We start from the raw sequence: 72089 nt of genomic DNA on the forward strand, positions 1-72089 counted from the left end.
TTTCTAGATTGTATTTTACAATTATTTTTCTCTGCAGGGAAATGCTGAGATTTTCATTTTGCATTATAGAATCGTTTCAATAACCAAACAATCCACATTAACTATCTTGATGTTAATAAATATGTCATCATCAGAGAATAAAACTCATTAATAAGCCTGTGCATTGATGACAGAAGAAACACTACTTAAAGCTATAATTTGCAGATTAAGTGAGAAATGCTACTTTGTTAATATTCTCTATGTAAAGTCTGAGATTGTATTCACATCCAATATATTTTTAGTTTCTAATACACCATCTTGTTCCATATAAGATCTGAGGAGACAATGTCATGTTTGTCTTGCAATTTCCCATATGGGGCTTCAGGTTTACAATACAGATAATTAGTATTATGGAGTATTAGTCAATATTTCATAAATTAGATTAATAATTCCTCTTTGCCTCTCCATAAAATCATAATTTGCTTCCTATATCTTTTTTTGGTATTGATAAAAAGTTTATTAAATAATTAGAAAATAGGAAAAGATTAAAACTGCTTTTTTTAAACTTTTAACTTGAGATAATTAGAGATTCACATGAAGCTTTAAGAAATAATTCAGAGAGATCTGTGTACTTGTTACCCAGTTTCCCTCTGTGGTAACAGCTTGCAAAACTACAGGACAACATCTCTACAAGCATATTGATATTAATACAGGCAAATTTCCCTCTTGTTGCCTTTTATAGCCACACTCACCTACCCCCACCCCTGCACACTGGCAACCAGTAATCAGTTCTTCTTTCTATAATTTTAGCATATTAATAATATTATATAAATGGAATTATACAGTATATAATCTTTCAGGATTTTTTTTTTCTCACTCAGTGTAAGTCCCTAGAGATTCATTCAAATTGTCAAGTGTATCCTCTTTGTAAGTATATTCTGTGATGCGGATGGACCACAGTTTAACTATTCACCTGTTGAAGGACACGGGTGTTTCTAGTTTGGGGGTATTATGAATAAAACATCCATTACATGTTTTTGTGTGAACGGAAGTTTTCATTTCTTTGCGATTTCCCCAATGCAATTACTGGGTCATATGCTAGTTGCATATTTAGATTTATAAGAAACTGCTGAACTATTTTCTAGAGTATTAATACCATTTTTCATTCTCAGCAGCAATGTGAAAGTAATTCAGTTTCTCTTCATCCTTGCCAGCAATTGATATTGTTGCTATTTTTTTACTTTAGTCATTCTGATAGGTATGTACTGATATCTTACTGTGGCTATAAATTGCATATCCCTAATGGCTGGTACATGTTCATGGAATTATTTGTCATCTACTATATATGGTGAAATACATGTTCATGTCTTTTGCCCATTTTCTAATTGGATTATTTGTTTACTGTTGAGTTTTGAGTGTTTGCAATATATTCTAGATGCTAGTCGTTTGTCAGGTAGATGGTTCAGAAAATTTTTCTCCAGGTCTGTAGCTTGTTTTTCCATCCTTTTAACAGATTTTCACTGAGGATAATTTTAAAATTTTGATGAGGTTCAGTTAATTAATTTTACCTTTTATGGGTTGTGACTTCAGTATCAAATCTAAGAACTCTTACCTGGCCACATCTGTTATCAGATATTCTGTTATGAATATGTTACCAAAGATTTATTTTTTTCCCTAAAAGTTTTATAGTTTTATGTTTCACATTTAAGTCTGTGACACATTTTGGGTTAATTTTTGTATAAGGTGTGAGATTTAAGTTGAGATTCATTTTTTCTTTCCTGTGTGGTGTTCCAGCACCATATGTTAAGAAAGCTAACCTTTCTCCATTGAAATACTTTTGGACTTTTGTTAAATATTAGTTGAGCATGTTTTGTGGGGATCTATTTCTGAGTTCTCTATATTGTTCCATTAATCCTTATGTCTATCTTTGCACAAGTATCACAGTGTCTTGATTACTGTATCTACATAGTAGGCCTGAGTATTGGGTATATTTATTCCTTCTAACTTATTCCTTTTTCAAGATTATTTTAGCTATTCTAGGACCTATGCCTTTTCATGTAAATGTTAGAATAGGCTTGTCTTGTCTATGCTTGCAAAAAACCTTGCTGGAATTTTGGTAGGAATTATTTGAACCTACAGATTGATTGGAGGATAATTGACATCTCTATTATATTGAGACTTCCAATCCATGAATGCAGTATGTCTCCCTATTTATTTAGTTCTTTGATTTCTTTCATCAATATTTTGTAACTTTCAGCATACAGATGCTGTGTATGATTTGTTAGGTTTTACCTAAGTATTTTATTTTCTTTGGAAAAATTATTAATGGTATGTGATTTAGATTTTGGTTTCCACATATTCCTTGTTTATATATAGCAATGTGATTAATTTTTGTGTGTTGATCTGGTATCCTACAACCTTTCTAAACTTATCAGTTTTAGGAATTTTTGTAGATTCCTTAGGATTTTCTACACAACGTCATTTTCCAAGACAGTCTTATGTATTCCATTCCAACATGTATGTGTCTAATATTTTTCTTTCTCTTCCTCCCTTCCTTCCTTTCTTCCTTCCTTCCTTCCTTCCTTCCTTCCTTCCTTCCTTCCTTCCTTCATTGCAGCAGCTAGAACTTCCAGTACTATGTTGAATAAGAATGGTGAGAATGGACATCCTTGCCTTGACTCTTTCACCATTAAGTATATTATCTATAGGTGTTTTGTAGATGGGTTTTATCAAGTTGAATAAGTTTCCCCTCTATTCCTAGTTTGCTGAGTTTTTTTTTATTATAATTAAGTGCTGGATTTTGTCAAATACTGTATGATAATATGAGCTTTCTTCTTTAGCCTGTTGATATGGTGGATTACACTGATTTTCAAATGTTGAACCAGCCTTGCATGTGTGGAATAAATCCCACTTGGTCCTAGTATACAATTATTTTTATACATTGCTGGATTTGATTTGCTAATATTTTGTTGAGGATTTTTACATCTAGTTCATGAGAGATATTGTAGCCTGTAGTTTTCTTCTTCTGTACTATCTTTGTCTGATTTTGGTATCAGGGTAGTATTAGCCTCATAAAATGAGCTGGGAAATGTTCCCTCCTCTTCTATTTTCTGGAAGAGATTGTATAAAATTGGTGTTAATTACTTAAATGTTTGGTAGAATTCTCCAGTGAAACCATCTGCGCTTAGAGATTTTTTTTCTGTTTTTCAGGATCTTTTAAATTACTAACTCAATTTAGTGTTTGTAGGACTATTCAGGTTGCCTATTTCACCTGGGCTGAGTTTTAGAGCTTGTCATTTTCAAGTCCATTTCTTCTAAGTTGTCAAATTTATGAGCATAAAGTTGTCTGTAGTATTCCTTTATCATTTTGATGCCTGCAGGATCTGTATTGATAGCCCCTGTTTTATTCCTGATATTGGTGATTTGTGCCTTCTCTCTTTTTATCTTTGTCAGTCTTGCTAGAGATTTATCAATTTTACTGAATTTTTCAAAAACCAGCTTTTTGTCCCATTGGTTTTCTCTATTGTTTTCCTGTTTTCAATTTCATTAATTAATGCTCTTATCATTATTATTTCCTTCCTTCTGCCAGATGGTGTCAAAAGTTTATTTTTCTATATATTATTTTTTTATAGTTAATTATTTTTGAATTGACATGATAGCCAGTCCATAAGTATGATTTTAGCTGTGTTAAATACTGAATAATCTTTAAATTGGTAACAATGTTAAGTATTTAAATGTTCATGGTGACAAAAGTTTAGAGAGAAAACAGGAAAATTCATTAACTGGCATGTAATAAATTCAAGTCAAGGTTACATTTGAAGAGATTCTGGATATTTACCAGTATTCTCTCTCAATCTAAAAAAATCATATTGGAGGAAAATTTGCAATATAACTCTAAATCACTGTACATAGATATGTGGAGAGCTAAGAAAGTTCTATAAAACGTCTTTCTTCCAAGGAAGGACGGGGAAACTGCAGAGTAGAAAATAAACTGGAGAGAAGTGAATTAGCCACACAGGAAAGAAGGGATATTTTAGCTGATATATAGCTGGAAAATTTAGGTAGAGGTCTTACACGAGAATGGGGAAAAGGCAGAAATGTCTGAGTCAGAGAACGATCGCTCCCTAAAGAGAAGTGAGCTGCCAAAAGACCACGGGTTTGCAACTGAGCTAAGTTGAGAATAAATGTGGAGAGAAAAGAAGACCTTTCTTTAAAAAACACATATGCATTTTAAAAGAAGTAAAAGGCGAGATTAGAAGTAAAAATACTTGTTAATTAAACTTTAGGAGCTTATGAATTTAACTCACAGTCTCTGTACTCCCAAAGTTTTCACTCTAACCGACTGATTCTGTTTCATTGGATTGCTTTAAAGTATACCACACTTAAAATAGATGTTCATCCATTAGTTTACATTTTAATTGCTTAAGAGAGATGGTGTTTTTAAAATTACAACTTTTAAATTTATATGAATCCCCAAAGTTTAGTCAGTGTGTGTCTGCCTTAGCAATGAGTCCTTTTGAGCTAACCGTGTGTTGGGTTTCCTGTAGACTACAGAACAGATAAGAAGCTAGGTGCTCGTTGTTCACATCTGCTGGAGTACAAGAACAACCGATTCTATTTCATTTTTAAAGTTAGCTCTGGAGAGTAGTTTCTCCCAAGTCTCTGAAAAAGCCCTATCTCTATTTTGCTTTCTCTTCCTCCTTTGTCTACCTAAATGTAGACTTCCAATAACGCTGTGTGCTCAGGCCTTTGCTTTTCAGGTCTTAAGTTCTATGACATCTCAGACTGGAATGTCTGCTTCCCCCCTCTCCCAGCCCCTGTCAAACTCCCATGTGTACTTTTAAATCCAGCTCAGAAGCTACCTCCTCTGGAAAATCATCCCTAAATACACTTTCCTTCCAGTACGCTTTCCATCCTGTAGATATTGCTTGTGCTAACACCTACCACAGTACACTCTGCATTGCATTTTACACTCCCCTTCCTAACTAGGCTTGATGACAGAGATTGGGTCTATGACTCACCTGTTCCAAGTTCCTAGCACAGGGACAGTGCTTAATAATAAATGCTGTCGAATGAATAGATATATATACAAGCTAGTAATGACCACTAAATAACTCTTCATTAAAATAGCTTTAACACAGCCACAAAAATACTCAGCATATTTAAAGTACTCTTCCTTTTCTGAAGTAATAAAAGAGTTAGTGTAAAAGATATTTTTAATAATTCATATACTTCCTTGACATAGAATTATTGCTAATCAGCAAAGCTTAACTTTATGAAAGAATAAAAACCTAAGCAAGAAATGATGCCTTCTGCTCCCCCAAAATTAATATCTATTAAGAGAATGTGAAGGCAAGCTGCAGACTGGGGGAAAATACTTGTAAAAGTCCTATATTATAAAGAACTGTTATTCAAAATATAGAAAGTACTCTTAAAACTCAAAAATTTTTAAAAAGCAACCAATTAAAAAATGGGCAAAGACCTTAAGAGACACCTCACCAAAGAAGATATATAGATGGCAAATAAGCATATGAAAAGATGCTCAAAATCATATATCATTAGGGAATTACAAATTAAAATAATAATGAGATATTACTACGTACCTATTAGAATGGTCAAGATCTGGAACACTAACACCACCAAATGCTGATGAGGATGTGGAGCAACAGGAACCCTCATTCATTTCTGGTGGCAATGAAAAATGGTACAGCCACTTTGGAAGACAGTTGGGTAGTTTCTCACAAAACTTTTACCATATGATCCAGCAATTGCACTCCTTGGTATTTACCCCAAGAAGTTGAAGACATATCCACACAAAAACCTGCACATGGACATTCTTTGGAAGCAACCAAGATGTCCTTCAGTACTTGAATGGATAGATCCATTTTTTAAATAGGGCCAGTAAGGCATTAATAATTTATTGTAGAGGCAATGGAGAACCAGGCAATGTCTAATTATGACAGTGAGGTATTTATGTATGTTTGAAAAACAAAACATTGAGGCAAACTGTGTGGATAACATTTGAAAAAGATAATACTGACTTAAGAAAAAACTATTGGAGTGGTATATACTAAAGGATAAGTAGAAATTTGGAAATTACTTTTATTAAACTAGAAAGCTGATAAAATCTGAATTTAGACAAACGAAAAATGGAAAGTTTGGGTGGATGTTAGATGTAGCGATAGCAATAAAATCTAAAATCTACAGATACATTCTAGCTTTTGTTCTAAGTCAGAAGTGTCAGAGGATCATGGTTCCTTTAAATCTAAGCTCCTACATTCCAACACACCCATTAAGCAAGTAAAGTCATGCTTTCCAAAGTGCTATATCCAGACAATGGAATATTATTCAGTGTTACATAGAAATGAGCCATCAAACTGTGAAAAGACATGGAGGAACCTAAGTGAAAGAAGTCAATCTGAAAAGTCTACATACTATATGATCCCAACTACATGACCTTCTAGAAAAGGCAAAACAATGGAGACAGTAAGAGGTTCAGTGTTTGCCAGGGTTTGTGGGGAGGGAGAGACAAATAGAGCACAGAGGCTTTTTAGGGCAGTGAAACTATTCTGCATGGTACTGTAATAGTGGATAAATGCCATTATACATTTGTCCAAACTCACAGAACTTACAATTGTGAACCTTAGTGTAGATTATGGACTTTCAGTGATAATAATGCATTAATGTAGGTTCATCAATTGTAACAAATGTACCACTCTGCTGGGGGATGTCGATAGTGGGCAAGGTTGTGTAGGGAGCAGTGAGGAGGAATGGAAGAGGGGAGTACATGGGAACTCTTTGTACTCTCTGCTCATTTTTGCTGTGACCATAAAACTACTCTAAAATAAAATCTATTAGGGAAAAAAAAGAATATCTGTTCTACATTTTTTGAGTGTAAGTAATTAACATAAAGATGACAGCACTATTGCATGACAGTGCAGGATCTAGCTACTTAAAGTATATCTGTGGATCAGCTGCAAGGACAGTACCTGAGAGCTTGTTAGAAATGCAGAAGCCCAAGTCTCTCCCCAGACCCACCGAATTACAGACTGTGTTTTAACAAGTTTCCCGGGGGGTCATTCGTATGCACGTTAGAGTTTGAGAAACACTCATGTAGAAGATCAAGAATGGAAGTAGGAGCAAGAAGAACCAGGTTCCTCTCTCACCTCATCTACTCATATATTTAGCATTGGACAGTTTATTGAAACTGCAGGTTTTTAGTTTGTAAATCAAGGGGGTTTGCCTGGGTCAGAGGTTCTCACATTGTGGTCCCTGGACCAGCAGCAACAGTATCACCTGTACTTGTTCCAAGTGCAAATTCTGCTGAACCAGAAACTGTGGGGGTGAGCCTACCATTTGTTTTGTAACAAACCTTCCAGGTGTTTCTGACCTGAGCTAAATCTGAGAACCACTGGATGATCTCCAAAGTCTTGTTCCATGTGAACATTCTATGATCATTTGGGAAAATTTTAAGTGTCATGAGATTTTATATGTGTATGTGTATGTTTGTATACATATATATATAACTTGAAACTAAATTCTTATGCACTTTAAACAAGTAATTAGCATTCTTTTTATTTTCAGATAGTGCCTTTACCTCTTTAAAAATATTTCTTGTATTGCTAGACATTTCTATTGAATTTTTCAAGTAACAAAAGCAGAATCCTTGGACTCAGATACAAAGGGAACAATTTATGTGAAAATATCCTTCAGACAAAGAAACTCTGAGCTTGCTGCCCATTAAGAGATGAAGGTCTTAATCTGACATAATGGCTTTTTTTTTCCTTTTATAATTAGCAAGCCACATAGTTTTAATGCCAGGATGGCTGGCTAGGGTCATTTTCATTACCATAATTCCCACTGAATGCTAAGTATGTTTTCTTTCATCCAATAAGAAAATCTGAAAAAAAAAGCAGACAATGTAAACTTTAATTTGGGATAATCATAGAAAAGAAGGCCATGATCACATACCAAATAGTGAATCATGAAACAGCTAATGGGATTCAGTAAGGAAACATAAAGGCAATAACTTCTTGTCTGATTTGAGCAGCATGAGAGAATTTGGCTTCATCTGAAATTCTTTCAAGAATAACACAGAGAAGCACTATTTTTAATTCCTATTTTTATCATAAGAATTCATAGTGTCAGCATCAAACAGTTAGTTATTTTGAAAGATGGAAAAAGTAGGTACATAAACCAGTAGCTCAGTTTTCATCACCAGACAGCTGTTAACATTGTTGTGGAGGGGTGATCTGTGGATGCCTGGGGCCATGTTGGCCCTCACTTCATGAGCAGAGCACCTACCACCAGAGCTCAAGGGGCCTTCTTTCCTGAGTCTGACTGTGAACTATTTCCTACATACATGAGAAGAGTAGTGAGAAGATGATATATTTGCATACTTTAGGCTTAGTTTACCCGAACCATTTCATTCCTATATGCAAGCCCTGGTAACCCATCACAGGGACATCAGTTGCTGGCTCTGACATCTTCTATCTCAATCGTTAGACTGTAGCCACAGCACCGGTGTTGTTTTCTCCTAAGGATGATCAGTCTCTGGGTCTTTTGAGCCTTGATGAATAGAGCAATTCCACCAACATTTCTGGCCAGATTTTCAAAGGAACAGTTTCCATTTTAATGAGATAAAATTGTCTTTTTATCTCTTATTTTGCAGAAAACAATTTATGGGTTTTAAGCATAAATCAATCAGAAGCCTGAAAAACAGGGGACCCTGAAGAGGGAGGGCCCTTGACAATCTGGCCTAAATGTGTTGCTGATGGCAATAAATCAGTAGGATTTTGATTTCCTATAAGGTGTTTACCTCTCTAATCACTCTACCTTCCCAAAGGGAATAATGTGTTTGGGTTACAAAGGGTCAGGTTGGGCCAAGCGTGAGATGTGTAGTGGGGCAAATGATGTGACACTGAGCAGAGCTGCTGAAATAGGCTCTGTGGAGAATATGCTCAGAGAAGTACCCTTGCCCAGAGAATTCATCCCTCCAAATCCCAAAAGAATACCCCAAGTAGATGGGAGAGACAGGGGAAATAGAGAGAAGGGAAGCTAGGATAGAACAAGGGTCAGGGGAGAGGACCTGGGGAAGATGGAGGAATAAATGGGGAAAAATGGAGGAAATGAAGAAAACAGAGGAAAAAGTAGACAAAAAGAGGGAAAAAATAAGTTGGGAAGGAGGAGGAGAGATGAGAAAAGAGTAACAGAGAGTGATAGGTGGAAATGAGGGTCTGAGAAAGAGCGCCAGGCGGAGAGGAAGCAGAAATGGGGAAATGGTAAAAGGGAGGGGGTGAGGTGGGGGGGTGTTTATCTTGAGGGGGTCGTCATGGGTGTGAACCTGGAGATCTTGTCTAATGAGATCGTGATAACTGCGTAGTAGACAGCATACAGAAGCTTCTCCCCAGCATATGTCTGGCAAATACATCACTGGCATGGAAGAAATTAGCTCAGAGCCAGGGCTATTCTGCTAAGATACCTGGTTTTCCTAGAATAGGAAAAGCCACAGGGTGAAATTTCTCTGCTGTAGTCATTGGAAACTAGTAAGTACAGTCAAAGGGAGGATTCTGCTACAGTACTGTCACATCTCAAGTAGCCTAGAAAAATCCCCATTACTCTTCCCATAACGGAGTTTCGGTCACTGCAGGACGTACTAATGCGCCTCAAGGGCTTTCCCTCATTTAGGACTTACACTAGTCCCCCTGTTGTGACATGACAATATCTGTCACCGCCTCACTCACAGCTCTATGTTTTCTGTATGATAAAGGTATACTGTATTTTTATAATACTTATTTTTAGAACATAGTCCTAGTGGGAAATTTGGGGAAAGAAGTCCAAATATTTCCTTAGTTTTATCCATTGGGTAATAAAATTAAATTTATTTCTGTTCAGCCTGACCATAAAAATGTATATTATGTATTTATTAATCTCTTTGTTATGTTTGGTCTATATACAAGTTTACTAAAGACACCGGGGTTTGTCATTTGTATATTTTACGATATCAGATTTCTTTTCCTAACTATTTCATACCTGTTTATCCCATCTCTTATTGCAATGAGCTGAATATTACTTCATGTAATAAGGGTTCTATAAATAAAAATATGCCTTATTACTTTTTTTAACTCTTTACAAACTCTAAGTTAATACTTGTTAATAATTTTAATATCCTAGCACTATGTTTTGTTTTCAGCTTGTTCTCCTGAAATGCTAAAAAAAAATGACACCCAATAAAACACCAATTAAAGAAACCTTCAAAAGCCTTTGTTTGATTTTTGTTAGAAGTACTTCCTACATACACAATTTGGAATGTGTTCAACATAAGTGTGAATCATCACTATGTAATGTTTGAGAATATGTTGAAAAGAAAGCCTTTGCAGAAGAAAATGTAACTTACAATAATCTTATAGCATCTGGTTCACACCTGGAAAAGTAAAATTTACAGTGTTGCACTGTTATAATTTTAGAACAGTAATGTGAACTGTCTTTGGATTTCAGACCATTTCTACTACCAAAACTAATTTGAGCCGTTTTGTGCACAACAGATAGCTGAAGTAAACATTGGAGAGAACTGATTAATTACACTGGCATTCTCTCAAATACCAGCCAGACTTAGCTGCGTGTGAATGTGTCTTTGTGTTATTATGATGCTCGGAAGTTCAGACTCTACTTTCTTTAGTCTGTACTTTTTAGCCTAAGCCATGAATATACCTATCCTCAAGACTTGTATGTAAAATCTATTTATGCATAGGAATAACATATCAGGTGCTTTCTAAATGATGCAAAAATGTTAGTGAAGCCCAGTACAGAATGAATTTTTTTCTTTTTCTTTTAGCATTGTCATTGTTCCTGAATGTGATTCTAATTCAGTCCTTCATTATATCAAAGATCGTACACAGGCAGGCATTCTGAAGGCTTTTTTTTCTTTGCGTTTCCCTTTTGGCCCATCCGTTCTTAAGTTTTGTGCATGAAATAATTTTATTAAAAGGTGAGAAGTGTCTATAAAACAGTTAACTTTTTTCCCAAATGATGTCAAACAAACCTCTGTATCTATTTTCACATCATCTGTATTAGTGGAGCCCCTCCTTTCCCTCTCACCTTCCTAAACCCTCTGCTTATGTATGTCCTGTCTGCTCAGTTTCCTCATGTGCGTTTGCTGATGTGCACTCATAAACAGGTCTGCACACACGCTAACCTTAGGTGCTTTCTTCTTTCCTCGTCATTTTTTCCTTAATTTTTTGGCCCTGATTCTACCACTTGATGTCTGAGATCAGGATAGGTGAAGTAGTGAAGGAGGCTAAGACTAAGTTCCACCTTCTCCTTTCTTTCTTTATCATCTCTCCCGTCTTTCCTTCCTCTCACTGAATCAGTGCCCTCACACTATACCTCAGGGCTCTCTCTTCTCAGCTATGTCTTCGCTACACATGTACATCCCTTGAGCAGCATCTCCTATTTCTGAATCTTCCCTAGTTCTGCAGTCCATCAAAATGCATCTATTTTGTGTCATAGGGCCTTGTTCTTCAATAGATGACAAACACACTAATGAATTCAGCACACAACTACCCCATCCATGCAAAAGTGAAACTCACTCACCTTTGCAGAGGGCATAGGGTTTCCCCCAGCCGTGTGCCTCTTTCTTATCTTCTAGGACTTAACTCATGTCACCTCCTCAGAAAGCCTTTCCCTGACCTCTCTTCTCTAGATATTCTCTATTCCATCATTGTTTATTTCCTTCACAGCATTAACACATTTTTATTCACGGTATTGTTTACTGAAAAGTAATAAATCGTAACTGTACAGTTTGATAGATTTCTACACAGGGGCCTCCTTAGGCCCAGAAGTGTAACATATCAGCATCCCGGAGACTCACCTCATGCCCGCTTTGGGTCATTATTCCTCTTCCACCCCAAACGTAGCCACAATCCTAACATCTGCACCATAGATTAGTTTGCATTTTTTTTAACTTTATAAAGTAGAATGTGCTTTTTGGTTTGACTTCTTTCATGCAATATAATATCGATGAAATTCACCCAGGCTGTTGCATAGAGTTGTAGTTCATTCATTTCATTGTGGAACATCATTCATTGTATAACGATACCACAATCTATCTATCCACATTACCATTGATGAACAATTTGGGCCTATTACAAATAATACTGCTATGAACATTTTGTCCATTGTTTTGATGCACACATATACGCATTTCTCCTGGGTATAGGAGTTAGATTCCTAGATCATTGAATAAGAATTTTTCAGGTGTAATATATATTGCAAATAAATTTTCCAAAGTGGTTGTATCAATTTACATTTGCACCACCAAAGTACAAGAGGTCAAAATCCATATCGGGGGGCTTCCCTGGTGGCGCAGTGGTTGGGGGTCCGCCTGCCGATGCGGGGGGTGCTGGTTCGTGCCCCGGTCTGGGACGGTCCCGCGTGCTGTGAAGCAGCTGGACCCGTGGGCCGTGGCCACTGGGCCTGCGTGTCCGGAGCCTGTGCTCCGCAACGGGAGAGGTCACAACGGTGAGAGGTCCACGTACTGCAAAAAAAAAAAAAAAAAAAAAATCCATATCAACACTTGGTATTGTGATCATTTACAAAAGTTTTGCCACTTTGGTGAATGTGTTGTTATATCTCATTAAGGTTTTGACTTGCATTTCCCTCATGACTAATAAGGTTTAGCACATGTTCATGTCTGCTGGCCATTTGGATAATCTCTCTTCTGAAGTGTCTGCTCAAATTTCTTGCCCATTTTTCTATTGTGTCATCTGTTGTTTTCTTACTGATTTGTAAGAGTTCTTTATATATTCTGGATATGCAACCTTACAAGATATATTTATTGAAAATGTCTTCTGCCACATTCTGGCTTAACTTTTCTCTCTGTTAATGATGTCTTTTGATAAACAGAACTTAATTTTGATGTAGTCTAATTTGTAAGTCTTTTTCTTTATGATTAGTGCTTTGATGTTCTGTTTTAAAAATATCTTTTCATCCCTCGAGGTCAGAAAGATATGTTCCCATGCTATCTTCTAGAAGCATTTTCACATTTAGAACTACAATCCACCTGGAATTGATGTTTGGATATGATATGAGATGAGAATAAAATTTCATTTATTTTCATATACAGATATCCAATGACCCATCATCATTATTGAAATGGCTGCCCTTCCTCTACCCTAAGCAGGTTCATTTTTATCATAAATCAAAATTCCTTTTGGGTATAGGCCTGTTTCTGAATTCTCTGCAACATTCCCTTGATTTGTTTCTCCTTTTCTGAATACCATATTATTTTAATAACTGTTGATTTATGATACATCTTGATATCCAATAGTGTAAATCTTCCAACTTTGCTCTTCTATAAGATTTTCATGACTATTTTTGGCCTTTGCCATTTCCATATACGTTTTAGACTTAGCTGATAAAAACCAAAGACCCTATTTCTAGGAAAACACACACAAGTACACACGCACACGCAGAGCTGAATTTTTTCCTTGAAAATGCAAAACCTGACAAGAGCATAATGATAAAGAAAAAATATGTCTTTCAGTGAACATCTATTTAAAAGTTTAAAATAAAATTTGGCAAACTACTATATCCAGCAAATGTCTACTTAAAAACATGACCTCTGACTGGCATTCACATAAGAGGGCAAGCTACCTAATGTTTCTGTGCCTCAATTCTGTATTTTGCAATCTTCACTTATTATTCTGTGAGGTTCAAATGAAATAACATACATAAAGCACTTGTAAGAGTGGGACATAGGGAGCCAATAAAATTTGAGTATTGTTATTCTTCTATCACAGCACTCCTTCATTTAGTCTCTGCTATAATTCATGATTTATATGTCTCTTTCTCTTGTCAAATTATAGTCTTTATGGTGGAACCATCCTTGGCCCAGGCAAGAGCCTGTGACCCAGCAGCTATGCTTTAGTAAGCTCTGTATATCACAAACACCACAATGCTAAATTTATTAAAGGACACATGGGTCTTAGTCACTTGAGATTCAACCTTGAAGACTGGTATAATGTAGCATATGTCACTCTAAAACAACAGCTCTTCTGACTAAACTGTTCAGATCCAGGGAATATCGTTGTCCACCTTTCTTGTCCTATGTGCTCAAAACAAAGATGATTGCACTTGAATGTTGTGAAGGTTAGTTGGCTGTTCCACTGCTCATGTCAGAAGCAAGTGTTTCTCTGAAGTAAGGGGAAGATTTGATGAGCACTGGTGAGCTTAGGAAAGAGATAAGAGAAAGTTATTAACTGTCAAATTTTCCCTTTTTAGATAGTGTGAATGCAATCTACTTTTGCATAACAATCATTTCTTTGTAATGCCAAGAGTCTATTTTCTTTGTGTTCTGGTTTGTGATTCTGGAGGTATGACATTCACAAGAGTTGCCCATGGTGGCTGAAATACTTAACAATTCATACATGTAGGTCTAGACAGAACATTCATGGAGCATGTTACTAATTCTTTACCTTGGTAACAAAAGAGATACTTAATGCTAGAAATGCAAATAGTTTTATTTTTATTAAAATATATATATATATATATATTTTTTGCGGTACGTGGGCCTCTCACTGTTGCAGCCTCTCCCCTTGTGGAGCACAGGCTCCGGACGCGCAGGTCCAGCAGCCATGGCTCACGGGCCCAGCCGCTCCGCAGCATGTGGGATCTTCCCAGACTGGGGCACGAACCTGTGTCCCCTGCATTGGCAGGCGGACTCTCAACCACTGCGCCATCAGGGAAGCCCATATTTTTATTAAAATATTGAGTGATATTTCATTATTTTCAAAATTTAAACATTTTCAGCTTTACTTAACTAATTTTGATTTTAAAAGTTAATTTATATGAATCCCTGTTAAGCTCTTCCAAAAAAATAGAAGAGGGAACATTTCCAAACTGATTGTTTTTTTTTTTGATACTGATCACCCTGATACCAGGGTCAGACAAGACACCACAAGAAAAGAAAACTACAGGTCAACATCCCTAATGAACCTAGATGTAAAAATCTTCAATAAAATACTAGCAAACTAAATTAAACAGCACATTAAAAGAACTATACACCATAACCAAGTGGGGTTTATCTCTAAGATGCAAGGATAGTTCAACGTACACAAATCAGTCAGTGTGATATACCACATTAACAGAATGAAACATAGAAACCACATGATCTTTCAGTAGATACAGAAAAAAACATTTGACAAAAATTCAATGTCCATTCATGATAAAGAGTCTCAACAAAATAGGTATAGAAGAAACTTACCTCAGTAAAATAAAGACCATATATGAAAAGCCTACAGCTAAAATCATAATCAATAGAGAAAAACCAAAAGCTTTTCCACTAAGATTTGGTGCAGGCAAGGATGCTCTGTACCATCCTTTTTGTCACTTATATTCAACCTAGTACTGGAAATCCCAGACAGAGCAATTAAACAATAAAAAGAAATAAAGGCATACACATTGGAAAGTAAAAAGTAAAATGATCTCTGTTTGCAGATGGCTTGATCATATGTAGAAAACCATAAAGACTCAACAAAAAGACTGTCTGAACTAATAACAACATCAGTGAAGTTGCAGGATACAAAATTAACATACAAAAGTTGACGGCATTTCTACACAGTAACAATGAGCTATCTAAAAAGGAGATTAAGAGAACAATCCCATTTACAATAGCAACAAAAAGAATAAATAAAACACTTAGGAATAAACTTAACCAAAGAAGTAAAAAACTAGTATACTGAAAACTTAAAACACTGATGAAGAGATTAAAGAAGATGCATATAAATGGAAAGACATTCTATGTTCATGAATTGGAAGACTTTATATTGTTAAAATGTCAAAACTACCCAAAGCGGTCTGCAGATTCAGTGTGATTCCTATCATAACTCTAATGGCACTTTAATGGTATTCTTTACAGAAATAGAAAAAAAAATCCTAAAATTCATATGGAACCACAAAAGAACTTGAATAGCCAAAGCAAATTTGTGCAAGAAGAACAAAGATGGAAGCTTCATATTCTCTAATTTCAAAATATATTCAAAGCTGCAGTATTTGAAACAGTGTGGTACTGGCATAAAAACTGTCATATAAAACAATGAAACAGAGTAGAGGGCCCAGAAATAAATCCACACATTTACAGTCAACTAACCTTTGAAAGGGTGCTAAGAACACAGAATGGGGAAAGCTCTTCAACAAGTGGTTTTGGGAAAACTGCATTATCTACATGAAATTGGAACCTTATCTCACCATATGTAAAAATCAACCCAAGATAGATTAAAGACTTAAATGTGAGACCTGAAATGGTAAAACTACTGGCAGAAAACAGAGAAAAAGCTTACTGACATTGGTCAAGGCAATAACTTTTTTTTTTTTTCATGACATCAAAAGCAAAGGCAAAGAGGACACTTCAAGATGGCGGAGAAGTAAGATGTGGAACAACACATGTGGAACATGTGGAACAACTCCTACAGAACACCTACTGAATGCTGGAAGAAGACCTCACACTTCCCAAAAGGCAAGAAACTCCCCATGTACCTGGGCAGGGCAAAAGAAAACAGAATAAACAGAGACAAAAGGATAGGGATGGGACCTGCACCAGTGGGAGGGAGCTGTGAAGGAGGAAAGGTTTCCACACACTAGGAAGCCCCTTCATTGGTGGAAATGGGGGGTGGGTGGGGGGAAGCTTCAGAGCTACAGAGGAGAGCACAGCAACAGAGGTGCAGAGGGCAAAGCAGAGAGATTCCTGCACAGAGGGTCAGTGCCGACCAGCACTCACCGGCCCGAGAGGCTTGTCTGCTCACCTGCCAGAGCGGGTGGGAGCAGGGAGCTAAGGCTCAGGCTTCAGAGGTCAGATCCCAGGTAGAGGACTGGAGTTGGCTGCATGAACACAGCCTGAAGGGGGCAAGTGCGCCACATCTAGCAGGGAGGGAGTCCAGGGAAAACTCTGGACCCGCCTAAGAGGCAAGAGACCATTGTTTCAGGATGCACGAGGACAGGAGATTCAGAACACTGCCTAAACGAGATTCAGAGACAGGCGCGAGCTGCGGCTATCAGCGCGGACCCCAGGGACAGGCATGAAACGCTAAGGCTGCTGCTGCAGCCAACAAGAATCCTGTGTGCAAGCACAGGTCACTATCCACACATCCCCTCCTGGGAGGCTGTGCAGCCCGCCACTGCCAGGGAGCCGTGACCCAGGGACAACTTCCCCAAGAGAACACACGGAACGCCTCAGGCTGTTGCAATGTCACGCTGGCCTTTACCGCCGCAGGCTTGTTTCACATTCTGCCCCTCCCTCCCCCCAGCCTGAGTGAGCCAGAGCCCCCTAACCAGTCACTCCTTTAACCCTCTCCAGTCTGGGCGAAGAACAGATGCCAGAGGGAGACCTACATGCAGAGGTGGGGCCAAATCCAAAGCTGAACCCCAAGAGCTGTGCGAACAAAGAAGAGAAAGGAAAATCTCTCCCAGCAACCTCAGGAGCAGCAGATTAAATCTCCACAAACAACTTGTTATACCCTGCATCTGTGGAATACCTGAATAGATGATGAATCATCCCAAAATTGATGCAGTGGACTTTGGGAGCAACTGTAGACTTGGGGTTTCCTGTATGTGACTGACTAGTTTCTTATTTTTATGTTTATCTTTGTATAGTTTGTAGGGCTTGTTATCATTGGTGGATTTCTCTATTGGTTTTGTGGTTCTCATCTTATTTTTTTAAACTACTTTAAAATCTTTTATTTTAATAACTTTTTTATTTTAATAACTTTATTCTATAATATATATTTTTTCTTTGTTTCTTTTTTCCTCCATTTTCTATTCAGATGTGTAGCTGACAGGGTCTTGGTGCTCTGGCCGGGTATCAGGCCTGAGCCTCTGAGGTAGGAGAGCCAGCTTCAGGACACTGGACCACCAGAGACCTCCCAGCCCCACGTAATATCAATCGGTGACAGCTCTCCCAGAGATCTCCATCTCAACTCTAAGACCCAGCTCCATGCAATAACCAGCAAGCTCCAGTGCTGGAAACCCCATGCTAAACAACTAGCAAGACAGGAACACAGCCCCACCATTAGCAGAGAGGCTGCCTAAAATCATAATAAGTTCACAGACAGCCCAAAACACACCACTGGATGTGGTCCTGCCCACCAGAAAGACAAGTTCCATCCTCATCAACCAGAACACAGGTACCAGTTCCCTCCACCAGGAAGTCTACACAACCCACTGAACCAACATTACCCACTGGGAGCAGACACCAGAAACAACGGGAACTATGAACCTTCAAACTGCGAAAAGGAGACCCAAACACAGTAAGTTAAGCAAACTGAGAAGACAGAGAAATACTCAGCAGATGAGGGAGCAAAGTAAAAACGCACCAGACCAAAAAATTAAGAAGAAATAGGCAGTCTAACTGAAAAAGAATTCAAAGTAATGATAGTAAAGATGATCCAAGATCTTGGAAATAGAATGGAGAAAATACAAGAAACATTTAACAAGGAACTAGAAGAACTAAAGAGCAAACAAACAATGATGAACAACACAATAACTGAAATTAAAAATTCTATAGAAGGAATCAATAGCAGAATAAATGAGGTAGAACAATGAATAAGTGACCTGGAACATAAAATAGTGGAAATAACTACCACAGAGCAGGAGAAAGAGAAAAGAATGAAAAGAATTGAGGACAGTCTCAGAGACCTCTGGGACAACATTAAACACACCAACATTCGAATTATAGGGGTCCCAGAAGAAGAAGACAAAAAGAAAAGGACTGAGAAAATAATTAAAGAGACTACAGTTGAAAACTTCCCTAATATGGGAAGGGAAAGTCCAGGAAGCACAGAGTACCATACAGCATAAATCCAAAGAGAAACACTCCAAGACACATATTAATCAAACTATTAAAAATTAAACACAAAGAAAAAATATTAAAAACAGCAAGGGAAAAGCAACAAATAACATAAAACAGAATCCCCATAAGGTTAACAGCTGATCTTTCAACAGAAACTCTGCAAGCCAGAAGGGAGTGGCCAGACATATTTAAAGTGATGAAAGGGAAAAACCTACAACCAAGATTACTCTACCCAACAAGGATCTCATTCATATTTGACACAGAAATGAAAACCTTTACAGACAAGCAAAAGCTAAGAGACTTCAGCACCACCAAACCAGCTTTACAACAAATGCTAAAGGAACTTCTATAGGCAGGAAACACAAGAGAAAGAAAAGACCTACAAAAACACACCCAAAGCAATTAAGAAAATAGTAATAGGAACATACATATCAAAAATTACCTTAAATGTAAATGGATTAAATGCTCCAACCAAAAGACATAGACTGGATGAATGGATACAGAAAAAAGACCGTATAGATGCTGTCTAAAGAGACCCACTTCAGACCTAGGGACACATACAGACTGAAAGTGAGGGGATGGAAAGAGATATTCCATGAAAATGGAAATCAAAAGAGAGCTGGAGTAGCAATTCTCATATCAGACAAAATAGACTTTAAGATAATGACTATTATAAGAGACAAAGAAGGATACTACATAATCATCAAGGTATAAATCCAAAAAGAAGATATAACAATTGTAAATATTTATGCACCCAATATAGCAGCACCTCAATACATAAGGCAAATGCTAACAGCCATAAAAGGGGAAATCGACAGTAACACAATCATAGCAGGGGACTTTAACACCCCACTTTCACCAATGGACAGATCATCCAAAATGAAAATAAATAAGGAAACACAAGCTTTAAATGACACATTAAACAAGATGGACTTAATTGATATTTATAGGACATTCTATCCAAAAACAACAGAATACACTTTCTTCTCAAGTGCTCATGAAATATTCTCCAGGATAGATCATATCTTGGGTCACAACACAAGCCTTGGTAAATTTAAGGAAACTGAAGTAGTATCAAGTATCTTTTCTGACCACAACATTATGAGACTAAATACCAATTACAGAAAAAAAGCTGTAAAATTTACAAACACATGGAGGCTAACCAATACACTACTAAATAACCAATAGATCACTGAAGAAATCAAAGAGGAAATTTAAAAATACCTAGAAACAAATGACCATAAAAACACAATGACCTAAAACCTATGGGATGCAGGAAAAGCAGTTCTAAGAGGGAAATTTATAGCAATACAATCCTACCTCAAGAAACAAGAACAATCTCAAATAAACAACCTAACCTTACACCTAAAGCAACTAGAGAAAGAAAAGCAAAAAACCCAGAGTCAGCATGAGGAAAGAAATCATAAAGATCAGATCAGGTAGATGGACCTAGAGTCTGTCATACAGAGTGAAGTAAGTCAGAATGAGAAAAACAAATACTGTATGCTAACACATATATTTGGAATCTAAAAAAAAAAAAGGTTCTGAAGAACCAAGAGGCAGGACAGGAATAAAGATGCAGACGTACAAAATGGACTGGAGGACATGGGGAGGTGGAAGTGTAAGCTGGGATGAAGTGACAGAGTCCATGGACATATGTACCCTACCAAATGTAAAATAGATAGCTAGTGGGAAGCAGCTGCATCGCACAGGGAGATCAGCTCAGTGCTTTGTGACCACCTAGAGGGCTGGGATAGGGAGGATGGGAGGGAGATGCAAGGGGGAGGATATATGGGAATATATGAATATGTATAGCTGATTCACTTTGTTATAAAGCAGAAATTAACACACCATTGCAAAGCAATTATACTCCAATAAAGATATTTTTTAAAAAAGGAAAAAAATGAAAAAGAAATGAAGGAAAGGATAGCAAAGATGAATAAAACTAAAACCTGGTTCTTTGAGAAGGTAAAAAAAATTGATAAACCATTAGCCAGACTCATCAGGAAAAAAAGGGAGAAGAATCAAATCAATAGATTTAGAAATGAAAACAGAGAAGTAACAACTGACACTGTAGAAATACAGAGGATCAAGAGAGATTACTACAAGTAACAGTATGACAATAAAATGGACAACCTGGAATAAATGGACAAACTCTTAATACATCAAAACCTTCTGAGACTGAACCAGGAAGAAATAGAAAATATAAACAGACCAATCACAAGGACTGAAATTGAAACTGTGATTAAAAATCTTCCAACACACAAAAGGCCAGGACCAGATAGCTTCACAGGCAACTTCTATCAAACATTTAGAGAAAAGCTAACACCTATCCTTCTCAAACTCTTCCAAAATATAGCAGAGTGTGGAACACTCCCAAACTCATTCTACAAGGCCACCTTCACCCTGATACCAAAACCACACAAAGATGTCACAAGGAAAGAAAACTACAGGCCAATATCACTGATGAACATAGATGCAAAAATCCTTGACAAAATACTAGCAAACAGAATCCAACCACACATTAAAAGGATCATACACCATGATCAAATGGGGCTTATCCCAGGAGTGCAAGGATTCTTCAATATATGCAAATCAATCAATGTGATACACCATATTAACAAACTGAAGGATAAAAACCATATGATCATCTCAATAGATGCAGAAAAAGCTTTTGACAAAATTCAACACCAATTTATGATAAAAATCCTCCAGAAAGTAGGCATAGAGGGAACTTACCTCAACATAATAAAGGCCATAGATGACAAACCCACAGTCAACATGGTTCTCAATGGTGAAAAACTGAAACCATTTCCTCTAAGATCAGGAACAAGACAAGGATGTCCACTCTTACCACTATTATTCAACATAGTTTTAGAAGTTTTAGCCACAGCAATCAGAGAAGAAAAAGAAAGAAAAGGAATCCAAATCAGAAAAGAAGAAATAAAACTGTCACTGTTTGCAGATGACATGATATTATACATAAAGAATCCTACAGATGCTACCAGAAAACTGCTAGAGCTCAATGAATTTGGTAAAGTAGCAGGATACAAAATTAATGCACAGAAATCTCTTGCATTCCTAAACAGTAATGATGAAAAATCTGAAAGAGAAATTAAGGAAACACTCCTATTTACCACTGCAAAAAAAGAATAAAATACCTAGGAATAAGCCTACCTAAGTAGACAAGAGACCTGTATGCAGAAAACTATAAGACACTGATGAAAGGAATTAAAGATGATATAAACAGATGGAGAGATTATACCATGTTCTTGAATTAGAAGATTCAACATTGTGAAAATGATTATACTACCCAAAGCAATCTGCAGATTCAGTGCAATCCCTATCAAACAACCAATGGCATTTTTCACAGAAGGAGAACAAGATATTTCACAATTTGCATGGAAACATAAAAGACCCTGATTAGCCAAAGCGATATTGAGAAAGAAAAATGGAGCTGGAGTAATCAGGCTCCCAGACTTCAGACAATATTACAAAGCTACAGTAATCAAGACAGTCTGATACTGGCGGAAAAACAAAAACGGGAACAGGATAGAAAGCCCAGAGATAAACCCACGCACATATGGTCACCTTATCTTTGATAAAGGAGGCAAGAATATACAATAGAGGAAAGACAGCCTCTGTAAGCGGTGCTGGGAAAACTGGACAGCTATATGTAAAAGAATGAAATTAGAACACTCCCTAACAGCATACACAGAAAAACTCAAAATGGATTAAAGACCTAAATGTAAGGCCAGACGGTATAAAACTCTTAGAGGTAAACATAGGCAGAACACTCTATTACATAAATCACAGCAAGATCCTTTTTGACCCACCTTCTAGAGAAATGGAAATAAAACCAAAAATAACCAAATGGGACCTAATAAAACTTAAAAGCTTTTGCACAGCAAGGGAAACCATAAACAAGACCAAAAGACAGCCATCGGAATGGGAGAAAATATTTGCAAATGAAGCAACTGACAAAGGATTAATCTCCATAATTTACAAGCAGCTCATGCAGCTTAATATCAAAAAAACAAACAACGTAATCCAGAAATGGGCAGAAGACCTAAACAGACATTTCTCCAAAGAAGATATACAGATTGCCTAATTGCCAAAAAACACATGACAGGATGCTCAACATTACTAATCGTTAGAGAAATGCAAATCAAAACTACAATGAGGTATCACCTCACACCAGTCAAAATGGCCATCATCAAAAAATCTACAAACAATAAATGCTGGAGAGGGTGTGGAGAAAAGGGAGCCATCTTGCACTGTTGGTGGGAATGTAAATTGATACAGCCACTATGGAGAACAGTATGGAGGTTCCTTAAAAAATGAAAAATAGAACTACCATACGACCCAGCAATCCCACTACTGGGCATATACCCTGAGAAAACCATAATTCAAAAAGAGTCATGTACCACAATGTTCATTGCAGCTCTATTTCCAATAGCCAGGATATGGAAGCAACCTAAGTGTCCATTGACAGTTGAATGGATAAAGAAGATGTGGCACATATATACAATGGAATATTACTCAGCCATAAAAATAAACAAAATTGAGTTATCTGTAGTGAGGTGGATGGACTTAGAATCTGTCATACAGAGTGAAGTAAGTCAGAAAGAGAAAATGAAATACTGTATGCTAACACATATATATGGAATCTAAAAACAATTGTTCTGAAGAACCTAGTTGCAGGACAGGAATAAAGACGCAGACATAGAGAATGGACTTGAGGACACAGGGAGGGGGAAGGGTAAGCTGGGACAAAATAAGAGAGTGGTATTGACATATATACACTACCAAATGTAAAATAGAGAGCTAGTGGGAATCAGCCACATAGCACAGGGAGATCAAAGCGGTACTTTGTGACCACCTAGATGGGTGGGATAGGGAGGGTGGGAGGGAGACGCAAGAGGGAGGAGATATGGGGATATATGTATAGCTGATTCACTTTGTTATAAAGTGGAAACTAACACACCATTGTAAAGCAATTACACTCCAATAAAGATGTTAATAAATAAATAAATAAAATTAAAAATGGGCAAAGGACCTGAACAGACATTTCTCAAAAGAAGACATACAAATGGTCAATAAGTATTTTAAAAAGTTCTCAACATCACTAATCTCATGGAAATTCAAATCAAAACCTCAATGAGATATCACCTCACACCTGTTAGAATGGCTGTCATCAAGAAGACAAAAGATAAGTGTTGTCAGGGATATGGAGAAAAGGAATCCTTGTACAGTAGGTGGGAATGTAAACTGGTGCAGACATCATGGAAAACAGTATGGAAGTTTCTCAATAAATTAAAAATAGAACTAACGTATGATCCAGGAAGCTTATTTCTGGGTATCTATCCAAAGGAATTGAAATCTGGATCTTAAAGAAATATCTCCACTCCCATATTTATTGTAGCATTATTCACAGTAGCCAAGATATAGAAACAAACTAAATGTCTTTCAACGAATGAATGGATAAAGAAAATGTGGTGTCTCTCTCTCTCTCTCTCTCCTCTCTCTCTCTCTCTCTCTCTCCCTCCCTCCCTCCCTCCCATGAAATATTATCCAATCTTAAAAAAGAAGACACCTGGAGAACATTATGCTAAGTGAAATAAACCACACACTGAAAGACAAGTCCTATATATCTCCCTCATACTTGGAATCTAAACTAGTCAAACTCATAGAAGCAGAGAGTAGAATGGTGGTTGCCAAAGGTTAGGATAGAGAGCAGAAAATGAGGAGATGTTGGGCAAGGGTACAAAGTTTCAGTTTTGCAAGATGAATGGGTGCTGGAGCTATAATATAGAGCATGGTAACAAGAATTAACAGTACTGTATTGTATTACTGAAATTTGCTAAGAGGATGGATCTTAAAACTTCTCAACACAGGAACATGCACACAAACCCACACAGGTAATTATGTAAAAGTGAAGGATATGTTATTTAGCTTGATTATCCTGATCTTTTTACAATGTATACATATATCAAAACGTCACATTGTAGCCTTAAACATACATGATTTTTATATGTATCTCAATAAACTTGTTTAACATTTTAATTTATGGCTTTAAAATATTTAGACATATGGTATGTGGGCTTTCATTTGCACTCTTGACAGGGCCTGGGTAATATGAAGTGCGTCTCTTCTTGAAATCAAAGACATGTCTTATTCCTCCCTTGAATCATACATAAATGCCAAACACAAGACTCTGCCCAGGATAGGTGCCCTGTCTCCCCAAAATGTTTAATTAACAAATGTATCCTTGTTGAGTGAATTTATGGTGGGACCATCAGGAGCTGGTAAGCCTTTTGACACCTCTAAATGACACTTGATATTTAGCCACCATCTAGTCCAGCCCTGAGAAATGTCACTGCATGCTCAGACACCCTGACCAGAAATGTACTTCTTTCTTCTTAACCACTTCCTTCCCCAATAGCTCAGGCACTCCTTCAGAACCCATCTCTTGGGGCTATCAGATTAAACTGAACAGGAAAACTGGTAGAAAGGTTAATGTGATTCATTCCACAACTTGGAATGGTTTAAATTCAAGGTCTAGTTGCTGATTTTAGTCCCAGGGTAGGATATTCAAAAAGTAGACTGTGTCTCTGTTTAAATAATCTTCCTTAATAATGATGTAAAGTCAAATAAATTAGTTTTAAAACGTCCTGGAGACAGGCAACATTTTTTTAAACTTTTTGGCTTGTGTGTATGCCCACTCAGACTGGGTATAGACGAACATAGCCACATAAAGTTGCCAGTTTAGGAAAAAAGACCCATACAATTTGGGGTTTATTACAAAATATAAAAAATATGATATAGACCTCCCACTGAGTAGCTCTGAATTAACTAATTTTTACTTAGCCATTGTGGCACCTCTCTTTCTGTAACTCTTTTCGTGCATCTCCTCACCACCTCACTCCCACCATCCCTCATTCAGGAAAAAAGTTTTAAAATAAAATAATAATAACAATAAATTTGATTTAAAATATCTTAATCTGTTCTAATGCTTTAGCCCACATTCTTTATTTAGGTTCAACATACTATTGCCATCCTGGCACATGGTACAGCATTCATTTTGCAATTATAATCCTTATTCAGTGAAACTCCTTCATACACATAGTTCCACATAGGACATCTTACCTTCTGAAGTAAATAAAAATATTCTCTGCAGGACTTCAACTCTCAGAATGGCTCTACTTTGGGGTTTCAACGGCCTTTCTGATTTCCAGCCCAGCACCTTGTACTAAGCAAGATGTGCTTTATAAGCCAATAAATAAGAATAATAATTGTCTCCATGTTTATCAACTCAGACTCTTTCGGTCTTGTCTTCATCATGCATTTTGCCACTTAAGGCAAAGTCAAGGACTTTCAGTTTGCTTGTATTTATCTGTTGCCTGCCAAGTGATCCTCTGCTCTCAAACTCCCCAATCCCCACAAAAGTAGTTTAAGTTATTCTTATTTGAGGCCTTTATTTGGTTCTTTCATATTTCTGAGGCTTACTTTTTATCCATAAAATTAAAAATAGAAGTGAAAGTCATCTTTGCTTTTATGATTAAACCCTCATTTCATTAAATTGGATTTCACTAGCAGGACTTAAAGGCATAACCTTCTGCTTAGTATCACCGTCCTTTACCATTCCTGCAATCATTACTTCTGTGGCAGATGACTGTGGTTGGGCTTTTTTGTTGTTGTTGTTTTTAGTATATGTCCCTTATTGTTCTTTGGAAAGTGGCCATTATTAACATGGAGGTTCTTCCATATTTCCAAGTTTATGTTTGCCAGATGCACTAGAATAAATGATTATTCAAAACATATTTGAATCCTTTTTGTTTTCTTTCATAGCTTAAGTTTTGTACCCAAAGACTAATAAACTGAAAACATCATTTTCTTCTTATACATTTAAAAACTAGTCACATGCATATGTAAGACTTTTTTTCTGTCTATATACAGTGCTAGAGGCATTAACTCCACATCTCTTGTAAAGTCCCCTGAGACTCAGAGAAGCAACTGTGAGGGGAATGGCCAAGCCACAGGAGTGCACCGTGGGGTCCCTGTTCTTACCACCAGACTGGCAAGGCTAAAGGGCAAACTTGCACCAATGGTCAACCCAACATCCATTATCCAACAAGTGTCATGATTTTACAGTAAAAAGAAGTTGTTTACTATGTAGATGCCTTGAAAAAGGAGACATCTTTGGTTACTAAAGGTCTCTGTCTCTGGAAGAAAGTAAATGTAGGTTGTGGTAATATTTTTATTCATCAACAAGCTTTATTGTTATTATAAATGCCATTACTATTACCACTCTCTACTTAACAAGTGCCTGTAACTTTCACAAAATCATAGCCAGAGAAGTACGAATGAGAAAAACTCCTAGCCAGTGGGCCTCAGTAGGAGTCAGAGAAGATCATAGGTAGTTGTAAGCCCTGAGTACAGTCTGAAAGTCCAAATAAACTCCCAAAAGGTAAGGTAACCTGTGTTTGCAGTCAGGATAGCAACAAGGGGCTAAGGGAGATAGAATCATAGCTCACCCATCATGAAAGCCATATTCAGAAACAGGGCCAGGAACTCAAAGACAAGTGAGATGCTTACACAGAAGTGAAAATTACAGCAGAGTTACCATTTGGAATTGCTTATTAGAGTCCCCAAAGCAAGTATGGCTCCTGGGGCAAGCTAAAGAAAGGCACACAAACCAATGGAGACATGGAGAGGGGTGTTTCTGTTTTACACGCACACACATCCCTCTTGAGTAAAGCAGACTCCCTCCCTTGATCTTGATTCCCAGATTCCATGCATCTAAGCAGAGCCAAGAGGAACTGGCAAAGGGCCTGGAGTTGGAGAGGGTATGTGAAGTTTAAAAACATATACATCGTTAAAAATCATTAAACATGTTGGTAACCCAAAGTGAATTCATACACACCCACAAAATTTGGCCTCTGACAGGTTAAACCGCTTGGGCCTTCAGTCCTTATTGGTGTTGAAACTAGGGCTGGGCTCTGTCTGCTGCCCAAGTTCACATGGACCCCACAGTGAAGAGCAGTAACCAGCATTCTGCACAAGCGGGAATCTAACTTTAAGACAATTTTTCTCCAGGAGAAGTTCTTTGCACCTTGCTCCTTCTGCCTTGCAAATCATGCTAGTTGGCAGCAGTAAAGTAGAAACCCACAGCTCTTGAGTTTGCCCTTGACAGGGCACATTGTAGAATGCTCAAACAGTAAAGGATTTTCCATAATCACAATGTAATTCAAAGTTGAATTGAGTAATCTTTGGTTTCAGAACAAGAAAAATAGCATTTAAGATGGCAAGAAAACATTTTTTTCTTAGGGAGTTAATGTAAAAACAGATATGGGATTTTATACTAGAAAGTGGGAGCAAGAATGAAAGTATTTACCTTCTTTTAACATGAGGTAACGTATTGGGTTGTCCAACAATTCGTGTGGGTTTTTCTGTAAAATCCTTTGGGAAAACCCGAACGAACTTTTTGGCCAAAACAATAAAATCAAATTCTGTTGATTTTTTAAAATGTAGCCTTAAATAGAAATATAGTAGCATGTACAAATAAACCCGGAATAGATAAAAGTATATTTTAACATATTTCTAATCTTAAGGAAAAGCATGCAGAATATGGCTGGCTTAAGTTTTTACTTAATAGGTAGAAAATATTATCCAAATCTTTCCTTTTCAAAGAATGGCGCATAGACTTGTAGCATTAACATCACCTGGGAGCTTGTGAGAAATGAAGAACTGTGGGCCCCAGCATGGTCATACTGGATTGGAATCTCCATTTTAATGGATCCCTAGATGACTCACATGTACACAAAGGTTTTGAAGCACTGATCTGAACTAACCATTCACCAAAGGCTTATCAAGTAGGCTTATAGAAAGCCTTCCTTTCCTCCAGCACCACATATAAACTTGCAAGCAAAGTAAAAATCATGTTTGCTCTGCAAAAACAACTTCAAAATGAGGTCCCTAATACCCTCTTCAAACATTCAGGAGCCACCACCTATTTCTTTACTTTTCCACTTTTTTCTCTGAGATACTTCCTAGGATAAATACCTTCCCTTTTTGCATGGATTGTTTTGCCTGTGACTTTGGAAGACTGAATAACAGCTATGAAAGATAATAGAAAGGAGTAATACTGATAGATTTATTGGAAAGAAAAATAAGTGAAAGACAAGTCAGAAACACAAAAAAGCAAAAATAGCATGAACAAGAAAAACAAATATCTGTGTATTTTATTTATATTGAAAATAGATTTATTGTTTATCTAAATATAAAAAAACTGTGTATTTTATTTATATTGAAAATAGATTTATTGTTTATCTAAATATAAAAAGAATGCATGCTAATAGTCTCTCATAATTTTGCTAACTAAAAATTGTAAATTCTCAAATAATACAAAAAAGTAGTAGTGTTCAGAAACATCATCATGAAGGGAGAAACTTCTTTTGTTCTTTCAGTGGCCCAGCATCCACTTACCCATCTCCAGATAATTATCCCACCAGTTTTCTTTAACTGAGATTCCTCCTTTCTCCTCCTGACCCATCTGACTCTTAGGCCCCATGCTATAGGTATTATCCTATATCACCTATGGACATGGTGGAGATATGATGGAACGTGTGACAGAGCACACAGGCCTAGGCCAATTAGAACCTCACGTTCTGTAGATCACAGTGTTGGTTTGGGTATAAGCATGCATCCTAAGTTAACCAGCCAGGCCCAATGAACCTAGAGCTTTCAACTGAGTAATTAGAAGACTTTCTTTCATGCCAGTGCTGATATGGAGAGGAGGAGAGGCAAAAACTGTGGCAGCCTCCTTGTCACCATGAGGGGAGATATTGTTCTGAAGATAAAACCACCACAGAGGAGGAAGGGCAGAAATGTGGAAAGAGGGAAAAACTGGCTCTTCCTGATGACCCTGTCTGAAGCCCTGAAAAAGATGTGCCTAGAAGCAAACCAGGACTCTATACTTTTCAGCTATCTGAGCCAAAAATAGATTGGATTGCTTAAATTAGATTTGACTGAGATTCTGTCACTTGTATTCAAGGGAAATATAACTAATACATGTTTGTATACTTCTATGCATACATCTGCATAGATGGATCTTATTATTTATAATTTCATTTTCAGTTTATTCTTTACCTATTATTTTTAACCTGCTATTCTCAACCCAAAAAAATGTCATTAACATATTTCTGAATAATTAAATTCAGATCTATATTGTTATTTTATTGGATATATGATGTTATATAATTTGTACTATAATTTATTGAATCAGTGTCATATTGAGAGACATTTACAGATTGTTTATACACATTAAAGAAAAACCTCATATATACTAATTTAACCTACACAATGATCTCCTTGGGATAAATTTCTAGAAGTAGAGTTCTTAGGCCAAAGGTACCTAATTTAGGATATTATACACACTCCTACACTGCTTTAGAGAAATCTGTAGAATTACATTTACACCAATAAGACCTGGACAATTCAGTGTTCCCTACAGTCACATAAACATCTGCTAATTTCATGAGCAAAAAATAATATATGTAATTTCTTTTCCATTTCTCTACTAGTGAGGGTGACTATTTTCCACACATTTGTCAGCCCTTGCATTTCTCCTTTTGTGAACCACCTATTACATTTTTACCCATATTCTGTTACAGTGTTTGACTGCCTCATTGATATGCTAGAGCTTTTTATATATTAAGTGTATTAACTCTTTCTCATATATTTCCCAGGTCGTATTTTGTTTTTGATTTAACTTAAAGACTTTTCATGGTGGAGAAATTTTACATTATTATGTAACCAAATTTATCAAAATTTAATTATGGATCTTTTATTACTTATATTGCTTAGAAAGATTGTTGCATTCTAAGACTATAAAATTACTCACCCATATTTTCTTCTAGTAGTTTCTGGTTTCTTTCCATTCTTTATCTTTTTTAATATACATTTAAATCTTTGATCCACCTAGAAGTTATTTTACCATAAGGGATTCAGCTTTCTTTTCCCCAAATGTCTAGCCAGTAATCCCAATGTTATATACCAGATATTCTATTCATCATCTCACCAATATGAAATGCCATCTTTATCATATATTTAATTACCACATATCCTTGGGTCTATTTCTGGCTGCTTTATTATGTTTCATTTCAGACTGTTTCTGCCTCCTGTAGCAGTTTTGTGTTAGATACTGTAATTCATAAATTTTAATATCTAGTAGGATAAGTATTCTTACAATTCTTTTTTTGATCCTTCCAAATTGTCTTAGCTTTTTATTTATCTATTTTTTAAATTAATTTTAGAATAGTTCAAAAGCTTCTAAAGAAATAGTACTTCAAAAGTCAGAAAGAGAAAAACAAAAACCGTATGCTAACACATATATATGGAATCTAAAAAAAAAAAAAAAAAGGTTCTGAAGAACCTAGGGTCAGGACAGGAATAAAGACGCAGACATAGGACTTCCCTGGTGGTGCAGTGGTTGAGAGTCCTCCTGTCGATGCAGGGGACACGGGTTCGTGCCCCGGTCTGGGAAGATCCCACATGCCGTGGAGTGGCTAGGCTCATGAGCCATGGCCGCTGAGCCTGTGCATCCAGAGCCTGTGCTCCGCAACGGGAGAGGCCACAGCAGTGAGAGGCCCGCGTACCCCCCCCCCAAAAAAAAAGATGCAGACATAGATAATGGACTTGAGGACACGGGGAGGGGGAAGGGTAAGCAGGGACGAAGTGAGAGAGTGGCATGGACATATATACACTACCAAATGTAAAATAGACAGTTAATTGGAAGCAGCCACATAGCACAGGGAGATCAGCTCGGTGCTTTGTGACCACCTAGAGGGGTAGGATAGGGAGGGTGGGAGGGAGTCGCAAGAGGAAGGGGATATGGGGATATATGTATACATATAGCTGATTCCCTTTGTTGTACAGCAGAAGCTAACACAATAAAGATATTAAAAAAAAAGAAAAAAAGAAATAGTATTTCAATATTGAATAAAAATACATGAATATTATTATTTTGAGGAAAGTGAATAAAATAATAGTAAAATATTAAGTATTGGTAACCAAAAACATGGCACCTATTTTCATTTATTAAATTATAATTTAGTGTCCTTTAGAATATTTTATTTTTCTTTTCTATACCTGCAAAATATTTCTTGATCAGTTTATTCAAATATATTTTTTATTTTATGTTTTTATTACTATTTTCAATACTCTACTTATCTTTTTTGCCAAATTTGGATTATTATTATTACGTAAAGAATATCTTCTTATTTATAGTTTTTGGGAGACTTAAAACAATATTTTAAAGTCAGGAATAGGTCCTGAATTTAATCAAATATTTTTAGCATCTATTGTGATTTGACTGATTGAAAGAAATCAATGTATTTGCCAGTCCTGAATTGGATACATTCTTGGAGTTAATCTCACTCAGTTATATTGTATTACTCTTTTGATGTACTGCTAAATTCTCTCTGCTAATATACCATTCACAGCTTTTGTGAGGAAAGAGAGAGGGGAAGAGACAGAGGGAAGAGAGAGAGATAGAGAAGAGAATCTGTTCAATGTTACTGTCACACATATGCTAGTGTCATAAAAGAATATGAAGACAATTCCTTATTTTGTGTTGCTCTGGAACAAATTCAAATCACGTTGGAGTAATCTGGCTCTTGGAAGAATGAAAATAATTTCCAAAGATACCTTCTGTGTCAGAAGCATTTTGGAAAACTTTAACAACATTCACAATTTCTTGCACAATTTGTAGTCTATTTCTTCTTGAGAAAAAAAATGAAGTTTTAAAAGTTATTAGTATAAAATTGTGCAAAACATTTTCTTACGATGATTTTCTCATTATCTGTAGTCATCTCTCCTTTTCATTGCATATTTTATGAATTCATGTTTTTTCTCTCTCTTATAACTAACTCATACTTAGTATTGGTAGATGATTTAATTGTACTTGATCCTCCCTCCCTCCAGAACCAAGTTTTGAATTAATTTATAATTTCTATCACTTTTCTCATTATGGAATTTTGCTCCTCATTTAAAAAAATTTTTTCCTTATGTTTTTCTAAAGTTTATTTTAGATTCATTTTTCTAGCTAAACTGGCACCTTATTCACTTATTTCCATTCTTTTTCTTTTTTAGTAATATAAATGTATATGGTTTAAAATTTTTTCCCTCACTGTTATTTTTCAGATATTCTGTAACTGTGATGTTATTGTTTACTTAACCTGAGAACTATTTTACAAAAAAAATTTTTTTTTTTCTGATTTTCCTATTTGTTTCTAGCACTGAATGCATTTTTTGTCACAGAATGTTGCTTATAGTATTTCTACTTTGGGGTTTATTTTTTTGTTTCAAACAGTATGATAAATATCTGTGAATATCTATGGGTCCTTGAAAAAATGATGCATTTCTTTGTTTCTAGGGTTTGATATTTGACATCTACACATCTATTAAATACTGTTACACATATTGCTATTCAAATCTTCTGTATTTAAATTTTGTCTTTTTTATCCATAAAGTGTAGAAACCGATGTGTTGCCTTTCACTATTATTGTGTTTTTGTAAATATATCATTTATCTTCAGTAATTTTATATATTATTCATATTTTTACTTATAAGGAATAATTATAACTTCTCTGTAAATTTTAACCTACATCATTAAGTAGGTTGCATCAGCTTGCATTCACCTCTGCTTGATAACAGTTAACATTTTCTCCCAACATTTTGTTTATTTAGTAGATCATTATGCCATTTACTTTTATCATGGGGCTAATATATTAGATTTTTTTGTCATACCAATGATCTTTCCTGCTTTTAATGTCTTACATCTTCTTCCTTTGCCATCTTCTTCTTCGACGTTTGAAAAAAATAGACTATTTTGAATTCAAAAAGCAATTGCAGTTACAGCTTTAAATAATACGCTTAATCCTACAGTTCTCAATATATCAACTTTCACTTCAAGTATAGTTATTTATCCTCACTTTGAGAAATTAGGAAACAAAAGTTAATTTTGACAATCATTTTCATTTCTAAGTGCTTACTCGCATCTCCCTTGTTCCAAACCTAGAAGGACTGATGCACAAATTATTTTATTATTAATTTGTGCCATAACTGTACCCCTAAGTTGTTGTCCAAAGAAATATCTATTACACTGGTAAAAACAGAGACAAGAGACTAGAAACCTGCAATAATTGTTCAAGGACACAAATTTTATAACTTAAATTTCTAGTAGGCCACTTTATCTCATTACCTTGACTGACAAGAGGGACTGTTTCAAAACTGAAAATTGTTAGTATGAACAACCCGCTATTATTTTGTGCCACCTCATACCCCTCAGTGGCTGCAGCCAAAATATTTTAGTTTTCAGTCCCCCTTCTCATTAAAATGCAAAAAGGGAAATGTATTCAGCCTTATTCTTGTACAAACAACAAAAACAAATCCACTGGAGGATAACGCTCCACTCTTCACTCGACTTTGACAGTGGAAACCTATTCTATGTTGATTAAGCAACTATGTAGCTGGATTCCTTTCTTATTTTTTGAATTATAATATTCCTTATGGCATTATATTAAAAATTAACCCATGGCAGGGGATAAGGGAGGAGAATAGGAATGAAGTATATTTTCCCACCCACCCAAATTGTGGCCAACTGGCAGAAACTACTGAACATGTCAGCATGTCACCCTGCTTTGGCTCAGAAGGAAAGTAATAGCCTTTGGTCCCATCTAGTCCCCAAGCACCAGAATGAATTCTGACAATCATACCTTTTTCTCTGCAGGTTTGCCTTTCTGGCTTTGTGTGTGTGTGTGTGTGTGTGTGTGTGTGTGTGTGTGTGTGTGTGTGTGTGTGTGTGTGTGTGTGTATGAATCCTCATGTGTACATAGACGCCTGCTGGAAATTGTTTCAATCCCTCTGTTCACATGTAATCAACATTCCCACTCTCTTCTTACATTGAATTTTGGAAAGTGAGCCCTTGCAGTGCCCCATGCCTGCTTTAAATAGCCAAAGAATCAGAATCAGGAGACTCTAACTCTTCTAAGAGATGTCTTAGTGTGGTATGGCTAAGAAGTTTGCATGGCAACAGAGAGATGTAGGAGCAATGCCCTGTTTTTTCTCTCTGCTTTGGAAACTGAAAGGGTTGTTTCCTTTTATCTTTTTTTTCCTGTCACTGTTAAATTTAATTAACTATATATAAAGTATTAGAAATCCTTTGGATCTGATTATGAGTTTGGTCCAGAAAATGTGTAATCCCCAATGAAGCATGTATTAAAAGAGTCAACTCCTTTCCAAAACTGTAGTAATCAGATGTTAGTATATGAATAGTTTTGGGCTTGGCTAGAAAACTTATCTCTTTACTCCATCTTTTTGTACTTAAACTATAAACTTTAAGAGTAATTTGTTTCCTATATCAGTCAGGGTCCTTGCAAGAAACAGCTGGCACATTTAAATCAGATAATTTGTGGATCATTTTAAAAAGACAACTTTACAAAGGTGTGAGCAGGGTATAGAGAAACCAGAAGGTATGGTGTGGTACTTGGGGTAAGGAACACCAAGGAACCACTCTCACCCTAGGCCTGAGAAGGCAAGGGGAGGACATTGCTACTGGAATAGGGGAGAAAAGAAGGGAGTGAAGAAGACCCTTCACAAGAGCTGAGATCTTAAGTTACATGGCCAGCCCAAATCAACCTGCAGGGAGAAAATGGATATAAATGTCCAAACCTTATTCTCCTCTTTCCTCAGGTCTTCTGCTGGCTCTCCCACTGGTCAACCCTACCAGATCTCAGAGGGCAAGTGAACTCGTGATGCTAAGGCTTAAGTCAGTCCCCTGGTAGTCAAAGTGTGGCAGAAAGGGTGAAGGGAAACTGGAAGACATCTGGAACATTTCTATTAACATCAACTGATATCTATTCAACAACTACAGGAATTCCTCATTTTGCAAATTTCATCATCTACGTGAATTGGAATCCAAGGAGAACTTTCCCATGGAAATTGAGTCTTTAGGTTGTAGGAGATTGCTATGATAAAGTGGAAGTAAATAGACATGTGTTGTCCTAAGATGTGTATTCCAATACTGATGTTACCACGTGCTAGTTGTATAACTTTGGATGAGTCACTCCAGATCCTTTGTATTCAATGGTATTATCAGTATGGTGATGACAGTCATTTTTTTTTATTTTTGTCAAGGACGATTGCTAGTATAAAGTTATCTAGTATATAAGAGAATACTTGGAAATATAATAAATTTTAATTTACTTTGGAAATATTTCTCTGAAGCCATGACATTTTCAGTCTCTTTGCAAGTCAGACTTTCCTCCTCTGAAATGGAGGTACTCTTGCCAAAATTGGTTGGTTGTTTAACAGTTCAGATATTTGTATCTTATGGAAGTGAATGAGTGCTCAGAGTGTATACACTGACTTTCCCCATGGAATTCCCAATTTCCTTCATCACATCAAGGAAATCTTATAAATAATGTCATACACAGAGAGACTGCTTTGCTCATCAATTAAATACAGTTACCTCCAGAGAGAGGGTCTGCCTTGCCAAGAATACTGCTGATTTGGCTCTCACTAGGGAAGCAAAGAGCTGATGCAACAGACATTGCATTAAGGACTTTTGCGTATTGTCTTCCTAGCTCTCTCCCTCTGGAACTCTGAGCTGGTTTCAGAGGCTATGGGAAGCTATGGAAAGTGCAATCCACAGGTATTTTGGGATGTATGCTCTGGGACCAGTTCAGCAACAAAAGAGTATCTTAATTTGGGAGACTTTAACAAACTTCAGAAATAAAAGTAGACAAGAAATACGTATAAAGTAGACAAAAAAATGCAATAAAACAAAACAAACAAAAGAAACTCCTAGGGCTTCCCTGGTGGCACAGTGGTTGAGAATCTGCCTGCTAATGCAGGGGACATGGGTTCGAGCCCTGGTCTGGGAAGGTCCCACATGCCGCGGAGCAACTAGGCCCGTGAGCCACAACTACTGAGCCTGCGCGTCTGGAGCCTGTGCTCCGCAACAATAGAGGCCGTGAGAGTGAGAGGCCCGTGCACCGCGATGAAGAGTGGCCCCTGCTTGCCACAACTAGAGAAAGCTCCCGCACAGAAATGAAGACCCAACACAGCCAAAAATAAAATAAAGAAAGAAAGAAAAAAAAGAAACTCCTAAAGGATAGAAAAAGGAGAGAAGCCAAGACAGGAAAATCTATCCACTTTGAAACTTAAAAACACACACAAAATGATAATAATAATAATAAACCTAGGCTTAAAAGTATTTAATAAAGTAAAAATTAAATATAAATGAACCATATATTCAACAAAAACTAGAAAAAGAATGAAAAAACACACCCAAAGAAACTATAAGAGGAGTCAAAAGACAGAAATAGAAATTAATTAATTAAAAGCACAATAGGGCTTCCCTGGTGGCGCAGTGGTTGGGAGTCCACCTGCCAACGCAAGGGACACGGGTTCGTGCCCCGGTCCGGGAAGATCTCACACGCCACGGAGCGGCTGGGCCCGTGAGCCATGGCCGCTGAGCCTGCGCGTCCAGAGCCTGTGCTCCGCAATGGGAGAGGCCACAACAGTGAGAGGCCCGTGTACCACAAAAAAAAAGAAAAAAAAGCACAATAGAACATATATTTAAGGTCAAAAGTTGCCTCTTTGAAAATACCAATAAACAGCCCTTTTGTAACCTGATCAAGAATTAAAAAAAACATTAGAATGATAAAGAGATCAAAAGTATAAATTCCAGAATTTTTTAAAACATAAGAGAACATTTTTATACAAAGTAATTTTTTAAATTGGAATGATTGGCTCTTCCAGAAAAAATATACATTAATAAGATTTCTTAAAGAAGTTAAAAACAGAATAGACCAGCAGCATAGACAAAATCTAAAATATAGACAAAAGCCAGGATCAGAACACTTTATGGGTGGATTCTACAAAATCAGAACCAGAATACTGAAAGAAGAGAATGCAATAGATCTTCTCTTATAAAGTTAGATGCAAAACCCCTAAATTTAATATTAGCATTTTTTATTGAGGTATAATTCACGTACAACATTATTTAGTTTCAGATATACAATATAATGATTCAATATTTGTATATATTGCAAAATGATCACCACAGTAAGGTTAGTTAACATCTGTCACCATACACAGTTGTAGGAGATATTAGCACTTTTAGTGAAGAATTTCATTAAAACAATAATATACATCATGATCAAAAAGGGTTTAACACAGTATTGCTAAATATTGGAAAAGTGATAGATAAATAGGTCAATGGAAGAGTATAGGGAATCTAGAATTCAGAAATTCATTTATTTGTGTGTGTATATGATGGAGTATGCAAAAAGTGGTGTTGGGACAATTGACTGTCCTTTAAAAAAGGATTAGATTCCTACTTCGGACAATTTTTGAAAATTCAACTTGAATAACAAGTTAAGTATAAAACAAGAATAATATACATTATGACCAAAAAAGGATTAAAGTAATAATGCTAGATAATAATGCTAGATATTGGAAAATTAATAATCAAAGTGATCAACAGAATAGAATGGACAATCCAGAAACAAATTCTTGTGTGAAAATGATGTACTATACAATAAATGGTGCTTGAACAATTGATCATCTATTCAAAGTGAAAAAAATTAAATTTAGATCTGTTTCATCCCATGCTAAAACGTTAAAAAAGGAATTTTAGTTGGCTTAATAAGTAAGCTTAAAATGAAACAAATGAACAAACAAAAGAACTTTGAAAGTGCTAACAGAAACAAGATAGACTAGGTAATTCCCTGGTGGTCCAGTGGTTAGGACACCACACTTCCATTGCAGGGAGCACAGGTTCGATCTCTGGTTAGAGAACTAAGATCCCACATGCTACATGGCACAGCCAAAAAAAAAAAAAAAATCAGAAACAAGATAGAATATATATATTTATTTATATTCTTGGGATAAAGAAGACCTTATTGAAAAAAACACAAAACTTCAGAATTCCTGGTGAAAAGGCTAAAGTTTTTCTACGTAAAACTTCTGAAACTTTTTGTATGTTTTGATATTGGCATATCACAAAAAGCTCCATCCACCTATGCCCCATTTCTCTCACTGATTATGACTAAAAACTCTGAGCAAAATACAAAAAAACTTGAAGACTCTGAAAAGTAGACAAAATTAAGTTTCTCATTTTTTTCTCTTTTCTTTTGTGGCTTTGCCCCCAGGGCAGGCTCTGGTCTTGGAGTGCTACAGCAGCAGCAATACTGTAAGTGGCTAAAACTCCAAGAAATATCCCATATTTCTGGCCAGAGGAAAATGAGTGTCCAGGGGCTGGAGAGTGAGAGGAGAATCCTAGAAGGGAGAGCTGGAGAGGAACGTGCTCAGATACTCAGTGTGAACCTGCACAATCTTAGGTTCAACCCTGATGTATGGGAGATTTTAACACCCATTTCTCACCAAATGATAGAACAATGAGATGAAACCCTTGTACAGATGCAGACGATCTGAACAACACTATCAACCGTTTTGATCTAATTTATAGAACACTACATTCAAAAACTAGAGAATACTACACATTTTTTCCCCAAGTGCTCATAGAACGCTGACAGATATAGACCATAAGTGGGACCATATAACATGTTTTTATAAAATTAAAAGGATCAAAATTATACAAAGTGATTCTCTGACCACAAAGGAATTAAATTAGAAATCAATAACAATAACATATCTTAGGAAAATCCATGTATCTGGAAATTAAGTAACAGTCACAGGTTAAAGATGAAATCAGAGGCATAGTTAGAAAATATTTTGAATTGAATGACAATGAAAATACAACACTGCGAAATTTGTGGGATGCTGCTAAAACAGTGTTGAGAAGGAAAAGTTGCTTTATATAAGAAAGAAGAAAGATCTAAAAGCAAAGACGTAAGTTTCACTTCAAGAAAAAAGAAAAAGGAGAGCAAAGTAAACCCCAAGTAAGTAGAAGGAAAGAAATAATAAAGATAAAAACAGAAATCAATGAGACGGAAAATGGACAATAGAGAAACTGCTTAGCAAACCCAAAAACTGTCTCTTTGAAAAGATCAACAAAATTGACAAAACTCTAGCTAGACTGATCAAGAAAAAAAGAGAGATAATATAAATCACCAATATTAGTAATGAAAAAGGGGTTATCAACACTACAGATATTAAAGAACAATAAGACCATGCTATGAATAACTTTATGCTAAAAAATAGGAATATTGAAATGAATAAATACATTTCCAAAAAATATGACATATCAAAACTGACTTAAGAAAAAAATAAATGACATAAATAACTCTATATGTATTAAAGCAATTTACTTTGTTATCAAAACCTTCCCAAGAAGAAAAAGTCCAGGCCTAGATAAATTCACTGGTGAATTCTATAAAACATTGAAGAAAGAAATAACACACCAATCTTATTCAAATATAGTAAAAAATAGAGGACGAGTAATCACTGCCCAAAAATTTAGTAAAGCAAGTTTGTATGTTCAATTGATTTTTGGCAACGTTGCCAATGCAATTCAATGGGAAAAAAATTTTTTTTTAACTAACATTGCTGAATCAAATGGCTATCCACAGGGGAAAAATGAATATCAACCCTCACATCACATGATGCCTAACATGTAACTAAAAAGGGTCACAGACACAAATATAATATACAAAATGAGAAAACTTCTAGAAAAAAGCACAAGAGAAAATCTTTGCAATATTGGGATAGGGAGATATTTCCTAGATAGAATACTGAAAGCATGAAGCATGAGGGAAAAATAGATAAGTTGGAACTCTTCAGAAATGGAAAACTTTTTCTTACTGAAAGACACTAATGAGAACACACAAAGGCAAGTCATGGAGCATCAAAGAAACTATTGGCAAGCCAGATACAAAACAAAGACTTGTAACCAGAATACATAAAGCACTCTTATAACTCAATTATAAAGACTAAAAACCCAATAAGAAAATGGAAAATTGGAAGAGCTACTTTACAAAAGAAGCTATACAAATGTCTAATAAGCACATGAAATGATGATCAATAATATCATCAGTCATCAGGGAAGTATCACAATGAGATATAACTATATACTCATTAGAATGGCTAAAATTAACAAAAACTGGCCATACCAAGTGTTGGTAAAAATGTGGAAAAACTGGAACTCTTAAAGTACTGCTGGAAAACATGTAAAATGGTACAATTACAGTGGAAAAAAATAACTATGAAGCAGTGAAACCTAGCCAACTGTTCCCACTCAAAGTAAAACCTCTTAAGAGTCTGTAATTGCTCTCCAAATTCTCAGCCTCCATTATTGCTCAAGTCAAGTTTTTAATCCTTATAACAAGTCAATTAAACCTCTTTTGCCAAAATGACCAATGACCTTGCTATAGACTGACTGAATGTTTGTGTCCCTCCAAAATTCATATGTTGAAATCCTAAACCCCATTGCGATGGAATTAGGAGATAGGACCTTTGGGAGATAAGTAGGTCATGCATTGGAATATTCCCCTTATAAAAGAGACCTCAGAGAGTTTCCTCACCCACTCCAGCCTGTGAGGATACAGCAAGAAGTCAGCTGCCTGTGAACCAGGAAGTGGGTCCTCTTCAGAGAATCTGTCTGTGCCTTGATCTTGAACTTTCTAGTCTCCAGAATTGTGAAAAATAAATTTCTTATTTATGTTGTTTATAAACCACTCAGTCTATGGTATTCTGTCTTAGCTTGAATGGAGTAAGAGAGAAATTGATGCTGAGAGTGAGGTGTTGCTATTACAAACACCTAAAAGTGTGGAAGCAGTTTGGGAACTGGGTAAGGAGTGAAGGCTGGAAGAGATGCATGCTAGAAAAATCTTACATTGCTATGAACAGACCACTGAGGGTGATTCTGGTAAGAGCTCAGGAGAGGAAAGCTCTAGAGAGAGCCTCACATTTTCTTGAGAATACCTGAGTAATCCTGACCAGAATGGTGGCAGAAATATGGCCTATAAAGGCCATTCTGATGAGGTCTCAGACAGAAATGAAGAACATGCTATTGAAAACTGGAAAAAAGGCGATCCTTGTAATAAAGTGTCTAATAACTTGACTGAATTGTGCTCCTGTTCCGGTGTTTTGTGGAAGGTAGAACTTGCAGGCAATGAAATGGAATATTTAGCTAAAATAATTTCTAAGCAAAGTGTTGAAGGTGAGGCCTAGCTCCTTCTGAATGCTTACAGGAAAATGTGAGAAGAGAGAAATGACTTAAAGTTGGAATTGTTACGCAAAAAGGAAGCAGAACTTAGAGATTTGACAAATTCTCATCCTACCCATATTGCAAAATTGAGAAAGTGTGTTGGGAGAGAACACTAAGGATGGGGCCAAGCATCTCTCTGATAAAGAGATTGGTTTGTGTGTGCACCATGGATTTCATCAGCAACCCCAGTAGGAAAACTGCCAGTCTGAACTGAGGAGGAAGGATATGGGAAAGATGAAGGGAGACCAGACTGTTGGTCTTCCGGAATTTCTCAAGATGGAGCCCTAGAACTATTTGATTATGAATGTGCACTGTTCTTCGAGACAAGGAAAGAATAACCCTGAAGGCAATTCAGAGATCATCAGGGCCACCCCCTTGGTTTCAAAATGGGAGCCTATCACCTCACTTTCAACAGGCCAGACGGCCTCTGCTCAAAGCCATGGGGGGTGGGGTTGCCCAGCATCTTGGGGTTCCCACCCAGCCCTGCCAAAGCTTCAGGGGAAAGACTGCTTCCCTAGTGGGCCTACAAGATGGAACTTCTGCCCCAGTGTCTGGAAGGTGGGACCTTTGCCCCACCTGGATCTGGAGGGCAGAGCATCAAGTCAAAGAGGACTGTACTTAAGCCTTAGATCTCATGGAGCTTGCCTTGTAGTTTGGACTTATTTGGGACCTCTTACCGCTGTTTTCTTTCCTATTTCTCCGTTTTGAAATGCAAGCATCTATTCACTCTGACCTTCTCGTAGTGCCTGTCAGGCCACACACGTTCCTGCTGTAGGTCCTTTGCAGTTGCTGCTCTCATCGTCTCAAAGTCTCCTCCCCCAGGTCTTGGAACGGAGTCCATTCTCTTCTCTCAATTTTATGCTCAAATATCTCACAAGACACTTCCCTGATGACTTTGTCTAAATAGAACTCCCAACACTCTCATCGCTCTTAGTCTCCTATTCTGCTTTGTTTTTCTTCAAAGAAAAATATTTGTTTTATTCCTCCTCCCACCCCTTCAATGAAAGTCCCAAGAGTTCAGGGATTTTGTGTTTCCCAATTACAGTTATATTCCCAGTATCTGGAACATGGTAGGAACTCAATAAATACTTGTTTTCTGTTGGTTTAAGATCAGCACTGTTCATTTTCTAAAGAGAATTATGTGGTGCACTCTGATTTTCAAATGTTTGCTATCCCCTCCTACTGGGGGATTGATTCTACACTCTTCCCCATGGAATTCAGGCATGGCTGTGGGACCTTCCCTGGGCAGAAGCTTTAAGAGCCTGCATATGGCTCACCATGCCTTCTTTGCTATTCCTCCACAATCACCAGCCATGTCCTAGACAGAGGCTGCTCTGTCAGCCTGAGCCCCAGGGAAAATGCTGTGGAGCAAAGCTGCCATTGATCATATGGATCTGTGGCATGTGTAGTAAATAAACTGCTATATTAAGCCACTGAGATTTGGGGTCTGTTCATTTCTACAGTATAACCTAATTTATCCTGACTGGTACAGACACCTATGCAACCATAGGGCCCAAGAGTACCTAAAACATATTTGACAAATTACATAAGTTTGCCTGAGTTGTTTCTTCCTAAACAACCTACTGTTTTCCTACCATAGCATTTTCTTTGAAAAGATAAAATCAAACAGCCAAAAGCACTGGGACATTTATTTTGGCATCATCAGAAGTTATTATTTTATTTCTTCATATTTTCATGAAAAAGCATTATAGGAAAAAGTAAAGTAGCTTATGGATTTAAAAACTGTTGCCCAAACATGGCATAACTTAAAATTGAGTAAGATACTTATAAATAACACTGATTCTAAAGCTTTGCTTCAGGCCAATTGAATAAGAATCCCTGGGACTTGTGTCTTCAAATCTGTATTATTTTTAAAGTTACCCAACTGATTACGATGTAGCTAGTCCAAAACCCAGTACTTAAGGTAAATATCTCTGTACTTATAACCCTAGGACACAGAGGGAGATATACAGACCAGCAAGAGTCCCTATTCTAACCCACTTAAAAACACATCCCAAGGTATGGCTTCTATAATCCCTCATTGAATTGCTATGCTTCAAATTGTCAGTGGAAATTTTGAAAGATAACGTCCTAAAGAAGAAAATATTTGCCTTAGTTTCGATGGTCATTAAATGGAAATGGCTTACACTATACAAAATTCTCCAGGCAGCATCACTGAGATCCACTCTCATAGAAGTAGATAGAACTAAGAATTCCATTATAATCCCAATACAATTGTCTTCTGTTTAGACTTGTAATACTGACTTGGATCTAGCAGGAGAATTTCCTTTATTAATATGATATGAGTTAGTTGCTTACATTATTTTTTAAGCTATAATTCAGATAAAATAGAACCAGTTACCAAGAATCTTTTAGGAAACACTAGAATTTTACTATTATGTGCCAGAAACTGTCAGTGTCAGATGTGAAGAAATAAATTGAGCTCCACATGCATATTTCCAAACACAGGCAATATAATGAAATCCTGCTTCTTACACAAAAAGTCATTTTACCCCCATCCATACCTCATCCCAAGAGTCCCTCCCTCAAAGGGATGAAGAAATGAAAGAAAGGGTTGTAGGCTTTGAACTTTTATTTGACTTTAATGGCTGGGTTGAAGGTCTCATAAAATTGAAACGTTGAATGAGAGGGCATTTGTGCTACCAATAGAATTGGAGAAAACACACTCACCTACCAATGCTCTGAAAGGAAACCAGAAATCTTACACCAGCTTGTAATGTAATTGCTTTTAGGAGCAAGGGACAATCATATTGAACAATCCCTTCTAAAATGAGCTGGGTAGTGTAATGAGGGTTACCAAGCCAGAAGCAATAGCTGGAGCAATGTGGTTTGCTGGATGCAAGGATCAGCTCTGCCTGCTTAGGCAGAAACTCAGCCTCATCCAGATATTCATGCAGCATTCAGGAAAAACAGAGATAAACATCTGTCCTTGCTGACAGATAAAGAGAACTGGTCTACAACACCTTGGCTTCTTTGCCTTCATGTTCAGTAATGCAAACACAAATGAGCTTTTTCTTTCCCATGAGGTAACTAATTAGTAGATAAGTTATTTCAAGTCCTAGTATTTACTACAAAGAAAAATAAATTCCTTCTGGCACCACCCTAAAAGAAGAATTTCAATGGGATTACATTCCTTTAATCTATATGAACAGAATAATACCTTCTTTTTTTAACCATTCCTCAGTCAAATCCCTATCACATGCTTTCTTCATTCCCATTTAAAAATAGCTTTTATATCTTGGGTTTTATGATTAAACCTTGCCAACGCTAGTCAGAAGTACAGATTTTAATCAATTATCTGCATTATTTGGAATAATTCACAAATTAAAGCACAATGTTTGAATTATTCAGAAAACTGGGGAGATAAATATAAATCACATGCATGTAGAGAGAGAGAGAGAGACAGACAGATATGATACAGACTATTCCATACAGCTCCAGAATACTGCGTGATCCTGCCATTCTGCAGTTTTTCTGCTCAAATCAGCCTGTGAATTGAATGAAGGTGAGAGCTGCCTAGAGAATTTTACAAGTTTCTGCTTTTCTGAAATTTTAATTGGAAATGTTTATAAATAACAACTGTTTTATGTGTGTCTCCCTTCTCATAATTTCAAAAGACTTATTTTAAAATTTAACAGATTAGGTGCTTATCATCACAGGCTATAGTCACCTAACATAGTTATCAAACATTGCTGGGAAAGGTGAAAAAATTTTTTCAGGTCTTAGGTCTACCTCATTCGTTTGAGAAGTGAAATGTTCCTCTTTTAGTCTCATGCTCCCTTCAGCTTCTAACTTCTACATAATGGCCAGCAAATTTCAACTTATTCTTAAAGATTGTCAATAGAGCAACATCTTCTTTCTTAAAAGAAATCGTGGAACCTCCCCCAAATCCACTTTATCCAGGGGGAAATGTTACTTTATTTGGGTAAAATTTTAAAGAACATACAAATTTTAGTTCTTATTTCTTGTTTATCTCAAAGAGCCAATGCAAAAAAAAAGGAAGGGAAAAAGATATCAACGGTTCAAAAAGTTTTGTACTTTGGTAGCAGAGTTATTTGCCAGTCTATGCTACATTTGAAATTTGAGAGAATAAAAAAAATCCCTATTAAATCCTTTATCATGCTTCATAGTACTTCACAGTAGTCATTTCATTTCTAGTATTTACGATATATTAAATAATTTTATGTTAATATTTTATTTCCCATTAACCTACAAGTTCCAAGAAGGCAGGAATGTGCCTGTCTTACTTGACTCTGTGAAATATATTTTTAAGTTAATGCATAAATTTATTTGAATAAATGAATGGGTCTGAATGACTGAGCCAATCTATACAGTGGGAACAGAGACAGCCTTTGTGTTTTTGCCAGTCACAACTTGTCCAAGCCATTTACAGGAACTCAATCCTCAGTGCATAGATCAAAGATCTGATAATATTTAGAAAGTGGTCTGAGAGTTAAATGCTTTTTTTGCCAATTTTTAAGAAGTTTCCAAAATAATGATCCAAGAATTGTGATTGAGTGAAGCTATTGTTACACACACAAAGCATGAGTTTTTGAGAATTTGAGGAAGCAGTGGGACATGCTGAGCGGTTTGGTGTAGTGTCACAGTGGTCAACACGCTAAGAATACTTGTCAGAATACTGTATGACATCACTTACATGTGGGATCTAAAAAATACAACAAACTAGCAAATATAACAAAAAGAAGCAGACTCATAGATATAGAGAACAAACCAGTGGTTACCAGTGGGGAGAGGGAAAGGGGCACCATGGGGATGCGGAAGTGGGAGGTACAAACTATTGGGTGTAAGATAAGCCCAAGGATGTATTATACAACACAGGGAGTATAGACAATATTTTGTAATAACTGTAAATGGAAAGTAACCTTTAAAACTGTATAAAAAATTAAAATTAATTAATTTTTAGAAAAGGAATCCTCATCAGGGGTTTTGTACATCAGTAAATCTCTCAGGATCGTTTTAAATTTGGAACTATGTGTCAAGAACTGAGATGGGTCTGAGATTCTAACGTACATACCAACAATTTAGCTTGCCACAGTTTCATGGAGGCCGGCAGATGACACAGGACCCCTGGATCAGACACACAGAACAGTTCATTATACACAGCAAGAGCAGTAACATTTCTACGCTAGTCACTGAACCCCAGGGCCCTGGGAGGAAAGCCACACTAAACCCGTACATGCAGTGGGTTATGCCACGGGAGGGGAACCTTGAGCTCAGGGAACCTGAATCTTTTATGATGGGGAGGGAAGACGCCTGTACTTTGCTCTAGAGGGAGATGCTCTATTTCCCAAGGCTGCCCACTCTATACACATCCTTAGAAAGATAGCCCAGAAGAAAGGACAGTTGGTATCTCTGTTGCAAGATGTGCAGAAACATGAGAGGCTCATGGAGAACTGTCACCCAACACCACGTCTCTGAAAAGTTTTTCCCTAGGGACTTTAATAAATTAATTGATACCCAGGGATGGGCACAAAGATACACACAAAGATATCCTCCAGCCCTCTACATGGCTTACACACGCTAATGTCAGAAGATGGAATAAGATGACTGAAGAGCTAGAAAGCGAAGTGTTCAGCTAAGAAGAGAGGGCAGGAGGCGAGCACCCCTTCTATCAACTGGCTTTGCTGTGTCAGATGGGAGTGAAAACAGGGATGAGGAAAAACTCCAAATGAGCTATTCTGCTCTCCTGTCAGAATATATTGTGATTTGGGGCACGTTAAATGACTTCTCTTTATCTTATTCTTATGTGGAGCCTATGAAAACCAGAATAACCCTTTAAAGGCTGTTTTACCTTCGCTTAACACACAGCTGCACTGTTATCCTCAAAGGCAAGAAAAGACACAAGAACAAGAGTTCAGATATGCCAGAGGTTTCAAGGGTGAAAGAAAAAGAAGAAAAGCCATTTGCCACCTGTCATGCAAAGATCCGGCACTGCTGACATGGAAATCCTCTGAATCTGGCTTATTCCTATCCTTGCTAGAGCACTTATATTAAAAACGAACAGGATTTTCAAGGTTTGGAGTCAGAGGGAGCCTTAGTCAAGCAGGACAATATGCCTGTTTTTTAAGAAAACATCGCCTGCCTTTGTTCTTTAGCGTGAGAGACCTTTCCAAACAACAGGCCCTCAGGGTACACAGTAAGTGTAAAGGTTTTTTCAAGGATAATAAAAAACTCTTGAGGATTTATAAACTGTTTCATCTGTCAGAAGCTATTTATGCAGACTTAGCACATAGAGTGAATTATTCTTATTAAGCAAAAATTGAGAAAATTGCTTAAGTCTCACCAGAAGGTACCTGCAGTCCATCAGAAGCTAAGACACTCCATAAGCTATAAACTTAAGAGAAAAGAAATTGCATGTCTCTGTGGATGTCTGTGGTGAGATGAATGACTCCAAAGAGAATGTATCCCGTCTTTGTTCCCCATGCTGCTATGCTGGGTGATTTTTCTATTTTTATCCCCTAGGGAACGCAGGGAGGGAAGACATTTGAAAGGACTACATCCCAGGGACTGGTGCCCTTTCCATTTCTCCAGTGATCTCTCCGCCCATACACAGTGTGTCCACTGTCATACAGCACATGTAAACCTATTTGAGCACCATGACAGAGTGCAAGGCACTGTGCGAAGCACTCCAGATGAATTACTTTATTAACTTCTAGCAACAATCCCCTGAGGTCCTGTTATTAATTTCATTGTACAGATGAGGAACCAGGGGACGGAGAGATTAAGGAACTAGCCAAAGTCCCACATGCCACAGATGCCTCTGCTCCCAGGAGTCGCAGGATCGCCCGATCCAGCTGGTGACCCCACGGACTCACAAGGGAATCTGACAGAGCAATTGCTTCGCACAGTGACCACTCCGTCCAGACTCAGCTCTCCTCATTTGTCTAATTCCAACTTTCAGTCCTTTCTCAAAACCTTTGTCTCTTCTACCTTTTCCCTCATCTTTCTGACTTCAGAAGGCCTTACTAGTTCTGATTTTTCATCAGTTTGCCAAATACACTCCCATGAAGTGCTTGGTACAGGTAAAGGATTAAGAAATGTTTGTTGAATAAGGTTAGAAAGCAGGTAATTCCCATTTTACTGGGCTCATTAGTGTCAAAACCACTCATTGGGGCTTCCCTGGTGGCACAGTGGTTGAGAATCTGCCTGCCAGTGCAGGGGACACAGGTTCGAGCCCTGATCTGGGAAGATCCCACATGCCGTGGAGCAACTAGGCCCGCGAGCCACAACTACTGAGCCTGCGCATCTGGAGCCTGTGCTCCGCAATGAGAGGCCGCAATAGTGAAGAGGCCAGCGCACCGCGATGAAGAGTGGCCCCCACTGGCCACACAGAAACGAAGACCCAACACAGCCAAAAATAATTAAATAAATTAATTAATTTAAAAAAAAAAACAACACTCATTGCACACGTCCTGCCTCAGGATGTCCCATCTTTGTTCTTTTTTTTGAATCCATAGATCCCCATTTACATCTTACGACATCGGCTCCCTCCACCTACGATCAGTAGGACAGCATGCCAAGCTCACTTGAGCTAATGGCCCCATTATAAAAACATTAGGATGGCTAACTTTTTTCCCCAAGTTCTTATTTAAATATTCAATCAACACTTCTAAAACTGCTCCAATCAAAATAATAGTTTTCCAAGACTCCATTGATACCATTTATTAGATCTACACGTAGTTTCTGTGAAATGAGCATCATTCTTGTAGCGATCACTCTCTAAGACCTGATGCTCTGGTACTCCCGCTGCCATCACAAACATCTTTAAAGCAACAGGTAAGAGATGAAAACAAAGTTGGGAAGAGAGAAAATGTCTTTTAATTAATGTAGAGAAAGGATCCTCAATGTTACGTAAATCGTACCTGAAAACGTTACCACATCAAACAATCAACAATATTCATTGATCTCTATTTTCCACAGCTTCTTAGGTCGACTTAGCTCGTCTTGGCTATCTGCCCCTGGCTTCTCTCTCTCTCCTGACTGAATATTCCTATCAGCTGGTGTTTTATTCTATGGCCAGTGCTACTGTGGAACACTAAGATCTGAGTGGTAAGAACGAGCAGCTGTAGTCAGCTCTCCCCATAAGGATGCTGTCTTCCCTTCCATTGTTCACTCCCTCACAATCCCAATTCTATGTTGAGAAAGGTCACAAAATGCTGACATTTTCTTCAAGAAACGGAGCATTCACCTTTAACTCTGGCTACTTCTCACACTCTTCTCTAGTCAAGTGATCCTGCTTGAAGCAGAGCCAAGGAAGGAATTTCACTCCCTTCTTTTCATCAGACATGTAGCTCAGAGTCCTGAGTGAACTTTGAAATTCTAGACACATTCTGGGAAAATATTCTGGGGTCTAGACAATGGAATTTCACTGAAGGGCTTCACAGAGTGTGGAGCAGACTTTGTCAAAGTGATTTTTGCCTTTGCAAACGAAGGATCTTCGCCTCCACCTACCCTCCATCCCATCACCAGCCGAATCCTTCCTAGACCCTCGTTCCCCTCCTCAGAAGTCATTAGTGACTGTGTTCTCAACTCCAACAAGTCTAAGCTCTTCCTGGCTTGTGTGATGCTTCATGACTTGCTGCTTGTCCCTGAGAAGATTTTTGAGGTGGAGATCTGCATGCAGGAAGTATGGGGCCTACTTTCGTAAGTGATACCTGCAGGGAAGTAAGGAGAGCAGGCCTGGGCAAGGACAAACGTCAGGCTGTGATAAGGTCACAACAGAGGCCTCTATAACCCCACAGGATGCTTGGAGCTGGGACCCTTCAATGAGGCAAGAGGCCCAGCCTTTGCATCTTGGCATCAATTGATCATTGGATATGGGTTGTCCCTGGAAAGAGGGTGAGACCTTGACCCAGATGGCTTTCTTCAGCTGAGGGCTGTTTCTGGAGGGGTCTTCAGCAGTCAACCGTCCCAGCGGCTGGAGGAATGGGTGAGTGCTTAAGTCCCAAAGTGGGGGGTGTCTGGGTGGCCTATCATGACATCCACCATCCAATTTTTTTCTTTGTCCTTTCCACCCATATTTTTCTTCTAGCCTGGCTCTGTCTCATCAACATTTGTAGTCTCATATCCAGAATCCTGGGTCTTTCCTCTAACTATGTCACTAACCTCTCTCTTTCACTCACCTGGTCTCTCTTTCTCTATTACAGATGGAACACCTTCCATCTATGGCATAAGTTAGCGTTTAAATATAGTGTCTTTAGTTGAAGCAGCAATGTCATTGGTTTGTGTACCTGGGGGGTGAGGGGGGAAGGAGGCAAGAGAAGAAAAGGTATATTTGTCTCCTCATTTGGATTATATACTCCTCAAGGGTAAAGACCATGGTTTGAATTTCTTGAGCACTATACAATGTATGAAGGGTGCTATGCATATTGAAAAGGCACAGTACCTGCACAAAAGAGATATATTTAGCACTTAATTATGTGCCAAGCAAGCACTACTCTGTGCACTGGGGTTTCAATGGTAAATAAGATAGATAAAGGCCTTACCCTCAAGGGGATTAAATTCTGCTTATGAAGAACTAGAAGTCAGTTACTCATTTTCTTAGTCATTATCTAGAATTAATACTTGCAAAGAAACTCTAATAGTAAAATCGTATGTCTTCCTTACCTAGTGAAGACATCTTAAGGTGATGAGTTAACCTTGAAATCTCAGTAATGTAACACAACAATTTGTCACCCTCATTGCACCCTGATGTAGCAGGGATGGTGCTCTATCTTGGTGCTCTACCGATGGGAACTCATGGTCTCCAAGTTCTCTTCATCAGGGAAGGAGAGATCTCAAAGGCTCATTGGCTCTTACCTGCCTCAGTCCTTCTGCTCCAGTTCATTGACTATAATTAGGCACCTGGCCTTAAACTAACTGCAGGGGAGGCTGGGAAATGCAATGGAACAAATAAATAAGCTCTGAGCACTAATTATCTCTGCCATAATAGGCAGGGTCTGTTGAGAGCTTCTTTGTGACAATACTGTTCTAAGTGCTTAAAGATTCTTATCCAATTCCACTGTGGTGGAGGGTCCACGTCAAAAGTAATTCTCAGACACCAGCTGGATGTCCTACAGTTCGACACAATTCTGACACTATCTGCCTGGAGATAGCATCAGATTCCACAGGCTTAGTCCTACCAAACTGCCCCTCCCCGCTCAACTGCAGATGCCAATTGCAAATCCAGATTATCACCTGTGCTCCTGACCAACCAGCTGTAGATTAGAGCTTCCAACAACCCCTTCCTTGGGTCAGTTATTTTGCTAGAGCAGCTCACAGAACTCAGAGAAACATTTTACTTACTAGATTACTGGGGTTTTTTTTATGAAAGAATGTATACGAAACTTAGAAACAGCCAGATGGGAGAGATGAATAGAGCAAGGTATGGGGAAAGAGCATGGAGCTGTTGCCAGAGTTGCTCCAGGTCTTTGCTCAAACCTGCCAACACCTCCCCACCCCCAGGCCCCTTAGCAGGAGTTAACACAAATCTTTAAGTTAAAGGGTCCAGAGATAAGAAAGGAAGCTACAAACAAACAAACAAAAAACAGATGGAACCAGCTGGGACCAAGGTGGCCCCAAATCTGACCTCCAACCGACCCTGAGTCTCATTATATGCTGCTTTTACTACATTAGTGTATTATATGACACACCTACCAGTGGCCACGACCAGACATTCAGGACCAAAAAAGGATAAAAAGGGGGTGGCACCCCACTCCCTTGGAAAAAGCCCTGCCCCTTCATTGGTTGACTAATACGTATGCATCCCCATCAATAGCCTCACTCCTCCTCCCTTTGTCTTTACTCTTTAAAATTAAGTCCCTTTCGCCACATGGGTGAGAAGTAGATCTGTGAACTTAGTTCCTGCTTCTCCATTCTTTGGCCACTGAATAAAGCTTGTGCTCTGTCAATGTCAGATTCAGTTTCGTTATTAGGCTCCCCGAACCCCACCCGAATGGAAAAAACCCCTCCCCCCACCAAGACAGAGGGGCTACGGCCCAAGCAAGGTCCATATAACTTAATGACTTAATTCAGAAACAGAGCTACCATGCTCTCGCCAGGCAAACCATTCTCTCCGTTCCTCCATGCATTCACCAACCTGGAAGCTCTCCTTTGGGTTTTTCTGGAGGCTTTATTATACAGGCATGATTGATTAAATCATTGACCATTGCCAATTGATTCAGTTTCCAGGGCCCTCTCCCCTCCTCTGAGGTCAGGGGGTGGAGCTGAAAGTTCCAACCCTCTAATCACCTGTTTGGTTCTTCTGGCTACATTCCAGCATCCTTGGGCACTTTCCAAAGGTCACCTCATTAACATAACAAAAGGCACCTTTAGTCTTCCAGCTCCTTCTTGTAACATCTCAGTTCTCTATGTGCTCTGCTTGAAAACACTTTTTAAATTTTTGCTGTTTATGACAGTCATTAGTAGTTTAAGCCTTTCAATAAGCTCCCTTTGAACTAATTAGCCGTACCAAAATCTGCCAAAAACCTTACTATTAAGCTGAAACTATTGATGATTAAAATTTTAGGGACTTCCCTGGTGGCGCAGTGGTTAAGAATCCGCCTGCCAATTCAGGGGACACGGGTTTGACCCCTGGTCGGGTAAGATCCCATATACGTATCGTGGAGCTACTAAGCCCATGTGCCACAATTACTGAGCCTGCGCTCTAGAACCCGCGAGCCACAACTACTGAAGCCTGGTGCCTAGAGCCCGTGCTCCGCAATAAGAGAAGCCACCGCAATGGCAAGCCCATGCACCGCAACAAAGAATAGCCCCTACTCACCGCAACTAGAGAAAGCCCGTGTGCAGCAATGAAGACCTAATGCAGCCAAAAATAAAAATAAATTAATTAAAAAAAAATTTATCATCCACCCCCCCAAAAAGATCCTAACCATCCTTAGAGATGCTATCGAAACATACATGTTCTTTATGAATAAGAGTCTTCAGTGACTTGGGAAAGCAAAGTCCTTCCCAAGGGCTCAGATTTATATACAAGTTTTCATTCCTTCTATGCTACCCTGTCTCCTCCTATTCTTGTTTCCATGAGAACAAGGAGACCATAGATAATTGAAATTAGGTTTACCCTAACGTTGGGTTAAGAAACTGGACAACTTGAGACGCCTGCACAGGGAGGGGAGAGAAGAGACTCTATCACCACCTTCTGGGCTCCACAGTTTTCATCAGACTATCCAGTCCCACCACCTCTGATTCCAAATCTCTAGCTTCTGGCTCCTTTTGCAGGCTAAATGCCCTCTGACACTTGTCAATCTCTCTGTTTCAGTTTGGGTGGAATATTGTTATGAAAAAGAAATAAAAACTTTAGCCTTCAGCATCAACTACTCTTTAAAATCATGCTAATTCATAAACAAGGATAATAACTAACCACGTCTCCACAGCATTCAATTGCTTCCAAGTGTTTTTCATTAAACCAAAGTGAAAACACTTCCCAGGATGCAATTTTAAGTGAATATTATTAATCACATGCCGTGATTAGCCTTGGTCGGTAGAATAAATAATTTGGCTGAATAAAAATGATTTTCTTCTTTATGAACATCCTCATTTTACGAGATGGATATTGCTGAAGATTTTGGGTTCCTGAAAAATATATTGAGTTATGTAGAGTGCTTTTCCAGCTGTATGTTGATTTGCAATGATGTTTGGCATTTAATTTCATATGGCTTTGTATTTTAACTATCTGATTATAGAGAAACTATTGATGTGGACATCTTCAGGGTCTAAAGCAAAACTTTCCAAATCTTTTCTGGAGCACTTAAGAGAAGAAACATTTCAATTTAACAAGATATATTTAAGAAAAGAACAAAAACTCCCACTAGTTAGAAAATTTGAGTGTGATGTTTTACTATCCTCAAACTCTCCATTCCCTGTGTATTCACTGCCCCTTAGAGTTATCTGAAAACATATGGCTGTGAAAAGGGAGATGCCAAGGGGTCCACAAAAAAGTAGAAAAGATGCAAAAAGATTGTTACTGGCAAAGCAAATTAGCATGGGTGGGTGAATGGAATTCAGGATTGAAGATTTATGATTTTGAACACAAATTGTATAGTGCTCCTGAATGGAAAGAGTACATATTGTAAAAATGCTAATTCTTCCTTAAAAAAATTTATCAATTTGATTCAATACAGATCAATATCCTAGCAGAATTATTTATGTTATTTGACATGTTTGATTCTAGAATTCATCTAGAAGAAGAGATAAGTAAGAAGAGCCAATTTTTTTTTTTGAAAAAGAAGCAGGCCTTTGTCATACAATATCAAAATGTCCTCTAAAGATACAGCATGTAAACCATGTGATAATGTTGCAGAGATAGGAAAACAGATCGACATCCATTCATATACAGGATAAACTAACTAATAAATGATATGGAAAAACTGCAATGAAGAAAAACAGATCCCTACTATGCAAACATATAGCAATAAAATTTCAGAGGAATTAAAGGCTAAATATAAAAACTGAAAATTGTTAGAAGAAATGTAAGAATCTATAAAGTCTTGGGGAGGGAGAAGGCTCTTTAAGCTAGACATCATACTCAGAAATTGTAAACACCAAGCAGGACCCTATGGGGCCTTCCCAGAACAAAACTCCACCACCCGACATGTCCCCTGCCTGTCTTTTGCCTATAGAAAAATTTTAGTCAAAGAATAAATTTAATCATAGAAGTGAGAAAATGCAGCCACACAGCACAGCCAAAAAAATAAAATAAAATAATTTTTCTTTTTTTTTTTGCGGTACGCGGGCCTCTCACTGTTGTGGCCTCTCCCGTTGCGGAGTACAGGCTCCGGACGTGCAGGCTCAGCGGCCACGGCTCACGGGCCCAGCCGCTCCGTGGCATGCGGGATCCTCCCGGACCAGGGCACGAACTCGTGTCCCCTGCATCGGCAGGCGGACTCTCAACCACTGCACCACCAGGGAGGCCCCTAAAATACAATTTTAAAAAATATTTTAAAAAAGAAGGGAGAAAATGCAGAAAGAAAGGAAAACAGTCAAACAAGACCCAATAATAATAGTTTAGGCATTAAAAAAAGTCAAGGACCTTTAGTTCCCCCTTAAGGGCTATAGATAATATTCTGAGCCATGTCCTTTGAGCTGTTTTGCAGATACTGAAACCCCCGCCAGGTGGAAGAAGTTAACTGCATGCTGCCCACAAACACCTAGACCCTCAGACCGGCTGGAACCAGAATGTTCACGATGCTGAATGCCAATTACCTCACCATCAGCCAATCAGAAGAAAGTCCACGAGCTGATCACACATCCCATAACCCCCTTCCTCACCTTGTCTTTAAAAACCTTTCCCTGAAAGCCTTTGGGGAGTTCAGGTCTTTTAAGCACTAGCTGTCCTGGACCCTTGCTTGGTGCCCTGCAATAAATGCTGCACTTTCCTTTACCACAACCCAGTGTTAGTAGATTGGCTTTACTGTGCTTGGGCAAGCAGACCCAAGTTTGGTTCAGTAACATAAGCACACAGGAAAAGTCTAACATACTTTACCACATGGAGATGTTTTACTGGCTCTCTGGCTCTTGATAAGATGCCTTTCTTCCAGATACAGTGTGGCCTACTATGGGATTTAAGGGAGGCCCACAAACCTCCCTTAACTACCCCATCACATGTGACACTACAGCCTAGAAAGGAAACAACTCTGCACCAAATACCCCTAAATCTGAACGAGGCCCCACGTGCTCTAGGGTAGACCACTTTCCAGATCTAAAGAACAAGAAGTGCTCCCAGGACCCCGACTCTCTCCAGACATCCCTACTTCATTAGAACTGGGAACCATCGCTCCCTAAAAGACCATCACAGGAGATGTTCAAGATGGCGGAGGAGTAAGACTTGGAGATCACCTTCCTCCCCACAAATACATCAGAAATACATCTACATGTGGAACAACTCCTACAGAACACCTATTGAACGCTGGCAGAAGACCTCAGACCTCCCAAAAGGCAAGAAACTCCCCACGTACATGGGTAGGGCAAAAGAAAAAAGAAAAAAACAGACAAAAGGATAGGGACGGGACCTGCACCAGCAGGAGGGAGCTGTGAAGGGGGAAAGGTTTCCACACACTAGGGAGCCCCTTCACTGGCAGAGATGGGGGTTGGCGGGGGGTGGGGGGAGCTTCAGAGCCACAGAGGAGAGCACAGCAACAAGGGTGCAGAGGGCAAAGTGGAGAGATTCCTGCAGAGAGGCTCACTGCAGATCAGCACTCACCAGCCGAGAAGCTTGTCTGCTCACCCGCCAGGGCGGGTGGGGGCTGGGAGCTGAGGCTTGGGCTTCGGAGGTCAGATCCCAGGGAGAGGACTGGGGTTGGCGGCGTGAACACAGCCTGAAGGGGGCTAGTGCGCCACAGCTAGCCGGGAGGGAGTCCAGGAAAAAGTCTGGAGCTGCCTAAGAGGCGAGGGACCATTGTTTCCGGGTGCGTGAGGAGACGGGATTCAGAGCACCACCTAAACGAGCTCCAGAGACGGGCACGAGCCGGGCTATCAGCGCGGACACCAGAGACGGGCATGAGATGCTAAGGCTGCTGCTGCTGCCACCAAGGAGCCTGTGTGCAAGCACAGGTCACTATCCACACCTCCCTGCCTGGGAGCCTGTGCAGCCCACCACTGCCAGGGTCCCGTGATCCAGGGACAACTTCCCCGGGAGAACACACGGCGCGCCTCAGGCTGCTGCAACGTCATATTAGCCTCAGCCGCCGCAGGCTTGCCCCGCACTCCGTACCTCTCCCTCTCCCTGGCCTAAGTGAGCCAGAGCCCCTGAGTCAGCTGCTACTTTAACCCCATCCTGTCTGAGCAAAGAACAGACACCCTCAGGCAACCTATATGCAAAGGCAGGGCCAACTCCAAAGCTGAACCCCAGGAGCTGTGTGAACAAGAAGAGAAAGGGAAATTTCTCCCAGAAGCCTCAGGAGCAGCAGATTAAATCTCCACTATCAACTTGATGTACCCTGCATCTGTGGAATACCTGAATAGACAACGAATCATCCCAAACTTCAGGTGGTAGATATTGGGAGCAAATGTAGACTTAGGGCTTGCTTCCTGAATCTAATTTGTTTCTGGTTTTATGTTTATCTTAGTTTAGTATTTAGAGTTTATTATCATTGGCAGATTTGTTTATTGAGTAGGTTGCTCTCTTTTTTAAAAAATATAAATATATATATTTCCTTTTTCTTTTTGTGAGTGTGTACATGTACGCTTCTTTGAGAGAGTTTGTCTGTATAGCTTTGCTTTTACCATTTGTCCTAGGGTTCTGTCTGTCCGTTTTTTTGGTTTTTTTAATATAATTTTTAGCACTTGTTATCATTGGTGGATTTGTTTTTTGGTTTGGTTGCTCTCTTCTTTCTTTCTTTTTTTAAATTACTTTTTAATTTTTAATAATTTTTTGATTTTTTATTTTATATTTATTTTTCTTTCTTCTACTTCTTTCTTTCTTTTCTTTCTTTCTTTCTTTTCTCTCTCTCTCTCTCTTTCTTTCTTTCTTTCTTTCTCCCTTTTCTTCTGAGCCATTTGGCTGACAGGGTCTTGGTGCTCTGGCTGGGTGTCAGGCCTGTGCCTCTGAGGTAGGAGAGCAGAGTTCAGGACATTGGTCCACCAGAGACCTCCTGGCTCCATGTAATATCAAACAGCGAAAGCTCTCCCAGAGATCTCCATCTCAACGCTAAAATCCAGTTCCACTCAATGACCAGCAAGCTACAGTGCTGGACACCCTATGAGAAACAACTAGCAAGACAGCAACAAACCCCACCCATTAGCAGAGAGGCTGCATAAAATCATAATAAGGTCACAGACACCCCAAAACACACCACCGGACGCTGTCCTGACCACCAGAAAGACAAGATCCATCCTCATCCAGCAGAACACAGGCACCAGTCCCTTCACCCAGGAATTCTATACAACCCACTGAGCGAACCTTAGCCACTGGAGGCAGACACCCAAAACAACGGGAACTATAAACCTGCAGCCTGTGAAACGGAGACCCCAAACACAGTAATTTAAACAAAATGAGAAGACAGAGAAACACAGAGCAGATGAAGGAGCAAGGTAAAAACCCACCAGTCCTAACAAATGAAGAGGAAATAGGCAGTCTACCTGAAAAAGAATTCAGAGTAATGATAGTAAAGATGATCCAAAATCTTGGAAGTAGAATGGAGAAAATACAAAAAATGTTTAACAAGGACCTAGAAGAACTAAAGAGCAAACAAACAATGACGAACAACACAATAAATGAAATTAAAAATTCTCTAGAAGGAATCAATAGCAGAATAACTAAGGCAGAAGAATGGATAAGTGACCTGGAAGATAAAATAGTGGAAATAACTACCACAGAGCAGAATAAAGAAAAAAGAATGAAAAGAATTGAGGACAGTCTCAGAGACCTCTGGGACAACATTAAACACACCAACATTCGAATAATAGGGGTCCCAGAAGAAGAAAAGGGAAAGAAAGGGACTGAGAAAATATTTGAAAAGACTATAGTTGAAAACTTCCCTAATATGGGAAAGGAAATAGTCAGTCAAGTCCAGGAAGCACAGAGAGTCCCATCCAGCATAAATCCAAGGAGAAACATGCCAAAACACATATTAATCAAGCTATCAAAAATTAAATACAAAGAAAAAATATTAAAAGCAGCAAGGGAAAAACAACAGATAACATACGAGGGTATTCCCCATAAGGTTAACACCTGATCTTTCAGCAGAAACTCTGGAAGCCAGAAGGGAGTGGCAGGACATATGTAAAGTGATGAAAGAGAAAAAGCTACAACCAAGGTGACTCTACCCAGCAAGGATCTCATTCAGATTTGATGGAGAAATTAAAACCTTTACAGACAAGCAGAAGCTAAGAGAATTCAGCACCATGAAACCAGCTTTACAACAAATGCTAAAGGATCTTCTCTAGGCAGGAAACAGAAGAGAAGGAAAAGACCTACAAAAACAAACCCCAAACAATTAAGAATATGGTAATAAAAACATACATATCGATAATTAGCTTAAATGCAAATGGATTAGATGCTCCAGCCAAAAGACATAGACTGGCTGAATGTATACAGAAACAAGACCATTATATATGCTGTCTACAAGAGACCCACTTCAGACCTAGGGACACATACAGAGTGAAAGTGATGGGATGGAAAAAGATATTCCATGCAAATGGAAACCAAAAGAAAGCTGGAGTAGCAATGCTCATATCAGACAAAATGGACTTTAAAATAAAGACTATTACAAGAGACAAAGAAGGACAGTACATAATGATCAAGGGATCAATCCAAGAAGGAGATATAACAATTGTAAATATTTATGCACCCAACATAGGATCACCTCAATACATAAGGCAAATGCTAACAGCCATAAAAGAGGAAATTGACAGTAACACAATCATAGTAGGGGACATTAACACCCCACTTTCACCAATGAACAGATCATCCAAAATGAAAATAAATAAGGAAACACAAGCTTTAAATGATACATTAAACAAGATGGACTTCATTTATATTTATAGGGCATTCCATTTAAAAACAACAGAATACACTTTCTTCTCAAGTGCCCATGGAATATTGTGCAGGATAGATCATCCTGGGTCACAAATCAAGCCTTGGTAAATTTAAGAAAATTGAAATTGTATCAAGGTATCTTTTCTGACCACAATGCTATGAGGTTAGATATCAATTACAGGAAAAAAAATCTGTAAAAAATACAAACACATGCAGGCTAAACTATAAACTACTTAATACCCAAGAGATCACTGAAGACATCAAATAGGAAATCAATAAATACCTAGAAACAAATGACAATAAAAACATGATGACCCAATACTTATGGGATGCAGCAAAAGCAGTTGTAAGAGGGAAGTTTATAGCAATAAAATCCTACCTGAAGAAACAAGAAACATCTCAAATAAACAACCTAACCTTACACCTAAAGCAATTAGAGAAAGAAGAACAAAAAACCCAAAAGTTAGCAGAAGGAAAGAAATCATAAAGATAAGGTTAGAAATAAATGAAAAAGAAGGAAATAATAGCAAAGATCAACAAAACTAAAAGCTGGTTCTTTGAGAAGATAAACAAAATTGATAAACCATTAGCCAGACTCATCAAGAGAAAAAGGAAGAAGCCACAAATCAATAGAATTAGAAATGAAAAAGGAGAAGTAACAACTGACAGTGCAGAAATACAAAGGATCACGAGAGATTACTACAAGTAACTCTATTCCAATAAAATGGACAACCTGGAAGAAATGGACATATTCTTTGAAAAGCACAAACTTCTGAGACTGAACCAGGAAGAAAGAGAAAATATAAACAGACCAATCACAAGCACTGAAATTGAGACTATGATTAAAACTCTTCCAACAAACAAAAGCCCAGAACCAGATGGCTTCACAGGTGAATTCTATCAAACATTTAGAGAAGAGCTAACACCTATCCTTCTCAAACTCTTCCAAAATATAGCAGAGGGAGGAACACTCCCAAACTCATCCTACAAGGCCACCATCACCCTGATACCAAAACCAGACAAAGATGTCACAAAGAAAGAAAACTACAGGCCAATATCACTGATGAACATAGATGCAAAAATCCTCTACAAAATACTAGCAAATAGAATCCAGCCACATATTAAAAGGATCATACACCATGATCAAGTGAGGTTTATCCCAAGAATGCAAGGATTCTTCAATATACACAAATCAATCAATGTGATAAACCATGTTAACAAACTGAAGGAGAAAAACCATATGATCATCTCAATAGACGTAGAAAGAGATTTCAACAAAATGCAGCACGCATTTATGATGAAAACCCTCCAGAAAGTAGGCATAGAGGGAACTTACCTCAACATAATAAAGGCCATATATGACAAACCCACAGCCAACATCATTGTCAATGGTTTAAAACTGAAACCATTTCCTCTAAGATCAGGAACAAGACAAGGTTGTCCACTCTTACCACTATTATTTAACATAGTTTTAGAACTTTTAGCCAGAGCAGTCAGAGAAGAAAAAGAAATAAAAGGAATCCAAATCAGAAAAGAAGAAGTAAAGCTGTCACTGTTTGCAGATGACATGATACTATACATAGAGAATCCTAAAGATGTTACCAGAAAACTACTAGAGCTAATCAATGAATTTGGTAAAGTAGCAGGATACAAAATTAATGCCCAGAAATCTCTTGCATTCCTATACACTAAAGGTGAAAAATCTGGAAAAGAAATCAAGAAACGACTCCAATTTACCATTTTACTATTGCATCAAAAAGAATAAAATACCTAGGAATAAACCTACCTAAGGAGACAAAAGACCTGTATGCAGAACACTATAAGACACTGATGAAAGAAATTAAAGATGATACAAACAGATAGAGAGATATATCATGCTCTTGGATTGGAAGAATCAACACTGTGAGAATGACTATACTACCGAAAGCAATCTACAGATTCAATGCAATCCCTATCAAACTACCAATGGCATTTTTCACAGAAGTAGAACAAAAAAATTCACAATTTGTATGGAAACACAAAAGATCCCAAATAACCCAAGCAATCTTGAGAAAGAAAAATGGAGCTGGAGGAATCAGGCTCCCAATCTTCAGACTATACTACAAAGGTACAGTAATCAAGACAGTATGATACTGGCACAAAAACAGAAATATAGATCAATGGAACAGCATAGAAAGCCCAGAGATAAACCCACGCACATGTGGTCACCTTATTTTTGATAAAGGAGGCAAGAATATACAATGGAGAAAAGACAGCCTCTTCAATAAGTGGTACTGGGAAGACTGGACAGCTACATGTAAGAGAATGAAATTAGAACACTCCCTATACACACCATATACAAAAAAATATATATATACATATATATATATACAAATATATATATACAAAAATAAACTCGAAATGGATTAAAGACCTAAATGTAAGGCCAGACACTATAAAACTCTTAGAGGAAAACATAGGCAGAAAACTCTATGACATAAATCACAGCAGGATCCTTCTTGTCCCACCTCCTAGAGAAATGGAAATAAGAATAAAAATAAACAAATGGGACCTAATGAAACTTAAAAGCTTTTGCACAGCAAAGGAAACCATAAAGGCGAAGGTGAAAAGATAACCTTCAGAAAGGGAAGAAATATTTCCAAATGAGGCAAGTGACAAAAGATTAATCTCCATAATTTACAAGCAGCTCATGCAGCTCAATATCAAAAAAACACAATCCAAAAATGTGCAGAAGACCTAAGTAGATATTTCTCCAGAGAAGATATACAGATTGCCAACAAACACGTGAAAGGATGCTCAACATCACTAATAATTAGAGAAATGTAAATCAAAACTATAATGAGGTATCACCTCACAGCAGTCAGAATGCCCATCATCAAAAATTCTACAAATAATAAACACTGGAGAGGGTGTAGAGAAAAGGGAACCCTCTTGCACAGATGGTGGAAATGAAAATTGATACAGCCACTATGGAGAACAGTATGGAGGTTCCTTAAAAAACTAAAACTAGAACTACTGTATGACCCAGCAATCCCACTACTGTGCACATACACTGAGAAAACTATAATTCAAAAAGTGTCATGTACCACAATGTTCTTTGCAGCTCTATTTACAATAGCCAGGACACGGAAGCAACTACGTGTTCAGCAACAGACAAATGGATAAAGAAGATGTGGCACATATATACAATGGAATATTACTCAGCCATAAAAGGAAACGAAATTGAGTTATTTGTAGTGAGGTGGATGGACCTAGAGTCTGTCATACAGAGTGAAATAAGTCAGAAAAAGGAAAACAAATACCATATGCTAACACATATGTATGGAATCTGAAAAACAAAATGGTTCTGAAGAACCTAGGGGCAGGGCAGGAATAAAGAGGCAGATGTAGAGAATGGACTTGAGGACACGGGGAGGGGGAAGGGTAAGCTGGGATGAAGTGACAGAGTGGCATGCACATATATACACTACCTAATGTAAAATCGATAGCTAGTGGGAAGCAGCCAAATAGTAGAGGGAGATCAATCAGCTCAGTGCTTTGTAACCACCTAGAGGGGTGGGATAGGGAGGTGGGAGGGAGACACAAGAAGAAGGAGATATGGGGGTATATGTATTTGTATGGCTGATTCACTTTGTTATAAAGCAGAAGCTAACACACCATTGTAGAGCAATTATACTCCAATAAATATGTTAAAAATTAATAAATAAAAGACCGTCAGTATTTATATCATTGGGAATTACACCCTTGTGTGCTTCCAACACCAACAGAAATTCCAGCTTCCCAGAGTGTCAGGGAAACTCTTATCCACAGACAGATCTGGAAATTCCCTAGTCTTGTTTTATCCAAACTTCCACATATCCCCCACCTTCAGGTACACAAATTACAGAGCCTAATGTAAAATGAAAATGGGGATCTCCTGTTCAAAAATTAGTAAGAATTTCCTGCTTGTAAAATCAAGACATTAAATCAAGCATGGGGCCTTCTAAGTGTGGTGCTCCATGTGATACCCCGATTATACACTTGTGAGGCCGCCTATGTTTCCTACCTCAAACCCTCTCTTTATTCCTTAATACTCTGTTATCAGCAGTTTATCTGTAATTTACCTCTAGCCCCAATTTCTTCTCTTAATATTCAAAAAAATTCTTCTTACTCTAACTAAGTCTATTCTGTCCCCCATGGACACTGTCAGATCCCCATATCCCATATAACATAATGCCTGGGGATGGAGCAGGTGTCATCTGTACTCACCATTGCTTTCCCTTTTTAGAACTTTCTTTTCCTTCTTCAAATATCCAGTTTCTTTCAATCCCACATCATCCATCTATACCACCTGGTTGTTTACATACCTCCCCCTTGTCCAGGCAACCCATGACACCTCACAGGTGCTCAAGAAATATGTGTTGAGAAAGTTAATAAGTGACTTGTGCAATCATTAAAAAAAAACAACAAAAAACGGTAGAATACAAATTCAACCTGCCAACTGCATAATAAGAGCCAGCATACTTTAAACAAAGTGCCTCTTTGGCCTGAATTACTCACAATATCTAGATATTTGCATTCAATATTCTATGTAAGTTTTGTCAGAAAACTGGCTGAAACATCGCCTGTTATGAAGCCAAGTTGGTATCTATACCCTGAATATTTATGATTATTCCTTTAAGAAGCTGGGAGCGGGGGAGATGAAGGAGTCACTTGATATGACTTCAAGGATAAATTCATGTTTATTTCAGAGTTTGCTGCTAGAATAAACAGAAAACCAGACCCTGTCTCTGCCTGGCGGGACTTGTGCCTGCACAGTGAGGATGCCTCTGCTCATTGCTTCCCAATGCTGTCCTCTTCTGGCAGAGCGTGCTCATTGCTAGAGCTGTGCGAAATGAGCCTGCTTGGAAAGAGAAAGGGAACTGGGGGCCAGGGACAATGATACTATGAGAGGATGAAAAGGAGGAAAAGGCAAATATGGGAACAAGATGGGAAAAGCAGATTTATACCCCTCCTATCCTTTGTGTTCACTCACCCTCATTTTTCCTTTAGATGTCATCTTGTCCAGTGCCCTCCTGAACAAAAACAGAAAATTGTACACCTCTTCAGATTTTCTTTGCACCTACCTCAAGTTGCAGGGTTGGAAGAATAAATCCATGACCACCCTGGCCTCTGCCTTGTCATTGCCCCTCATCTTCCTTGCACACAAATCCTGCACATGCCCTTTGTCCTTGCTCAGCTGTTCCTCTCACTTGCTGTCCACTGTTGCTCTCCTAGATAATTTCCACACACAACAGGGCTGCTCTTGAGCCCCTCCCAAGCCTGCCTGTTTGCCCAGCTATATATGGGGGCTGCTTCTAACCCTCTGTGCTAATGCTTTACCACCTTCTGGATCTGGGTTCTTCACCTCTGGAAAATACCACATTGGTGACAGAAGTTGGGCAGGAAGCATGTTTAAAAAGAGAAAGAGAAATACCTTTATCCAGAACAAGTAACTCAGCTGTTAACTTTGAAAACTTCTTGTATGAATTGATCTCATAGTCTAAAGGCTCTGTACTTGTCTTTCCTGTGGTCAAGTCACCCATCAACATAAAGAATGTAACAACATTGTAAATCAGCTATACTCTAATATAAAATAAAAATTAAATTTAGAAACACCCATAAAGGATATAGAGCTTCCCGCTGTGCTTCACCTGGAAAATGCTGATACTGGTATTATACAGAGTGTTCATCCCTGAGGCTGCTTACAGGGATATGGAGTAGATCACAGTTTCTGTAAGCTTCTTCCCTCGTGTGTCCTTTAGTACCCCTGCTGCCTCTACCTGTTCATCGTTTCAGGGCCAGCCCCGAACTCCCTCTGCCTTGAGGTCTTCATAAAGATGTCATTTCCCCCATCTGCTTTGGCTGCAGGAGTCAGAACCTGTGTACCACCACTTGTCAGTTACATGCAGTGCTGTGTTGTTCACTGATGCTTTACTGAAGCACATTTAACCATATACCTACGGTCTCTGGCATTCCAGGGTTTGCTAGCTGAAAAACCAGGATCTAAGTTGCTCATAGATGATGTCAGGAATCCCAGTCCTCTCCTCAGGTGATTCTGAGGATTCCTGGAGACTCTGCACCTGCCTTGGCTGTTGCTTGCCATCTGTTGCTCCTGACTGCTGCTTGGGGGCTCCTTGTAGCTTCAAGGGCTTCCTTGGTCTGGTTGTCCATGTGTAGACATTGGCTCCTCTCTTATTTCACAGCTCCACCCCACACCCCAGCACAGCTAACAATAAGGCAAAGTGAAGGCTCGAAGATAACATACAACATTAGAGTGCAGGAAAGGGACATTTAAAATTCGGCAGCAGTGACTGCTGCTCCTAAGCCCACCAGCCTTGTCCCAATGTAGGGCGCCCCCTACCTGCTGTCTTGCTGAGGTGTTGCTGTGGTTTCAGTCCCTCGTCACATAGGTGGGAGTTCCCCTTGACCTAGTTCTGAGCCCCAAACTCCAATTTCTTTTTTGTGAGTCTCTAACAAGAGGATGAAAAACCAGTGTACTCAATAATACTTCCTCAAAGTTGGAGCTTTGTCCACTGTAAAGGTGGCCATTCACATTCTTTTGCAAAACTGTTCTTTGCCCCAGCTACCCTTGTGAGACTAAACTCAGGACTAAACTTTGCATATCAAAAATGCCTTTTAAAGTGTTTCCTCAAATAATAAAAAGAAAAAGGACAATCTTTCCTTCAAATATTGAATGCTGCTATTTCTGATATGTGAAAATGGCTATAATTTTTTAAAGTTTTATCTTTTGGGGGGTCTAATTTACCAAACTTGCCTGCCTTGATGGCAAGAATAATTTCTCGTCCTCTGAGGTTTATGCCCAAATATTGTCAATTTCCCACAAAAGGGAAAGTGGTCCCCTAACAAGAAGCCAGGAAGAGATTTGAGCTCATGCCAGAAAATCCTAATTATTCCCCCAAATCCCTGGTCACCTCTTCCTCCTGCTGTGGCAGTGAGAACACAATGTCCAGACCTCCTTGCACTCAGGTACAGTCCTGTGGCTGAGATTTAGCCCATGAATGTGAGTGGAATGATAAGCATTTCTTCTAGGCCGAATAGGTAACTCCATGCTCTTTTCTCCTCGTGGATGAGCTGAAAGGAGAGGACCTACCAGGGCAACTTGTGTGTCACATGTTGAAAGTGGCAGAGATTTCATCAGCCTGGGGCCCTGAATGATGTCACAAAGGAGGGACGCCTCACTATACTGCTCACTTGCCCAGGGCAAGAAATAAAATTCTGTCTTATTCAAGCCCTTAGAATATTTTGGTCTATTTGTTACAGCACTTAGCCTACCTTAATACAAGCTGTCCGTAGAAACCCTGTCAGAGGTGTCTCTACTCAGGTGTGGAGTTAACAGAGGTCTATGTGGTGTGATGAGGGTCACTAACGGTCAAGGAGAGACCTGCTTCCCATGCCCATTGACTTCCATCCCAACATTTTGTCTAAAATTCCACCACATGGACTTCATTACTTTGGATATAGACAAAATACTTCTAAGAAACTTTTTAAAAAATAACCATACCATCTGAGAGAGAGAGAGCATCAAACCATCAACTTCCATGAACCCCTTAGCATGGATGACTTTCTCAAATTTCTTTCTAATGAAATAGCTAGTGAAAAGTCCAGAAAGGGACACAGGAAGAGAAATGTGGATGGGCAGACTAGGAGAGATGGAGGGATATCTAGAAGGTGGAGCACCTGAGTTTCTTCTCCAACAGAAACAGACGTCTGGACAGTCGTAGATAGAAGACAGGGCAGCAGGATCCTGGAGAAACCTTCATGGGGGTTGGGAAAAGAGTTCAGAAGGTTCAAAGATGGGAGATGAAGGCATTGAAGGGAAACTTCTTGCTTGATAATTCGGCTGAATGACGGTCCTCAAATCAGGTGCTTTTTCTACCCTTCCCCTACACTTTGAGCACGTTTCTTTGATGGTCCAGCCTACTTTTTAGATCCGCACATGGCTCCTCAGAAAAGTCCTGCTAAAGATCATAAGAGAACGATGAGATTTGTTTAAGCCATATCTGCATTTTCAGTGCTCGGATATTTTCACTGTTTTTCAGCTAGTACCTTATTTAGAGATTCCCATAACAATAACCTTCTACCACTTCAGATTATACAGTTATTTTCTTTCTGCAGCTCGTGGAAAAGACAGACAGGTGGGTAGGACAAGGTCATGGGGTCATTGGCATGAAAAGTCAACTGCCAAGTAATTCAACTGCATTTGTCCACTTACTAGTTTTTAAACAAGTGTGTACATGTAACAGAATCCGTTTTATGATTAAAAATATTAACAAAACATTAAAAATTTGCATCCATATTTTGTGCATATTGTAAAATAGCTGGGTATTTTGTGGGTAGCAAATCTTGGAGCCAGTTTTTGTTGGGTTATCTGGCCCTACTGAATTTGATTATGGTGCCTTCTCACTAATGCAAGCAGTGGAGGTGGCCGTTGTCCCACGTGGAGTTGAGGACTCTATCTCTCTGATCAGTAGAAGGTTTGGGGGTCCTACCCTATGCCACATACAGGTAACACCTTATTTTATTGTGCTTTGCTTTACTGTACTTTGCAGATGAGTTTTTGTTTTGTTTGCCAAATTTTGTGGCAACACTGCATCAAGTAAATCTATCAGCACCATTTTTCCAACAACACTTGCTCATTTCATGTCTCTCTGTCACATTTTGATAATTCTTTCAATATTTCAATTTTTTTAATTATTATTATATTTGTTATAGTGATCTGCATTCAATGATCTTTGATGTTGCCATTGCAATTGTTTTGGCATTTTTTAGCAATAAAGCATTTTTTAAATTAAGGTATGTGTATTGCTTTTTTAGATATAATGCTACTGTCCACTTATAGACTACAGTGTAAACATAACTTTTCTATGCATGAGGAAACCAAAAAATTTCTGTGATTTGCTTTATTGTGATATTCACTTTATTGAGGTCATCTGGAAATGAACTCACAGTACCTCTGAGGTCTGCCTGTGGATGCTTCTTCTATTTGTTGTCTGTTGCTGCCATAACAAATTATTATAAACAATGGGTTAAACAACACACATTTATTTTCTTACAGTTTTGTAGGTCAGAAGTTCAACCCTGGACTCACCAGATAAAAACAAGTTGTTGGCAGGCTGTGATCCTTTCTGGAGGTTCCAGGGGAGAATGTTTCCTTGCTCATTCAGGTTGTTGGCAGAATCCAGTTCCTGTGGTTATAGGACTGAGGTTCCAGTTTCTTTGCTGGCTGTCTGCTGGGGATGCCCTTAACTCGGAGAGGTTTTTCTCTGGTCATTGCACATAGTTTCCTACATCTCAGAGCAAGCAACAGACTGTTGAATCCTTCTTATGCTGCCATCTCTCTCAAGCACCCTTTTTTCTTCTTATTCCACTATTAAGGACTCATGATTATACTGGGCCCACCTAGATAATCTGAGATACTCTCCCCATTACAAGGCCCAAAACCTTAACCACAATCTGCAAAGGTAGCATAACATGCAAGGTAACATATTCATAAGTTTGGAGAACTAGGGTATCAACATCTTTGGGGACATTATTTTGCCAAACACACTCTCAATTAAGTATTATCTGAAAACATTGGTCTATAGGTGATCAATATGAATCAATGATAGGACTTAGCCCCCATGACGCCTAGGCCAGATTTCACTTTCTTACTTGCAGTTGGTTTATATCCATGCTGGCTTAATCTCAAGTTTCCAGAAGTAGAAATAAAAGGCATTATCAGACATACTCTGCAATCTTGTGCTCCCAGCACCTCTCCCCACATCCTTCATCCTCTTATACCCAAAAGAATAGTAGTTGAAATTTAGACCATTCAGATTCAACCTTAGTGGGGTTTCAACTAAGTTTGTCTGGGTGTGGAGGACATAAGACTTCATTATCCTTTACCCTACAGGTGTTATCTATTGAATATTTTTATAACAAAAATTTAAAAGAACTAAGCACAAAGTGTACCATCCTATGCTAAATTAACAGTGTTTTTCCTGGTGTAATTCTCTCTACACCATCCAATTTGGCCCCTGCCGGAAACTCAACTGCCTCTCATGTGTGCTGTTTCTTCCAAGTGCAGGAAAACCTCATTTCCATCTCTGGCCACAGTGCTCAGAGAGTGGGCAGGACCAGCTGAAACAGGCACGGCTGTTCATGTGCACCAGACAGAGAGTCAGGAGGGAAGTAATAAATGATAAAGGAAGGTTGTCCATTGCCAGAGCAGGGAAAGGTCCCCACAGGGTTGGGGAAGGAAAGGGCTGAACTTCCTGACCTGACCTGGTATGGGATTAAAGCCATATGAGTTGGTTTAGATGAGGGTGTAAAGAAGAGATGCTGCTAATGTCATAAGTACAGAGAGACCAAGGGCTGTTTTCAGGTTTTCAGGAGATGGAAGGTTTTGGATATCTGCCCTCTTTCTCTTCCCTGCTCACAAATGGGTCTGCTTGTCAGTAGAAGCTTCTTTTTCTGTGAAGAGACTCAGGCTAATATCCCCCAAGCTGAAGCAGTGTCATCTGGGAGCCATCCTTGGAAATACTGGGACCCTACTTGGAAATACATCCAAGGCTGCCAGATGAGGAGAAGGTCCCACAACCTGAGGAGCTCCCACAACAGAGCTCGAACAGATCTCCATGCTTACTCACCAGAGGAGAGTCTCCCCATCCACATCCCTTAGTAGGACAGGCTTGTTCTGTCTCCAGTGTTCCCTTCTGATAAGACATGCCCCGCAACTTTGATGTGAATTTAATGTGCAAATGAGCATCAAGAAATCCTGGAATTCTTCCCATAACCTCAACTAAAGGGGAATTCAATAAAAGACTGTGCAGCACCAGTTGCCAGAGCAGAGAGGGAATTGTATTGTTGCCGATGCCTCTAATAACATTGCATCCCTCCCAAGCCGATACCTACCTGAGCCAGTATAAGAGCTCCAAGTACCTTCATCTAGTATCTGCTCTTCATCACCTAGGAGACTATCTATGGGAACCATTACAAGATTCAGATTCAAAGCTCATGGATGTGCCAACCATTGTTAAAAAAATCATTTTCCTTTTTAGAGTAAAAAATCTGCACAGATGTGAACAAATTGGGGGGAGGGCAGTCGGGAGAGAGCAGGTGAGCTCTGTCCTATTAATGGTGAGACTTCAGTGACTTGCCTTGATGAAAGATAGGAGCCCTTGGATTGATGTCATTGTGACTGAACTTGCTTCAGATTTGATCCCCTGTAACGTTTCCAGGCCAGCTCAGATGGAGCTGGAGCTGGAGCCAGAAGTGGAAGTCCCACGGTCGGCACCTTGACATTCCTCAAGCTGTTCCCTGTGGAAGCACAGTTCTTACAAGAGCTCATCTTTTTCAACCGCTTCAAGAACTCAGATTTAATAATTCCTACAGATAAAACAGTTTTGTTTTGTTTTTCTCAGGCTTTGAAAGCGAAGGCCCACGAATCTCTCTTTATGACCCCAAATGGCCACTCATTTCAAAGTTGAGGC

This window comes from Leucopleurus acutus (genome assembly GCF_964270905.1).
Source record: "Leucopleurus acutus genome assembly, chromosome: 3".
NCBI lineage: Eukaryota > Metazoa > Chordata > Mammalia > Artiodactyla > Delphinidae > Leucopleurus > Leucopleurus acutus.